General features: G+C 35.4%; 5 protein-coding genes across 6 annotated transcripts in view; 2 read left to right on the top strand and 3 right to left on the bottom strand.

The window, feature by feature from the left end:
• The first annotated feature begins 22,602 nt into the window (after nt 1-22,602).
• LOC122005636 lies at nt 22,603-24,409 on the top strand. 2 transcript variants are annotated; one of them, XM_042560753.1, is made up of 2 exons: nt 22,603-22,907; nt 23,294-24,409. In XM_042560753.1, exon 2 carries the CDS (start codon nt 23,371-23,373, stop codon nt 24,226-24,228), a length of 858 nt encoding a protein of 285 aa, XP_042416687.1. In that variant the 5' UTR covers nt 22,603-22,907; nt 23,294-23,370; the 3' UTR covers nt 24,229-24,409. The 2 variants fall into 2 exon arrangements, with proteins under 2 accessions (XP_042416687.1, XP_042416686.1); XM_042560752.1 differs by having other exon boundaries at nt 23,262-24,409.
• A 3,459-nt stretch (nt 24,410-27,868) lies between these two features.
• LOC122005635 (zinc finger AN1 and C2H2 domain-containing stress-associated protein 16-like) lies at nt 27,869-35,848 on the top strand. The gene is made up of 3 exons (XM_042560750.1): nt 27,869-28,181; nt 32,593-33,356; nt 35,479-35,848. Coding segments are annotated over exons 1-3 (864 nt in total). The 5' UTR covers nt 27,869-28,082; the 3' UTR covers nt 35,480-35,848.
• A 1,720-nt stretch (nt 35,849-37,568) lies between these two features.
• Nucleotides 37,569-41,472, bottom strand: LOC122005634 (peroxisomal acyl-coenzyme A oxidase 1-like). The gene is made up of 5 exons (XM_042560749.1): nt 41,315-41,472; nt 40,834-40,944; nt 38,529-38,598; nt 38,111-38,294; nt 37,569-38,017 (listed from the first exon to the last, which is right to left on the bottom strand). The coding sequence occupies exons 1-5, from the start codon at nt 41,418-41,420 to the stop codon at nt 37,808-37,810; spliced, it is 681 nt and encodes a 226-aa protein (XP_042416683.1). The 5' UTR covers nt 41,421-41,472; the 3' UTR covers nt 37,569-37,807.
• A 13,202-nt stretch (nt 41,473-54,674) lies between these two features.
• Nucleotides 54,675-63,203, bottom strand: LOC122004281 (peroxisomal acyl-coenzyme A oxidase 1-like). Its single transcript, XM_042559191.1, has 8 exons — nt 62,908-63,203; nt 61,253-61,361; nt 59,214-59,275; nt 58,011-58,220; nt 57,712-57,799; nt 57,473-57,635; nt 56,340-56,538; nt 54,675-54,944 (listed from the first exon to the last, which is right to left on the bottom strand). Exons 1-8 carry the CDS (start codon nt 63,049-63,051, stop codon nt 54,675-54,677), a joined length of 1,245 nt encoding a protein of 414 aa, XP_042415125.1. The 5' UTR covers nt 63,052-63,203.
• Nucleotides 63,204-66,016: 2,813 nt separating this feature from the next.
• The window catches only part of LOC122005633 (inositol 2-dehydrogenase 2-like), an 11,345-nt gene continuing 5,272 nt past the window's right edge, over nt 66,017-72,089 (bottom strand). Inside the window, exons 5-7 of the mRNA XM_042560748.1 lie at nt 70,225-70,359; nt 69,958-70,055; nt 66,017-66,454 (exon numbers count right to left, since the gene is read on the bottom strand). Coding sequence (XP_042416682.1) covers nt 66,262-66,454; nt 69,958-70,055; nt 70,225-70,359 — 426 coding nt within the window. The 3' untranslated portion in view covers nt 66,017-66,261. The remainder of the gene's footprint in view (nt 66,455-69,957; nt 70,056-70,224; nt 70,360-72,089) is intronic.

Genomic DNA, 72,089 nt, shown 5'->3' with positions numbered 1-72,089 from the left:
TGCGATGCATCCTGGCTCCACCAAGATGTACCAAGACCTAAAGAAATATTTTTGGTGGCCGGGGATGAAAAGAGACATCGCTAGATATGTCAGTACCTGTCTGACATGCCAGAGGGTCAAGGCAGAACATCAGAGACTAGGAGGAGTTCTGTAGCCCATTCAGATCCCAGAATGGAAGTGGGAGGATATTTCTATGGATTTCATAGTGGGATTACCCAGAACCACGAATGGTTTTGATGCCATCTGGGTAATAGTCGATAGATTGACTAAATCAGCCCACTTCCTAGCTATTAGGATATCCTACTCCATGGAACAGCTAGCTCAGTTGTATCTCAAGGAGATTGTTAGATTACATGGAGTCCCACGAACCATCATTTCAGACAGAGATAGTAGGTTCACATCACACTTTTGGGAGTGTGTACAGTCAGCATTGGGCACTAAGTTAAAGTTTAGCACAGCTTTCCATCCTCAAACAGATGGTCAGACTGAGCGAGTAAATCAGGTACTCGAAGATATGCTCCAAGCATGTGCCCTAGACTTCAAGGGAAGTTGGTGCAAATATCTGAGTTTAGCAGAGTTTGCATACAACAATAGCTATCAGGCCACTATCGGTATGGCACCCTTCGAGGCTCTCTACGGGAGGAGGTGTAGATCTCCAATCTGCTGGTATGAAAGTGGTGAACAGAAAGAACTAGAACTTCAGACAGATCTAGTAGCAGATACCACAGCAGCTATACAGCAGATCCGCCAGAGGATAGAGACAGCTCAGAGCCACCAGAAAAGCTATGCTGATACGCAGCGCAGACCCTTAGAATTTTCAGTTGGGGATACAGTATTCCTCAGAGTAGCTCCCATGAAGGGAGTAATGCATTTTGGGAAGAAGGGCAAACTAAGTCCCAGATATGTGGGACCATACCTCATCACAAGGAGAGTTGACAAAGTAGCATATGAGCTAGAGTTACCCCAGGAGATGTCAGCTATCCATAACGTATTTCATGTCTCTATGCTAAAGAAGCATATCCCAGATGCCACCCAGGTGATTGAGCCCCAGTCCGTACCAGTCCGCAAAGACCTCAGCTATGACAGTCGGCCTATTCAGATAATAGACCGAGCAATTAAGAAATTATGGAACAAGGAAGTACCATTAGTGAAAGTTATTTGGCAAAATCACACAGCAGAAGAGGCAACTTGGGAGACAGAAGCCAGTATGAGACAGAAGTACCCAGAGTTATTCAAAGTTCGAGGATGAACATTTTATAAGGTATGGGGGATTGTAACGCCCGAAAATTCTCAAAAGACTTTTATAAATATCCTAGTATTTTTCGAGAATTTTAGGATATTTTTACAGAATTTTTAGAGTAGCGGAAGTAGCAAAAACAAATAGAAATGTAAAATAGCCTAAGCGGAAATTGAACTCGAGACCTAGCAAACTCTATGTCTTATAGGGTGACTCTAGTAACCAAGTGAACCCAGCAGGGTCGTGCTGAAAGAAAAGGGAATCAATTATATTTATGTTGGAGTTGGGTCGAATTACCCACTTAATATAAATAGGGAAATAATTAAGTGAGGGTTTATCTTGGATCGGGATTCTTCCTCTCCTCACCCTCACGCCGCCTCTTCCTTCTCTTCCTCTCTCGGCGCACCAAGCCAAAGGGGCTAGGGTTCCATCCCAAGGGCTATAGGAGCACTTTCCGGCGACAACTCCGGTACGAGGACGCTCCCCTCTGTGAGAAGAACACATAGACGCAGGAGGATCGTCGAGAAGATCGTCTTTCCGGAAAACCTAGCGATCAGATCGTAAGGAAAACTAGCACAGGATGTAAGAAACCCCTCACCTACAGTATAAGTAGCTTTTCGTACATTTTATGCATCAGTTAGTCATATGCAGAATTTTTAGTATATAGGGTGTGAATTAGCGCACACCAAGTGTTTGCTTTAATGCTTAGCTCAGTAAAATGCCACTATAGGCATTCCAATAGTTTAGATAAATGCAGTAGAAGCATTTTATAGTACATTTAGTCTTGCTACAGCTTTTATAAGGCTACGGTCCAATGGGTGGGCTCCCACAGTCGCCTCTAGGTTTAGATAACCTAGTTCTAGGTTCAGATAACCTAGTAAGAGCAAGGTAAGGTATATTAGCTACAAATCAGTATTTTATTTTTCAGTGGCACTGTACTGGACTTCAGTTGTCCTTGGGTTGGGCTCCCATAGTCGTCTCTAGGTTTAGATAACCTAGTAACTCTACTAAATTCGGGACTTGCAACCCCGGGTTAGTTGGAGAATGCGCGCATAGCAAGTACAGTTGTCGGGTCCATCAGCAGCATGATTATGTATTTTCATCTATTTATGATAAATAGCTTTCAAAACTTCACAACATAGTTTATGTGAATACAGAGCAGCTTAGCATCAGTTAGCAGTAGTGTAGCTTAGCTTTTATTTCAGTTTAGTTCTTATGGATCCACATGATGATTTATGCTTAGCTATGATTGCCATGTATCGTATGTGATTATGCCATGTCTTAGAATCCATGTTTAGCAATGTTCAGCATATATTTCAAATAGCATGTTTTAAAAGCATAAATTACATCGTATGCATGTTTTGTGAGGTAGATGGTTTCTTACTAAGCTCCCAAGCTTACAGATACTTCTTTTCCTTATACTGCAGATAAAGGTAAAGGAAAGATGGACTAGCGGAGGTTGGAGGTCAATGCTATAAAGATGTGTGTGGGCAGGAACTTGGAATAAAGACCCTTGGGAACTAGCAAATTTAAAGCATTAGAACCTTTTGTTCTTTTTAATGTTTATGCACCTTTAGAATGTTTAAGAATTCTGAATTGTGAAACCATGCCTAGGACACTAGTTAGCTTACTGATGAGTAGTAAATCATGCATAATGTTAGTGAAGACCTATTACAATGTTCTCTAGGCATTTTAGGTTTATTATAGTGAGTTGTGTATGATCGAGCTCTGAAATCAGAGTTCTGCAGCGAAATCAGAAACTCCAATCGATCGACCGATCGATTGGAGGGACCTCAATCGATCGGTTGATCGATTGAGAGCTGATTTCCGCGAACAATAAGCTCTGGAATCGATCACTAGATCGATCGAGGAATTAGCCTCACGAACAGAGAGCTTCTGAATTGATCACTGGATCGATTGGTATAGCTGGATCGATCAGCCGATCGATCCATAACTTCTCCCGTGCACAGTAGCACGCTGAATCGATCATTGAATCGATTAGTCATAGCTGGATCGATCAGCCGATCGATCCATAACTTCTTCCGTGCACAGTAGCACGCTGAATCGATCAGGGGATTGATCAGATGACTCCAATCGATCAGCCGATCGATTGGAGTGTCTGATTTCAGCTGGAAGGGTCTCATTTCAGTCTTTTGAGCAAATAGAAAGTTTGGGTTCCTTCCCTAGTGTATGTATGTCAAAGGAAAGGTCTTTGAACCTAATCTTACAGGCTGTAATAGTCATTAGCAGAGTAAGATTTTAAATAGCGCAGATTTTCGCACCTTATAGTTAGCACAACATAATGTGACGGTCTGGCCTCGCAGCCTAGTTAGTAGGAGGTGGGTCGTTACACCTACCAAACGTCCGGTGAGCCCTTCGACCCGTCTGGGCTTCGTGCCACCTATCGAGTCAGCCCGTCGACCTAGCTGGACTTCGTGTCAAACGTCCGATCAGCCCGTCGACCCGTTTGGACTTCGTGCCAACTATTAGGTCGGCCCATCGACCTAGCTGGACTTCGTGTCAAACATCAGGTCAGCCTGTCGACCTATCTGGACTTCTCCTGTACACTCGATCAGAGTGTTAGATAACAACGAAACTAACTTAATCTATTTTGTCATTTATCAAAACTTGAGTTAGTCCATTAGTGCTAACCGCACCAACATGCTCGACCGGTCTCATAGTCATTTGCAAAGAGGTAAATCATGGGTGATTTTTTTTTTTTTTACCTTTTGAATAGTGACCATTGCATTTGGGGGGGGGGGGGGGTAGGAACTCGATAAGATTTTACTGTCAGGAATTGACCTCTAGACCTTTTGGTGGTAATGCCCCATGCAATGACTATATGTGCATCCTGTGGGGACAACAACCTATGTTATCTTCTACCATATTGTTGATTATATAATCACTTAATTCTTGCATTAATTTAAGGAGATAGTAGTGTTGTTATTATCCTTTTCTTTCATTTTATGAGTTTGCCTCTTTTCTGAAAGTTTTCAGAGAGATGAACTTTAGTGATTGGCTATTTAAAAGTAATCAAGGATCGGGGGCCTTGGAGTATTTGTTGTTAGGACCGAAGAAATTTAGATATATTTACAATGATATAATATTATCCATTTTTGGTCTAAACCCTCATGATTTTATTTTTAGATTTTACCCAAAAGACCTCATACCAATGAAAATATCTTTCTCTTATAAGCCCATAATCTTTCTCATATGTTTTCAATATGGACTTTGTTTACAACCCCAATAATCCCCCCTCAAATGAAGTATAGGATCATGACGCACATGAGAAGGGGGGTGAATCACGTGGTTTTAAAATAAAGTCATTTTTTAAAACTTAATAAAAAGTACAGCGGAAAAACTAAACATGAAAATAGAACAAGCACACAAACTTAGTCGATTACTTGGTTCGAAGCTTTCGGCGACTCATACTCTAAGATCTATGATCCCTTGAACTGTTTTAATGGGCAATCCACTAAAAACCTCTTCCAAAATTGCCAAAAAAAAAAGGGAATCGAGTACACTAAAGATTCAAGGACAAGTGTAACAATCTACACTTTCCTTTATGCTGAAATTAAGTAGTTAAACAAAATCTCGTTACCCAACACTCGAAGATTATCAGATCAAGCTCGGTGTTGGATGACTTCTCAGCAATAGTTGAGTGTAGCAGCATCGTAGCACAGTAGGAGGATAAAGTTGGAGCAGTCGAAAGCCCGAAAGTTTGCTTGTAGGAGTTGTATATGAGTTCACCTATATCACTAGTCGAACATCCCTTTTAAAGGGGATTAGAGGTGCCTCCAAGGCCACTGGAGGTGCCTTCAAACCAAAAGTTTATCCCTGAAGAGGAGGCTCTTAGTGTTGGTGAAGTCCTCTACCATATCCGAGTGAAGGCATCTTCAAAACTCTCCGAGGTGCCTTCACACCAAGTTTCAAGGTGCCTTCAACTGTATGGAACGCGCCTCCGCGCCCTTCTACAAGGGAACTTCGACCAAAGTTTCCAAGGCACCTCCAGTAGCATAGGAGTCACCTCAAGAACTATTCACTTAAGGTTTCTTGTTATTTTTGCTCCTGAAAAATATGTTAGTTCAATAAGAAAATATCTAACCTACAAAACAGAGTTAGTACAATTATAAAATAGCAGTATTAATTAGATCCTGTCTTCCCGAGACTAGGATCTAGTCATGGTCTCAGTTTAGGTTTTTAAAATAGACCTAAATTGGACCAATGCCTAAAGTCCCTAATTGGGACTCATCCTCAGTAAACACCGTCCTCCGATGACTTACCTTACCATATAGAATTTCTTGACTCTACCTTAGTCCACCAGGTCTTCTAGCAGTTGTCAAGTCTACAGACTTAACTGGACTTCAGCCAGTTGTTAGGTCTTATGGCTGGACTTTCTGCTAGATATCGGGTTACTCCTTAACCTATCTGGACTTTCACACAAGTTATCAGGTCCTCTAGACCTAGTTGGCTTTCAACCAGGTGTTAGACTAGTCAAGTCCTGTACACTTGATAGAAAGGTTAGATCACAACACATCTAACTTTAATCCATTTTTATTCATCAAAACTAAGGTTTGACCATTGGTGCCAACTGCACCAACATGAAGGACCACATGATCCCCCCTCAAGTGGAAAGTCTATCCGTTTGACATTCGATCCTCGACCCACTAGGTTTTTCTGTCTCTTAATCCAACCAACCTATTAGGTCTTCTTGCCCCTTAGTGTATCTGACCTACTAGGACTTCTTTACTTTTTAGTCCAACTGACTTACTAAGTCTTTCTTTCCCAGCTGCAACTAGGGCTTCTCTGCCTGTTGTCCACCAGAACTTCCTGCCTGGTGTATAATCCTCTTGATCTGGACACGATGGCTCCCACTTCCTTTTTTTAAGGTCAATATTCTACTCATATGACTCGATTAGACCATAGATATTGTGCATGGTCGGCAGTTAGAACTTCTGGCAGTTTTGGCTTAATACCAATTATTAGGACCGAAGGAATTTAGATATCTCCACAATGGTATCATATTGTCTATTTTGGATCTAAGCACTCATGATTTTATTTTTATCCAAAAGATCTGATATTAATGGAGATATCTTTCCCTTATAAGTTTATGAATTTTTTTATGTATTTTCAATGTGGGACTTTATTTGCAAGCTTGCAACCCAAACATTAGTCGCTGGACTGCGAACCAAGTGAAAACTAATTGTGTTTTTGTGTGATTGTTTTTCTTTATTCTGCTGCTACTTTACTTTGATTTACGATACGAAAAGAAAATAAATATTTAAACGCACAAGATTCACCCCCTCTCTTTTATCTATTTTAATCCAACAAATTTAAGAAGTATATGTTGGTGCAGTCAGCACCAATGATTAAACCTGAGTTTTGATAAATGACAGATAGGTTAAAGTTATATGTATTACTATCTAACTTTGCTACAAAGTGTGTAGAGTTGACTAACCCCAGTCAGGATGTTCGATTCTTGATGAGTTGAAGTCCAAATGTGGAATTCTGATAAGGATCGAAATATGCAATTCTGATGGATAAAGACCGAATGTGTGATTTCGACAGGTCATGATGTGCGATTCCAGAGTGGAGAAGACCGGATGTGAGATTTCGGCAGGTTGGGATGTTTGATTCCAATGGCTGAAGACTGAATGTGTGATTCTAGTAAGTCATGATGTTCTATTTCTAAAGTCCAAATGTGTGATTCTGGAAGGCAACTCTACACCTGGTAAGTAGAGGTAAGTCACTAGAGAAGAGTGATTAAGTGAGGAAGTATTCCCGTTCGAAAGGACAGTAGGTGTCGGTCCAATTTAGATTCATTTTAGAAACATAAATTGAGACCTTGGCTAGATCCTGGTCTCGAGGAGATAGGATCTAATTACTCCTCCTTATTATTACTATGCTAACACTATCTTATAGGCTATTATTTGGTTTATTGGACTAACACATTTTGCAGGGTAAAAGGAGCACAAAAGACCTCGGGTGAACAGTGCCCGAGGAGCCTTCCATGCTATGGAAGACGCCTTCCGTGCTGTTCAAGGAAGACGCCTTCTATAGGATAAAATTTAGACTTCATTGCAGATAAGGAGCAATGAGTTCAGGATTAAACTTTACAAGTTGGAGGCACCTTCAAGTCTATGGAAGTCGCCTTCCATACCCTTTATAAGGGTGTCTTGACCAAGCTTCAAGGACCAACTGATATACAAGCCTTTACGCATCCGATTGGCATTTTGATTGCTCCGGCTTCCTACTGCTACATCAAAGAAGTTTGTGTTGGTTGCTACTCGAAACATCGTTATAGTTCCCCTGTACAAAAATTTGTACAAGCATTGAACTATCCTAGCTACCCATGTGCTCTACTGAAGTTAAATTTGAATTACAAACGATACTTAACATTATTAATCCAAATTGTCCTTTAGAAGTTAAACTTGGATTGGAAACGATACTTAACATTTTTACTCCAAGTTTAACCGATGTGTTTTTCATAAGTTAAACCATATTATAGAAGTTAATTAAATATCTATTTCAAAGATCGGCTTCCAGGTTAAACATGGCGAGGCACAAGGCTTTCTTGGGTATGGGATCATCCACCACTTTCTAGACAAAGCCTTTCAAAGAAATCGGATATTTAACTTCTTACAGTAAACTAGGTTTAACTATAGAGAGCTCAATAGAAGCACAATATCAAAACATGAAATCGAAAAATAAAATCGATAACAAAATGATAACCTAAAATCGATAGCCTCTTGTGTTGGTATTTCAGAATCTATACAAAGAAAACTAACTAATTAATTCGAAGCGGAAACAATTAATTAGTTATACCTTTCTTTATAGTAAAAAATCTCTTGATCTTCTGTTGTATTCCTCTCCTCCTCTTGGACGTCGTGTGAACGACGATCTACCAAGATAACTCCACCCGAACCACTTCTTCTCCTCCAAAACTCTCGAGCCACCAAGGGATGCCAAAATAGGAAACCTCTTTCTCTTCTTCTTCCTCTCCAAGCAACCGGCCACCTCTATGCTCTTTCTTCTCTTCTTCTTCTTCTCTAACCTCTGGCCACCAAGATGATATGGAGTGTCGACCCTAGAGGGAAGAAAGGGAAAGAGGAAGCAAGGTTGTGTGCCACCTGCCTTAGGAAGAGAGAAAGGAGAGGGGAAGCCGGCCACACAAGGTTAATAGAAGAGAGGAATAGAATTATGTGTTCCCGATAAGGCATGCATCACCTCCTCTTCTTTTATAATCCTTGCTCGTGACAAAAAGAAAAGTTTAAATATAATTAAAACTTCCTTATTTGTGGCCTCCCATTAAAAAGGAAATTTTAACAATAATTAAAATCTCTCTTTTCTAAATTTCCTATTGTACATGGTAATAAAGGAAAGTTTTAAAATTAATCTCTCTCTTTTAAAACATGTAGACAACTACAAAAAGGAAAGATTAATTAAAACTTATTTTTTTAAAATCATGGTTACAAAAAGGAAGGTTTTATCAAAAATTAAAATCTCTCTTTTAAATATTATAGATAACTACAAATAAGGAAAGATTTTAACAAAATTAAAATCTCTTTTTAATCTTTTGTAGATAACCATAAAAGGAAAGATTTTAAAATTTTAAAACTCTCTTTTAAAACCATGAGGATGACTATAAAAGGAAATTTTAAAATTAAAATTTCTCTTTTAAATCCTTTCATGAATGGCTATAAAAGGAAAGATTTTAACAAAATAAAATCTCCCTTTAATCTTAGTGGTGTGGTCGGCCCCATGCTTGGACACCAAGCATGGTTTGGCCGACCACCTCTTAGACTCCAAGTTGATGCTTGGTCGGTCCCCTTGCTCCAAGCAAGGATGTGTACGGCCCATTACTTAGGTAAGAAATGGATTTGGTGGATACAAGGATTTATAGAGGCTACAACAGGGACCGAGAGGAGAAATTGGTTTTGGTCTCCGATGAGCTTGAGCTTCCTGTGTTTGCCTCCCGAACACCCAACTCAAGTTCATCAATAATAACTCATACCACTAAAGAGTTATTATTGAACTACGCACCAATTCCATATTACATTATGGGCTCCTTCTTATTATGAGTGTGTTAATCTCCCTGTGTTTAAGATATCAAATGTTCATTAATCAAATGAGTTACTGACACTCACTTAATTAACATCTAGCTCCAAGAGTAGTACCACTCAACTTCATTGTCATGTTGGACTAGGCCCACCTGCAGGGTTTACATGACAATCCTTATGAGCTCCTCAAGGGGGCATCATCAATCTAGATTACTAAGACACAGTTTCCTTCTATAATCAACAACACACCATATAAATAATATTATTTCCCAACTTATCGGGTCTATTAATCCAACTGAATAAATCTCATCCATTGATAAATTAAAGAAATAAATACTAAGTATATGTTCTTGTTATTATATCGAGATTAAGAGCACACACTTCTATAATAACAGAGGTCCTGTTCTTTTATGCAGTCAGTATAAAAGAATAATCTCAAATGGTCCTGCTCAATACACTCATAGTGTACCAGTGTAATTTTATAGTCAAGATAAACTAATATCAAATTACACTACAACCATTCCAATGGTTTATCCCAATCCATCTTGGTTGTTAGCTACTATTTATAATTTATAAAGAACTGATAACATGATCTTCTGTGTGACAACACACACCATATTATCTACAATATAAATTAAATGGACAACTACATTTAACATAAATGCAGGCATTTGACCCATGTGATTCTTATTTCAAAATATAAATGTTCATACAAAAAGCTAGACTTTTAGTATACATCCTAATAGTTTGTCTTCCACCAATCTTCTCTTTTGAGTCATCTAATCATCTCTAGTAGACTGGCAGTAGCACACCGAGTGCTCTAACTTGTTTGTAACATTTTATTAGTGTTGTATTCTTTGTACTATTGCTCTAAAAGAAAAGTGTAGGTTGTTACACTATACCTATTTTTTGTACTCAATTACCTCTTCTGATGGTTCTAGAATAGGTATTTAGAGGATTATCTATTGATAGGTCTGCGGGACCTGAGACTTAGAGTAGGAGTCACTGAAAGCTCCGAATCAAGTAAAACTGTTTGTGTTCATGTCTTTTACTTTTTGTTTCTTGTTAGTTTTTTTCGTTGTGCACTTTGATTTTCAAAACTAAAGAAAGTCAGAATTTTGAAAACCACGTGATTCACCCCCCCCCCCTCCTCTCACGTTCGTCTCGATCCAATAAGTGATATCAGAGTAGGTTCTACTCTGAATTGGTGCAACCACTAATCAAGCCGGGGAACCATTTTTTTTTAAAGATTTTTTGGTTTTTGTATCTTATTTGAATTGGTAAAACTTACCCTTTCAAATAACTATTTCTCGTTCGATTCTTACTCGAAATCAATGCAACACCACTCAAGTCGTCGACATTTTTTTCTCAAACACTACTAATTCAAGACCAAGTCTTGGTACCTCCTTCTAGCTTTCTTTTTTTACAATCAAATATCCCAACTTGAAGGATTCAGCACCGCTCATCCTCCTCTCTTCAATGGAAATGACTTTTCATACTGGAAGAGAATGGAAGTTGGACATCGAGCAATGGTTCATCATCCGACGAGGGTACAAGGTGCCTGTAGATGAAGCAACAAAAGTACCACTTAATCCAGAAAGATGGAGTCCAGAAGATAAAAAGAAAGCTCAGATTGACTCAAAAGAATTGAACATGATTTAGTGCGAACTTACAAAAGAAGAACTCAACCAAGTCAACCTGCACGAGAATGCAAAGGAGCTATGGGACAAGCTCATCGAGCTACATGAAGGAACTCCTAATTCGAAGGTAATGAAATGTGACCTACTTCTTAATTTATTATTTAATATTAAAATGTAGGACGGTGAGACCGTGAATTAGCTCCATGCTCAAATCAAGTACATGCTCAATGACTTCACCTAATCGGATAGTAGATCAAAAATCGAGATATAATAAGGCACGCTCTTAACTCATTCTCTCAAAACGCACTGTGGGCATCGATCATAGATGCCTATAAGGTTTTGAGGAACCTCTTTAAATTAAAACTAGATGAATTATTTTATGAATTAGAGCTGCATGAATAAACTAACTGCCCAAAGGTCGAGAAAGGAATTACTTTTTTTACAGGTACGTCAAAGGAAACTAAACCTGAAGCTGAAACTGAAATTGAATCAGAATTAGACAAAGAAGAGCAACTTGTGAACTTGGTAAGGAAGATGTTCACTAGACGTAAGAAAAGCTTTACCAAACACGAATGGAAAAGATGTCCAAGTCTGCATCCAACAACTCAAAGGAAAATGTCATATGCTATAGCTGCAACAAGAAGGGGCACTTCAAACATGAATACCCGAACGAAGACCAAGTCAAGAAGACAAAGCAAAAGAAAGCACTAAAAATGATTTGGGACGAGTCTTCAGATGGATCAGGAGTAGACGAACTGAAGCAAGCTACCTCGCACTGATGGCAACCGGAGGTGAATTGGACGAAGAAGACGAGTCTGAATACGAGTCGAGCCACGAATCTTCATCCGTGTTAGACCAACCCAAGGCAAATTCATTTATCAATGTAAATTCATTTAAAGTAATTGCTTGCCTAAATAAAAGATTAATTAAAATCGAGGAACATGCTAAACAACTCCTAAAGGAAAATAACATCCTTAAGGAACAACTGAACATGAATTTGTTGACTAGCTAAGTTCAAGACAAAGGTTCAACTCAAGTTGTAAAACTTGAGGAAGAAAACTCTATCCTAAAAAGTCAAGTCAACGAGCTTAGAGGGTAGTTGGAAAAGTTTACTTTGGGAACCAAGTATCTAAACATGATGCTTGGATCAAAGAGCTATGTACAATAAAATCATATTAGGATACAAGTCCAACTTTACATTTAAATCCTTTTAACCTTAACTCAAAATTCAAAATTATCTAAAGCTTGGGTACCAAAAGTGTGTCTAACCACGCAAGTAGGACTCAATCAATACTATGTACCAAAAGATAAAATTCACTATATAAATAAACCAAATAAATCACTCTCAACCTCAAAAATTAAACCTCCAAAAATAAATTCAAACCTAAAATGAATTAAACTTAAACTAAACAAGAACAAAGTCAATGTGAACTCAAACTATAACCAAATCTACTATAACTATAAAGAAAATAGACACAAATCTAAAACCTAAACCCAAAGTCCAATAATTCAAGGGGAGGCTCCAAACAAGTTGGTACCTCCAAAATGATAATTTACTCGACCGGATAATTAGGACTAGATTAAATAGGGACAAAAGCTTAACTGGATAAATGGTACTGGTGAAGTTTTGGACGATAGTAGGTTAGGGAAGCTCTGTCTGTGCATGTCTAGGAAGATATGGCTTTGACCTGGTGCATTTAGCTTAATGGAATTAACCCAAGATACCCCTTATTCATTCCAACTGATTAGACCAAAGTTTTATATTAAGTTTAGTGGATAGTACTACTTAAAAAATTTTGAAGGCGTGATTACTCTAATGATGTCCAAGTAACTCACCACAGCTTAGAAATTTATTCAAATAATGCCTATTTGTTAAATCCAAAGCTAAACTTGAATCTAACACAAGTTAAACCAAACCTTGAAATTCAACCTAACTCATCTCACAGGATTCCCTAATTGAAAATATAGATAGGGTGAGATGAAAAATTCAAATTAAATAAAATTAAATTCAAATCAAAATTAAACTAAATTTAAATCAAAATTAGATTCAAATTAAACTTAAATTTAAATTAACCTTAAATCAAATTCAAATTTAAATGTAAATTAAATTCAAATCAAAATTATTTTTTTTAAAAAACTTAACAATCAAAATTAAACTAAACTTAAAATTAAAAATCAAAAATTAAAATTAAAAATTTTAAAACTTAACAATCAAAATTAAACTTAAAATTAACATTAGAACTAAAATTTAAACTTAATTTAAAAAAGAAAAGAAAAAGGGAGGGATCGAAGGCGCCTCCTACACATTTGGAGGTGCCCTCAGAAGGGCGGGAAAATTCCCACCCCAACCGACTAAAGGCACCTTCAGTCAATTGAAGTCACCCTCCATAACTCATGGAAGGTACCTTCTATCAGGCTGAAGGCGTCTTCGACCAGACTTTTCACAGTGAACAGAGGCTAGCTCTGTTTGTGTGTTTTTCTCATTCAAGGCACCTTCCAACAACGATTCAGACTCTATATTTTGATTTTCTCCTACCAAACCTCAACAATAGCTCCTCGGTACACTCTAACTCAACTATCTATTTAGTTTTGGCTATCTATATGTATAAATTATTTTAGGAAATAACGTAATGTTATTCTATCACAGCCTAGTTCCAGTAGCATCCCTTTTGCCGATGATAGATTTCTCACTGAGCAACTTAGACTAGATTTCATAAAGTATTCATATATTTCACTTAAATCTAGGTTTTTGAGTAGGTCATTCTTCACTAGATAATGTGCCCCTATGATAGATATGCTAGTTTATTGTAGTCATTCAGCAAACTTAGACTTGTGTGCATGGTTTTATAACAATCTAGTTAAACTTGATGACTTGACATACTCCATTAGAGTTGGTGGGAAGGACTTTAGTTTCTCCCTCACTCAATTATATGATAGCCTAAGACTTAGGAGGTCTGCCTGTCTATTTTTGTGTTATCCTAGTAGAGATTTACCATTTGACAAACCCTACTCCCACATTACATTGGATAGTATCCACGTGTATTTTTTTTAGGGAGGAGAGACTACCTACTATGATTGAATTTAGGTCACTCTCTCTTAGGGTTTAGGACTATGCCCTATATTGAGTCATGACCACTTGTATTTTACCGATCACATCTCGCGATGTTATAATGATGCAACCGTCCCACTCCTTCTTCCTATATACACTATATCAGCGTCTAAATATCGACATTTCATTGCACATGTTTTAAAATGTCATCCATGCAGCTAGTCTCATCACTAGGTGATAGATTCATATGCCCTACTATCATATTTTGACTTACATATTCTTGACTATAGGGGTAGATATGACTTAGGGTACATCCACTCCTTTTAGTGCCTATGATGAGATTGGTCAGTGTTAGCTTGTATTAGTATATACAGACATCACCGCTCAGGGGGGACTAGCGTGGAGAATGGGACCATAGCTAGATATATTAGGCGAGGCCCAGGATGATTTTCCACCTATCATTCCAGCCGAGTGAGAGGAGATGCTAGCATTTATGGTTAAGGAGCTCTTTGGATACCCTTTGACTCTGACCCAGCCCTCAACCTCGACTTAGCCCTCGACTTCACTATCTATTAAGGATCGACTTGCTCGACTTGAGAAGTCTTCCACACAGATCTGGAAGTCAGTTTCGGATGGATTTAGTACTCTCTGGGGAGAGATGACCACCAGATTCTCCTCTCTCCGGGAGGAGATGACCATTGAATTTCAACAGATTCTTCGGACTTTACGAGCACCTGAGCAGCCCCCACCTCCACCTGTCGACAATGATCAAACCTGCTTTTTTTTGTCACTGCTATACATTATATATCTAGTTTACTTGACCTACATAGTTATCTACTTTTTTCCACTTTATTTGGATAATCTAGGAAATATTTTAAGACTAGGACTGCCATTTTAAAAATAATTTTCAAATGATTTAAAAATTCTAGGAAAAACTCTTTAGGTATATTTTTTCTAAAAATTCTCATTTTTCTTAAAATTTTAAAATTAATTTTGGCTTTAGACTAGATCAAATCTTTTGAAAACATGTTTCTATAGTTCTAGGTATCAAGCATCTCACAAATATACTAGATCTACCTTGATTGTGTATTCAAAAACTTAGAACAACGTGAGATGCGTAGGTAAATTTTTTTAACTTAAGATGCTTATATCAGTGCATCATCATAAGTCTGGGAAAGAAATACCAAAATTACAATGATCAAATTAAGTAATTCAATTTAGTCAAACACTAACTAGATATATTTACTTAACTTGACTAACCAAGTGAACACTGCTATCTTCTGATAGTTAGTTAGTAACCAATGGATAGACATTTAAGGATAATTTTTAGATGAATATTTTTCTTAAATAATATCAAGTTCAGGTGGAGGATATTTGAAGAATAATTTCAAAAATATATTTTAAAACTTCCTAAAATTTTATTTTTTGAATTTAAAAATTGTGTTTGAAAATATTTCTAAGTTAAAAACTCTTGTTTAAAGTATTTTGAAAATATTTCTAAGTTAAAAACTCTTGTTTAAAGTATTTTAAAAATAATTCTAAGTTCTTATTTAACATATTTTGAAAATATTTCTAAATTCTTGGTTAAAAGATTTTTGAAAATCTTTCAAATTCTTAGAATTTTTTTAAAAATCTCTTTTGAAATTGTTGAAAAATCTTATTTTGAAAAGTACTTTGCAAACCAATCTTAAAATATTTTAAAAAGTTAGTATATTTGAAAACTACTTTGAAAATATCTTGGGGGTTACTTTAAAACTTTAAACTACTATACATTTTACAAAAGTTAGCTTTCAAAATGTGTCATAAACTTTGAAAACTTTTTTAAAATTTAGTGGAAAATTTTTAAACTCTAAACTCCTCCGTACAATAAACTTGTAAGTTTTTATGCTTATTTTGAAAAGTTTATACTCACTTGTGTGTTTCAATACTTTGGTATTCTTGTATTTTTTTTTATGAATATCAAAGGGGGAGGGTAAGGGTTAAGTAAAAAAAACTAAAACAAAACTAAAAATTTAAAAACCTTAACCTTAAAATGCTCAAGAGAATAGAATAGAACTTGCTTAATTTTTATTGTTATTCCTTTTGCATTAATTTTCTAACTTTAACCTGCATTGTCATTCCATCAAAAATGGAGAGATTATTGGAGCAGTCAGCACCAATGGTCAAATATGAGTTTTGATGAATGACAAATAAATTAAAATTAGATGTGTTGCTATCTAACCTTGCTACCTAGTATGCAGGATTGACTAACCCCAGTCAGGATGTTCGATTCTCGACGGGTTAAAGTCCAGATGTAGGATTTTGGCAAGAGTCAAGATGTGTGATTCCCGATGGGTGAAGACCGAATGTGTGATTTTGGCAAGTCAAGATGTGTGATTCCAAAGAAGACCGGATGTGCGATTCCGGTAGGTCAGGATGTCTGATTCCCGATGGGTGAAGACAGGATGTGCAATTCCAGTAAATTAGGATGCTCAATTCCTAAAGTCCGGATGTGTGATTCTGAAAGGTAACTCTACACCTGGTAAGTAGAGATAAGTCACTGGAGAAGAGTGACTAAGTGAGGACGTGTCCCCATTCAAAGGGACAGTAGGCGTCGATCCAATTTAGATTCATTTCGAAAATCTAAATTGAGACCTTGACTAGATCTTGGTCTTGGGGAGACAGGATTTAATTACTACTCATTATTATTGTGTTAACACTATCTTGTAAGCTATTATTTGATTTATTGGACTAACACATTTTGCAGGGTAAAAGGAGCACAAAAAGCCTTAAATAAACAGTGCCAAAGGTGCCTTCCATTCTGTAGAAGGCACCTTTTGCACTGTTCATGGAAGGCACTTTTCGAAGGATAAAATTCAGACTTCGTCGTAAATAAGGAGCAATGAGTTCGGGACCAAACTTTACAGGTTAGAGGTGCCTTCAAGCTTATGGAAGGCGCCTTCTATACCCTTTATAAGGGTGTCTCGACCAAACTTCAAGGATCAACTGATATACAAGCTTCTACACGTCTGATTGGCATTCTAATTGCTCCGGCTTCCTATTTCTACGTCAAAGAAGTCTGTCTACCACCGAGCTACTCTTTCGAGTCATCCGATTATCTCCGGCGGACCAACAGTAACACATCGAGCGCTCTAACTTGTTGGTAACATTTTATTAGTGTTGTATTCTTTATACTATTGCTCTAAAAGGGAAGTGTAGGTTGTTACACTATCCCTATTTTTTGTACTTGATTACCTTTTTTGACGGTTCTAGAAGAGACATTTAGTGAATTACCCATCAATAAGTCCACGGGACCTGATGGGTCTTGGAGTAAGAGTCGCCGAAGACTTTGAACTAAGTAAAACTGTTTGCGTTTGTGTCTTTTACTTTCTGTTTCTTGTCTATTTTATTTTCGCTGCGCACTTTGTTTTTCAAAATTGAAAAAGTCAAAATTTTGAAAACCACATGATTCACCTCCCTCCCCACTCTCACGTGCGTCTCGATCCAATAGTATATGTATTTAACCTTCATTCCCCTTCCTTTCCTCCCAAACAGGGTAATATATATTACGCTAATGAACCTTCCCTCCCTCTCAAATAAAGAGAATATAAATACTTTACTTCTCCTCTTTCCCTTCCTTCCCCTCTATTCCCCTTTCCATTAATGAACATTCTCCTCACCCTATATAGACAGACCCTTAGGGTGATAGTGTCGTAATCTCCTCACCAATGAGTAGCAAGGAAATATGTCAGAATACCTAACCCTACTAGAACCATGCCCTATATATAACAATAAAACCCTAGTTTTGTTATCAGCACTTAGATAATAACAAAATGGTTTAATGAGTTCTACATATGTAAACCCACATCTAATAATGCAAACCTGCAAATATATTTAATTAGATCACTTAATGAATTTATTTTTATGACATAAATTCGTATGCTTACAAATAACATGTAAGTTCATCTAATAGAGGGATAAAATCCAACACATATTAGTTCACTAGGAGCTTTAATGTAGTGTGTATTCTTGATATTGCCTATCTATCGAGCACAGTGAGAATGAGTTCATCCCATGCTTATTTGGTCCCTATTTGTTTGTGTAGCTCAGAATAATGGTTTTCCTTTCCAATTAGCTCGACCTCTAAGTGAAACACAAAAACTAATTTTCAAAGTTGAGTTTGAAGGAGTTTCTTAAATTTGTTTTGATAGATTAACTGTTAAATAAGTTATAATTCAAGTTTATGATGGAGTGGAGTATTTACATGGACAAAAAAACGATATATATATATATATATCAATTTCATTATGTGTAATAATTTGAAATGTTCAATTTTAATTATAAAAAGTCTAGATATCATAGATATCATGTAGGGCCCTCTAAGATTGATGCCCGTGGGACAAAAAGAAAATCAATAAAAATAAAAAACGTAAAGTCAATAATAATAAATTTCTCCATTATATTGAATACTGCTAAATATGAATGAATGTGAACTAATATTTTAGATAGTAGGAAATCATTTTGCGTTTTTCAAAAAATTGGTAAAACATATATATACACTTTTGAAATTACAAAAAAACATATTAACAAAATCTAACCTTCTTAACATACAAAATTTGATCAAAGTTATATACCTAAATTCTCCATTTCTTTCATTACAAACACCAGAGGTGAATCTTTTATCAATGGATAAAGAGTCACATATTATTATTTTTTTTTATGTGATAATATATATAAATATATATATATATATATATATATATATATATATATATATATATATATATATATATATATATATATATATTATCACATAAAAAAAAATATAATAATAAAATTTAAATAATATTTTGTATTTAATCCGACAAAGAGCATTTGTGAAGACTACTGATAAAGAGTATTTTTGAAAAAAAAAATAATCTCTTTTGATTCTGGCTATAGATTAATGGAGGAATATATTTTATTAATTATAATTTATATGTAAAATTTTTAAACATAAAAGTACTAAGTAATTTCATATTAAAATATTTAAGGGGTCAGTTGTCCCCTCTTATCCCTTAGTGGAACTATCCCTAATAATCACCCTTTTTTTAAAGGCCATTCCAAAATATTAAATAAATAAATGCTATTATTTATGACAATTATTGATAGAGTATTGATTCTTCATCAATATTAAAGGGGTGGTATTGTCAATAGTAATCATTAATTAATATTTTCAGTGACATAATTTTTTTAGAACTATTAATTAAAAAAACTATAAGTTCAAAATAAATTAAAATCAAGGCAAGCTCAAAAGCCTACTTTATTTTGTTCCATTTTTATAATCTAAATTTCAAATATGTTATCCATAGAATAATTGGATCAAATGGGATTGGGTATGACTATACGAGCTTTAAAATTATATGGGAGTTCTTTATAAGACTTTTATAGTGGGTTATTTTTTTTAGTGATAAGGATTATTATATCTAAATAGTTAATGGTTGCCTAATCATTAGCAAATGAGTTTTTATTTGTTTGCATTGAATACTTAATAAAAGAGCTTTCAATGGCCACGCAAGTTCTTGGAGGGATAAAGGTTGTGCCAGGTCAAGCACCTTTAAATATTTCAATTTAACCCTTCAAACTTATTTTCATTTTCCAAATTCATTAATTTAATTGATTCTCCTTTGATCCTCCACATTGTTATGTCTTCCCTGTTCTTCCCATCCTATATATCAACCGAAGCATCTTGAAAAGATGGTTGATTTTTGCTTGTCAAGGAACAGCAACAAGGGGAGATAAATTTTGAAGAAAATAATACTTTATGTATAAAATTACAAAATTTGAGTTGTTTTTTGTAAAATTTTTACCTTTTATATTTTTTCTCAAGGCTGCCATTAATATATTAGCTCTCTTTAGCTTTAGCACGCTACTCCGATATTTGCCATTAATTTTAGTAGATGAGCCATTCTATTTGATATGATTCCACTATGCCTCTAGGAGTAGTTGCATGTGTTAGTTGTAGGTGAGTTATTGCCATCAAACCCATTAATTAGAGGCTCCTACAATATCATAAAATTTTCCACAATTTTTTAAAATTAAACTAAGAACAACCGATTCCATTGAAAAACAAATCAATAGGGCGTTAAATAAACCAAATATTAGTAAATAAGTTTGATGTTCGATTTGGTAAGAATTTATTTATGTTCATTCAATACACATAAGATTAATTAAATGAATAAATTTAAACAATTTGTTAAACTAAACTAAAACACATTTATATTTATCTCATTATTATTCAAGGGTGGATTTACATTAGGACATGACATTATTTTTATATATATTTTTTTTATTTTTTAGCATATATATTATTTGACCCCTTTAAAAATAAATATATAAGTTGGTATTCAAATCCTTATGGCTAAATTTGAAATTATGTTTTCTCTTTTATTTTTCACATTTCAACTAAATATGCATTTTTCATGAAAATTTAGAGAGGTCATTATTATATAATATATTTAATAATTATTTTCGTCACTTAATATACGATCCCCCAAATCTAAAATCCTAGATATGTCCCTAATACTATTCATGAATAAAGATTGTGAATTATTCATGAATAATATTTGTGAGTAATATATTCGTAAAACAATGTTAATGTATAAAGTTTGTGAATATATTTATCAACAAAACTTTTACCAACATAATAAATAAATAATGAAACTTTCAAAATAAACAAACAAGTTATTATCAAGCTCAACAACTAATCAAACAAACTTTAAAATATAAAAATTTTAAATGATCAAAAAAGTTTGAAATGAAATAAATGAAACTTGAGCAATTATTTCAATAACTTGATTCATTTTAAAATCAATTTGATTGTCTTATTAAATAAGTTTGAACACTACAAAACTTAGCTACTCGTTTAACACCTTGCAAATCAACACTTTATTCATTCAAAAAGCAAATATTTTCACGGCACGTTGTCACAACCACATATTATTCGATCGAGACGTTCATCAAATCTATAGGCTATCAAATAAGTTAAATGAATTTTAATATTAGAGATTGTATTACATAACCACGTCGTAGTAGGTACATTCAATTAGTTTTGCTTACAATTAATGTAATACAATTACATGAAAGCGAAACTATTTAATTGCTCTTACGTTACTTCTTCTTGTTGTACACCAATTAATGTTTATAAAGTAATATTTTCAACATGGTCCTCCCTCGGATCTACATAGTCAATTCATTCCCTACCCATTTATGTAAATGATAAATTTCTAGGGTTGGAATATGTAAAAAAAAAAGAAGGTTCTAATTATCAATCATGCTTTCAAATTTATCATAATTAAGAGCTTGTTCCTCTTTCAAAAAATTATTGAAAGAACACTCATCTATATTTTTCTATCTAAAATATCCTTTGCATTTCATCTTTAAATTATTTTGAACAAAATAGTGTAATTTGAAGTTGTTTTTCAAATAAAATAATATCACTTGGAATTGTTTTAACCATAATTTCTAAGTTCACAATTCTACACATCAGTTGATTTAGGGTCATAATAGAATTGTATAATCCTATTAAAAAATCTTAAAATTTAATTTAGTATTTAATAGGATTATCAATAAATACTAATTCAATTTGATATTTGATTAATTTTTTTAAGAATAATTAAATTACATTAATAATAATAATAATAATAATAGTAATGGTAGATTGCAAATATATATATATATATATATATATATATATATATATATATAATTTAAACTATCTTATTTAAATTAGGAATTGATTGAATCAATTAACTAACTCAACAATTAAAAACCTAAAGTTCACTATGCTATTGCTCTCCCCTCATCCGCGTGTTCGGCATCGTTGCTCCCCTCACCAGCCGTTGTCAGCCGATGCCTTCCCCTCTTTTCCATCACGAGTAATCAGAGAACAACCTTAATTCATTGATCATTCCTGTTACAAGAAACTAGCGAGCCCAAGTTCAAGCGTCCTCCCTGCAAGTTGTCAATGTCGTCTCCTCATGCATGCTTGTGTGTGCCTTCCATTTTGCCGCCCGTCGACCAGGACCCCTCAACTGTCATTGCCAATCGACGGGGATGCTATTCGTGGTTCCAACGTGTACAGAATTGTTTATAACGTAAGAGCATATCAATCTCATCGATTTTGTACAATTCCAACGATGTTATTCCGATTCTACTACAAATTTGATCTCAAACCAATTAACTCTAAGATTTTTGACAAAAGCAACACCAAAACTACTTTATACAAAACAACATCATTCAAGCCATTTTAATTAAAATAAACTTTGTCCTTGTTTTAACCAAAATAGCTCTCTACCTTTAAGCTATTTTTAGAAAATACCTTTGAATTAAAATAAACTTTCCAAAGTAACTTTTTTTGGAATGTAAAAAAGTTGGGAAAAACTAAAAAGGACCAACCAAATACAAGATTTAGATAATTTGGGCGGTATTGCAATAATTTCAAACTACGAGGGACTTATCTGGCAACTAAAAAAACGGTGGGGCAAAAATGAAAATTTTGCATTTTTTTTTTCACAAGACATTATTTGAACAAGAATTGTTCGAAACGAGAATTAGGATCGATATCTGTAAAATGGAAATTAGGAGGCGGCAAAGTGGTAAAGAGCGAAGCTTGGGCATTTGCTGCCTGCCTCTGCGCAGTAATAACCACGAACGGCAGCAGAAGCATGAGCTTGAATGAGTTGGATGTGGAGGCATCTTGGCTGACAGCGTCACGACTGCCACTTTGTCCGCTTTAACAACAACCGGAGCTCTCTCTTCCCTTTTTCTACCGCTGCTGCTGCTGCCCACATTCCCCAATCTCAACTCCTCTCTCTCTCTCTCTATCTCCTTTTTGCCTTCCAGGAGAACAACTCCTGGAACAGCATTTGCTTGGCTGTGACAAGTATGAGACGAGTTAACAGGTAAGAGGCCAGCTTCTTGAGCTGTGATCTTGTTGCAAAAACGATTTTTTTTTTGGGAGGGGCTTCGTTTCTTCATTTGGGTGGTGGTGCTTTTTTGATCTGCTTTTGACTGCTTTTGGATCGGGGTTTTTATCCCGCTCTTAGAAGGATCTGATCCTTGTGGCGAGTGAGATGGTGATTTGGTTGTTATTTTCCTCCTTTTCTTGTTTCCCTTTTCCTTTTGGAATCTCGAATGTTTGATTTTTTGTAAAAGGAGGCGACTTGGGAAATTCTTTGTTTCTTTTCTCTTTACTCGGTTGATTGCTTGTTTCTGGCTTGGTACTGAGAATTTAAGCCCGATGTGATTGGTTGAAGGGATTTACCTCGCATGCGGCATCTTTGAGCAGGCAAGCGAGACTGCTGGGCTGGTGATTGCTTCTCCAGGTTCTTTGTCGATTCTTGGCACTGGTTACGAATTAGTAGAATGAAGGATTTCCCTTCCTGCTTTGGAGAAAGTGGAGTTCAAGTCTCCGATTCCTCGTCGGGAGCCAGCAAGACTACTCAAAATCTGGTAACTTGTCTTTACCAAGCTCAACTCTTTGGCCGGTCGTGTGTAATCAATGTTACATGGAGCAAGAATCTGATGGGGCAAGGGTTGAGCATTGAGATCGACGATTTAGCCAACCAATGCCTCTGCAAGGTGGAAATTAAGCCATGGTTGTTCTCCAAGAGAAAGGGCTCCAAGACCATGGAGGTGGAGGATAGCAAGATAATTGTTTTCTGGGATCTCTCTGCTGCCAAGTTCGGATTTGGCCCTGAGCCTCTTGAAGGTTTCTATGTTTCCATTATCTACAACAATAAGATGATCCTCCAGCTTGGAGATCTAACCAAAGAAGCTTACCGGAAGACTAGTATCAGCACTTCAAATGCAGTATTCATTGCCAAGAAGGAGCATATTTATGGAAAGAAGATCTATTCAACAAAAGCACAATTTTGTGATAATGGTCAATTCCATGAAGTTGCCATAGAGTGTGATACTCTAGGGCTCAAGGATCCCTGCCTTGAGATCAGTATTGACCGGAAACGGGTAATGCAGATCAAGAGACTTGCATGGAAATTCCGTGGCAACCAAACAATTCTTGTCGATGGGCTTCCCGTGGAAGTATTTTGGGATGTTCATAGCTGGCTTTTTGGTGCTCCTTCAGCGAGCGCTGTCTTCATGTTTCAAACTTGCCTTTCATCTGAAAAATTGTTGCCATGGTCTACCACAGAAATTTTCAGGGAGACTCAGCCTCAAGGCCTTGGTTTTTCATTGACTTTATATGCTTGGAAACATGAATAGTTGCAGGAGGATTTTCTTTACTCTCTTTATTTTTATTTTTATTTTTATTTTTGTGTGTTAACATAATCTAGCAAGTAATTTGTTTTTAACAATGAGAGTGAAGATCATTCTCTTATAACTTTGTTCTGTGCCTAGTGGGTCACAAGACTATAAAACATGAATGGATTGCTTCTTTTATTCTCTTTTGTGATCCATATCTGCTGCTGAACAATGTTTCAAACTATTTCTATGTCCACTATAAAAGTTACTTTGTCTTGTACATTCATTCAATTGTAAGATAACATTAATGTTTCAATACTTCTGCAAAAAGATTATTGTCGTTTACTTGCGTCTTCATTTTGTTAATGGTTCTTTATTTGTATATATTAAGCTGTCATGGATTCCTTGGCATAAGCTTTTATGATCCAACAGAGTGAATGGTTGTTTGACATTGCTTTGTTCCTTGATATTATAATTGTTTGACAGTCACAATCTTTGATCACTAAGGCTGCCCCATCTAATAGGTAAATAAGTTGAGTTGATTAATGATTAATTTTTTGTTCAAGTCGTTGAGCTTTTAACCATGGAGTAAGGGTTGTCGCCGACACCACATTGGATTCAGACCTCTAACCTTTTGTGGAAAGTTCTCCAGATTCAGATCAATGCTAGGAGAAAGATGAATGACCAAGTACTGGTTCTCTTAAGCCCTTTCCTAATGGTTACAAACAGATTTGTTAGTAGTAGCTGTAATGTTTTTGAGACGACTCTTGTGGTTATAAAGTTTGATGGTCTCTTTTACCGTCACAAGAAGTTATAGTGAGTTTTCGATATTTGCTTGTCAAAGATATTGGACTTGGGATCAAGTAGTGAAATGGAAGATTGTATGTTTAGTATGTTTTAATGTGGTAATAGCCTTTGAATTTGTAGTTTTCTTTCAGATGGCTTCTTCTTGTTCTTGGTTTGACTTCTTTGTTTCTTGATGGTTATCAGATTCGGACTGAAACTAAGGCTTTGTGAAAACCTTGGTCAGCGTCGTATGTGATGCCTTTTTTGATATGTTATGGCATATTATGTATCTCAATTTTATTTTATTTTATTTTATTTTATTTATTTTTATAAAAGGGCATCTCCTTTTAAAAAAATATCAAAAGGATGCTCCATTTATACTCTTCTGTCGAAAATACTTTGCGCTTCATTTGAATAAAAAGGAATATTCTTTTTGATTTTATGTAGTTTATTCAAAAAAGTAATTGAAACTATTTTACTTTATTGTTCCCTATATTAGCATTAAATTGAGAAATGGAACTTCCCAAATTTGTTTGAGAAAAAACGCTGTTTTTAAGAGGAAAAAAAATTGCCACTTCTCTATGACCCTATGCAATAAAAAAAAATTTGGCTATAATTTTTTTCATTCTTTTATTTTTTTTTAATAAAATACATTTTCATGGATTTTATTTAAAAATAAATAAAGTTTAAAAAAGATTTAGTCAATCTTCAATTTAATTATCATATCAAAATAGTACAATTTCATCACTAAATATTATTTCAGCAATCCACTCACATCATACCATATTAAAAAAGAATATTCTAATTTTCTTATTCATAATTTAATTATTAACATACATTTAAATTTATTAATATTTTTATTTGATATTTAAGATTAATACTTCATTAATAAAAAGTTAATTTTTTTAAAATTCAACATTCAACTATAATTTATATTTATAAATATAAATTAAATGTTTACAAATATACTTAATAAAATTTAAATATGTTACTAAACACCCTTAATTTAAATTTATAATAAATAATAATTATATTTAAATATCCTATAAATAAAGATAAAGAAAATAATAATTACAAATTAATTACATTTAATTTTATTAATTATATAATAAAATTAAAAAAATAAAAACCCTCCCTCCCCCACATCAAATATGATGATGTGAATAGTGGAATCAAAGATGGCGTTGAACTATTCACCACACCATATTTGGTGTACTAATTGGAGCATTTTGGTACTAATTTTATACTAAATTTGATATTTTAGTGATAGATTGGAGATGCTCTTAGAATCAATAATGAAACACAATAGCAAAACTCAATGGGAAAAAAAAATGACATGAGTGTTTCTCATTCTCTGACTAGTCAAAGTAGTGCCTTATTTGAAATTTTGTATCTAAATGACATCTAATCCCCTATAAAATGATATAGATACACCTTTGACATATATATACATTTGACATGCGTAATATTGTCTTTTTCCTGTCTAATTTTATCACGTTCTAGCATATGCTGTTACAACTACAATAACAATGTAGCAGCTATGAACATATAATTACTAAAACGTTGTAATTACAATTATAATGTTATAGTTGCTAAACTATAATATTATAGTAACTGCTACAAAGTTGTAACAATTACTATAACTACAATTTATGTATAAGAGGAATGAAATTGATTTTTTAATTGGGAGAAGAGTGACAATCCCATTGATAAGTTGTTTGCTCAAAAATTTTAAAGTCTAAACTTGTAAACCTTAAAACGAACTAATCGATGAACTTTTGTTGTGTGTATACTACATGTTTCAAGTGATCAATGAGTAATTGAATAGTTATGATTTATCCTTCTCAAATTTGATGAGATAATTAAGAAATAGACTACATATTTAGGATATATCTACTATATTAAATGTCTTTTTAACACTAATAAAAGAAGTAAAACATTAAAAAAAGTATAACATTAAAAGAGAAATTTATATGTCCAAATAATTCAACAATTAATTAAATAATTATGATATATTAAATTCATCATTCTTAGTTGTAACAGCTATTATAGCTACTATAATACAGAGTTTTATTATCTGATTGAAGTAGCTACGATTTTCTAGGTGCTACAATGTGATCGGATTTAGGCAAAAAATAAGAGGGAATGCACACTCTAAAACTTCCTCATTTGCTATGAAAATTTTAGAAAAATTCATTGCAAAAAATTTTGTGATAAATTTTACAACAAAATTTTTTCTGTTGCAAATAGGTCATCGCAAAATTTTACGACAAAAAAAATAAAAATTTATCGTAAATTTTACAATGAATAATACTTTGTGCCAAAATTCATTACAAACTAGTGATTAATTTTAACATGATTTTTTTTTTCATTACTAAATTTATCACTAAATTTATAATTTTTTAGTGGGGCATGGAGCGTGTGATATCTGTACCATTTTACCAAGTATATGATCTGTCAGGATTCTTTAAACCGCAATTTACAATCTAGAGACTGGATGATATAAGTTGATTGATTGATAGAGATAATCCCATCTATCTAATAAATAAGATTCATCCTAATCAATTAATGGATGTAATAGTCCATCTTCTGAATTGCAAATTAGATGGATCTGTGCTCATATATGACACTCTTTTAATAAAAAATTAAAGTGACATGCTATTTGACAATTCCGATTTTTTTTTTTTTTATCCAAACTCAATCGGCAAGGAACACTGGCCAAAGTCCAAACCATAAAATCTGATCAAATCAGAGACATGGACGGCTGTGAACGAAGCAACACGTTATTATTTGAAATTGATTTTGTAGAGGATCTACAGACCCGACGCTTAGACAGACTTGTATATCAAGTCACGCTCTGGTCAACCGCGAGGGCACGCTCTCGACCACTATCGATGTATACGACGAACCGATTTTTGGACTCCTCGAGTCGTTTGAGCTCCTCGCGCAGCAATCTGCGCTTCTCCGCGACCAAGGAGGCGATCTAACGCCAGTTCCTCCTCAAGCGATCGATGAATTGATCATCCTTCATTTAATCCTCTATTGTTGGATTTGAATCGAAGTATCTGTCGCCCCGCGCAAATCTGTCGATGGGAACGCCGGAATTCCCTCATCTAGGGAAGCATTGCAGCGTCTCCGACTGCAGACAGATCGATTTCCTTCCCTTCACCTGTGATCGCTGCAATCAGGTAACCGAGTTTAGTGGTTCGCCCTCGTGAACTTCTCTCTTCCCTATGTTAGTTTTTCTTTTTCCCGTTTTTTCAGTTTCATAGAAATACCCGGTTGGATTTGAAGATAAGGTTCCTTGAATGCTAATTTTGACGCTAGGGCTTATTCTGTAAGTTGTATTGCTCAGTATTTTGAGAGTAGGACCTTATTTTCATGATTTACAACAAAAATGATTTTTTTTTCTCAACAGTGATAGGAGAAGAGGGATTTCTGTGCAGAACATACTCTGAAATGCTGAGTTGGAAATGCATAGTTTGATCTGCACACTCTACTCCTTCCATAATTCATGATCCAGTTCTAGCTTCTCAACTGATAGATGTAGGAACATATCTTATCTTCATTTTCAGGCGGTAGGTGGCCGAATCCATTGCATAATGCATATACGATATGTGATAGCATTTGCAGTTGGCATTAAGAAGTATTAAATAATGTATATAAGTTGATAAAAATTTATATTGGGGAATTGGTATTGGGGAAATTGATGTTTACTAATAGGCCCTCTTATTAATGATATTACATTTAGGTTCTTATGTTTATAATTTTTGCCAAATTAACTTTAATATATGCAGAAAGCTAGCTTATCATGAATATATACTAAATTTGAAGACTTGTCAACGTTTTGGTTAGCAAACCTACTCATTGATATTTGAGCTCACAAGCGAGATGACAATTTCATTAAATTGCACTTTCTATACCCAGTGTTTAAGTGCTCTTCCCCGTTGCTTAGACTACGACTTTGTCTCATAGAAGTCACCAATAACTAGCCATGGCTTTATAAAGGTATTCACAGTTTCTTTTGGCAAGTCCCATAGATCCTTTTGTTTATATACACCCTGGATAATTGCCAACCACCCATCCCTCCTTTCTAAATTGAAGCATGTATCACCTCTGAGTGAGATGCCTTAATTGGTAATGCAATCTGTGGTAGCTACCAAATCAAATACCTCCAACAAAGCCGTGAGCTTCAGCTTCACTCCTGTACGTTCAATAGGTTGGGAAAGCTGCTTCAACTTCTCTGCAGTTTTACCATGGATCTTTGACTTTGTAAAAGTACAATATTTGATTAATTCTTTCTATTAAGAATCTGTAAAGAATTGTGTAAAGAGGGTTTGTTGCTCCCCTACTGTTTCAAGAAACTACTACCATCAAGACAAAATTGCAGTTTTGGACAAAAATTGTTTCATGTCTTTACACATCCTGGGGTTCTTTAAATCTTCCTATGGGAGATCTCCAAGCAATCATTTGCCTGGGGTGCATTTGACACTATAGGATTAGTTTTTTTTTTCATCTCTCAACATGTTATCAACTAACAAGTATCCATTCCCATTCTCTTCAGAACTCTTCACTTCATTAGGGTTCTTCATGCATCTTCCTGCACTGATCGGCCACAGCATGTGTTTCCCTGTGGAGTTACGAAAACCATAACCTTTGTTTATCTTAAATGGATGCTACAACAACAAAGACTTCTTTGTTTCCAACTTCAACATAGTTCTTTGTGGTGATTTGCAATTTAACCGTATAGGAAGGATCCAATGGCTCATTTATTGAACTAGCACCTTCCCTCCAAGAGAATTTTGTCAAACCCTATTTTGAATTGGAAAAATGGAATTGTGATGTACCTTTTCGCTGCAAAACTGACAGCTTTGCTGCCAAACCCATAAAAAAAGACTTTTGTTATCCAGTCTATTGACATTTGAAGCTTTCTTGATATTTTTCATTACCTCAAGTTTTGAACCTATAAGAGATGTCGATCCTATACCTGTTTGACGACTGCCAGCACCAGTAGTATCCCCTGGAAGTTTCTAATTCTGTTGTATCTTCTCATAGGTTTCTATTGCAACTTCCCAAGCCATTAATTGTTCTTGGTATCATCATCCCGGTGTCTGATTAGTAGTTGCCGCGATATTAGTCAAAGTTTGAACAAATCAGTGTTTATTGCTTATTCTGAACCATTAAGTGGACCTCTACTTGTGATGCCTTGCTCATTTCCTTCATCTTTTTAGGGTGAGCTTGTCAGATTTTTATCAATCGTGTATATTTTTTCAGCACTTGTTGCTGTGCCCAATCATCTCATATGTAAAATGGATATTGTATAGGCTTTTATATTCAATTTGATAAATATTTATGCCCAACTTAAAACTTGAAATAAGGCTCTTTGTCTAATCAATCTCTATACAAAATGACCCCTAATCACTTAATTGGTAATCTTATCAAGTTTTATTGTTTTCCAATGTCATTGCCGATCAAAGTGAGAAAAAAGTGATTTTTGAAATTCCATTGGCAACTTAAGAATTCTTATAGTGATTCAACATAATTTGCAAGCCATCAGAAAAGGTATAATTATCATGTTGCTCTTAGAACCCTTTACCCAAACATTAAAACGTCACACTGGACCACTTGCAGCTAATTGCTCCTGAAAAGTGCAGATACAAGCATGAAAAAAAAACTAAACCTGAGGTGAGGCAATTTAATATTGTGGATCCATATGTGACTTTTTCACAATACATCATGGCACTAAAATCTAAAGTGACCTAGACTGTGTTAGGAAATTCAAACAAAATTAACAACTCGGTTGTCCCAACTAATTGAGGTAGCAACATGGATCTTAATGTCTATGTAAGACTATTGCTCAGTTGTTAAGGGTATTTGTAGTTAACAAGATCTTGGATCAAATTGTACTATTATGCCATTGGTCATTCAGATATCTCTAATTATTTTAATCAAAGTAATCTTTGGTCTCCTTTTATCCTTCATGTCTTCTTCAACTCGTCTAATCATGTAATTCATCAGTCATTTCGAAACTTATCCAAACTGCCTTAATTTGTTTTCATTTACAACTGCTAGAAATAAAGCACACAATCATATCAAAAACAAAGAGATATCCAAGCTGCTTATGCAACTGCATCAGCTTATGCAATGAGGGAATGCATGGTTTTGTTTATGGTCATATAAATCATGCAGGTTAAATCAATGCCTAGCTTGTTGAGGTCCAATTTATGTCCAAATTGATATTGATTTGGTTAAACTAGATTTGTCAGATAGACAAACAAGAAGCAAGTTTTGAAGTATTATTTAGTTCAAGATATTCACTTTTTGTTATGTATCATCACAAACAAGAAGGGAATATTAACAAAGATGACATTAATAAGATCAAAAAATATGGTTGAAATAGAGAGATGCTTTTGGTGTCTTGTGTGATCATCATGTCCATTCTTGGCTAAAAGAAAATTTAATGGCACTATGATATGACTTGCTATACTTTGACCCGAAGTGTTTGATTGTTAGGAAGCAACACATACAAAAAACAAACACAGTATAGATGATAATGCTAAAATGAATACATTTATGGAGTTACTAGAAGTGATATAATAAAAAATATCTAATATTATAAAGTATTAAGTTTAGCTCTTTATAGTTGATAAACTGTGAATACCAACATATTTAAAGTTGACTACTTACTATATGCTATAGTTAGAATTAAATGTATTAGATTGGAAAGTGTAAAGGGTAGTGTGATCATAGAAAAAACTTTGGATTACAACAACAATGGCGTAGAAGGATCTATATAGCCGACCCGAGAGTAACACACTTGACGATGATGATTAATTTATTTATTATATGGATTGCGACAGTTGGTTAACATATATCATGTAATATATTATGTGTTTTGTATTATATTTATCACACACTCTCTCTCTCTCTCTCTCTCTCACACACACACACACACACACACACACACCATTTTCATAGAATTGCAGATCAATTAGGATATTTATCAAATGCTACACGTAAGTTTAATTTATCAGTACTGCTTAGGTTGATTACTTACAGATATTATATGATATATGCAAACTCCTTTTATTTTGATACGTGATTTATGCATTATTGTCAATATAATTAATATTATTTTTTTGACAAAATATGGACCACATTTGCCTCCACATATCTGTCCATGTACTGTGGATGTGTTGTGCAATTTCTCGATTATGCCACTTGCATATACTCTAAAAATTTTGGACACAATTGATAGATTAATGCTCCACATGGGATTAAGCTGTGTTATAATACTCTGGGACTAAAACTCCCTCATTAGATGGGAAATTACTCTCTTATAAAGTATAAGATTGTAACCATGCTAGAGAGGCCACATAAAGTGAAGTTTCAAAAGAATGCTCGAGATAGATACAGGTAAAAAAAAAATAGTAGCGTCAGGTTACTCCAAATCTCCAGCATTCCTGCCTATGGCAGCTTCTCATATGCTGATCAACTCCACTGTTCTAACACTACGACTGGAAAAATGTTCAGTTTATCTTTTTCCCATTCTTTTTCATCTGGAATTAGAGTTCTTATATTTTGTAATTATATTACAAGGTTTGCTGTCTGCAACACAGAAGTTACATCAATCATGGATGCCCTAATGCCAGTCAAAATGATGTGACTGTTTTAATTTGCCCACTATGTGCTAAGGGAGTTCGTCTGGTCCTTGATCAAGACCCAAACATAACTTGGGAGTCACATGTTAATACTGATTGTGACCCTTCAAACTACCAAAGAGCAACTAAGAAAAGACATTGTTCTGTCCCGGGATGCAAAGAAGTGCTAAACTTATCCAACTCCATCAGATGCAGAGATTGTACTAAAGAACACTGTTTGAAGCATAGATTTGGGGCTGAGCACAGTTGTCCAGGGACCAAGAAACCTGAATCTGGTTTTCCATTTGCTGGTCTATTGAGTAGGAGCCAGAAAGGGAAATCACCACAAAGTAGCAGTTCTACTTCCTCATGGTGGGGTTCTGGTTTCATGAATGCAGTCTCAAATGCACGTGCCTCGGCTGAATCAGGCATGCTGAAATTTAGTAATGCAACAGCACAAGCGTTACAGAAGGCAAGAAGTGGAGTTGCAGTAGGCAGCAACAGCGGTGAACTTGTGGAACTGTGCATTCATTGTCAAGCGAGGTTTTCATCTGTTTCTGATTTGATTGCGCACGTTGAGAGATATCATCAACAAAGTTCTAAACCAGCAGTCAATAAAGTGATAATTGATGTTTGCCCAAAATGTAGCAGAGGTTTTAGGGATCCTGTAGCATTGGTGGAGCATGTTGAAAGAGACCATGGAGGAACTTCAATCGCAAAATAGTAAGTTTGAATTCTTTCTACATTCTTTAAGTTTAGAAGTATGCTATATTGCATAGTTATTATGTTACAGGATATGAAATTAGAAGTATGCTATATTGTTTGATTATTATGTTACAGAACATGAAACAATCCTCTATTCTTTGATCCATATATATATATATATATATATATATTTATACATACGATTTTAATATACTGCCTGATTCCAAACTCCCATGCCCGATTAAATGTGCAAGGAGTTCGGAAGTATGAGTAAGTTGCAAACGGAGTTGCGCAGCATAACATTAATCTCTCTCTCTCTCTCTCTCTCTCTCTCTCTCTCTCTATATATATATATATATATATATATATATATATACTTTAGATGCGTGTTTCATTCACCTACCCATTAATGCCACCCAAGATGAGCACTTTATATTAGAGTAAGCAGAATATTAAAGTCACATGCCAACAATTTTACTATTGCATTAAGGCTCTCCTTCATTCATGTATTGATATTGCTTTACTATTTTATTTTGGCAAAAATTTAGATGACACCCCTTATACTCAAAATCATCTCCTATTTTAATTATAATCACGGGTGCCCCATGATTCATAATATGTCTATTATTCTTTTTGCAATGAAATACTTACCTTTACCAATTTGAAGGAATACTTTCTTTTAAATTTCTTCACTAACTTTAGATTACTCCAAGAGAGTATTCACATTTAAATTGAGAAAGAAGAATTATAATTTACATTTGAAAATTTCAAAATAATAAAAATGAAACCGATCACTTTTGCTAACTTTAGATAAAAACTTTCCCTATTGTCATAGTTTAGAAGTGATATAGTCCCCCTTTGATTATAATCAAAATAGGATGTTTCTTTGGTAGTTTTAAAAATAAAGGGCACCATTCTTATTTTTGCTCTTTTCATTTTACCGCCACCTTTATATCTGGCCTATAGTTATTAAAAGCGCTCGTCTCACTGTGCAAGGCATAGCCAGGCGAGCCTCTTGCGCATCGTCACCTTAAGTGTGCGCCTTGTGAGAGGCACCAGATGTTTCAAATTTGTATGGCTAAATATTCATCGATTTCATAAGACCAAGTGCCTTAAGCGTGCGCCTTGTGAGAGGCACCAGGTGCACTTAAGGCGCTTGGTCTTACGAAATCGATGAAGATTCAGCTATACAAATTTAAAACATCTGATGATGATAACAATGACATGATTGAAAAAGATGATGAAGATTTTGATGATTTAGATATTTGAAGTTTTTTTTTAATTTGAATTGTGTATAACGTATTTATTTACTAGTGAATTTTATATTTACATTATTGTTTAGTATTTTATCCACTATAGTTTTGTTAGTAAAATATTTTAGTAGAAATTCTCTATATATATGTTTGAATTATAAAAATTTATATCTCGAGCGCCTTAATTTGATAAGGTGTGTGCCTCACCTTGTGCATTGCGCCTCAAGCCCCACAACACTTGTACGCTTTTAGGCGCCTCACACCTTAAATTACTATGATCTGGCTCCTACTTCTAGCTTGCTTGCAGCTGAAGTTTCTTTTAATGGAGTTGGAACCAGTAATTTCACAATCAAGATAGCCTTTCCTAGTCAATCTATGACTTTCAAGATTATGTATCAAATCGACTCTAGATATTACTATCAAACAGCCAAGTTTAGCAAGGCGAGCACAACTGAATTAAATTTGATGAACAATTCGTACAATTCTCCATTCGATAATATTTCGTTCATTATTCAATTTTAACTAATTCATAATTGTCATTTGTCACATCACTGGTTGAATAGACTTCCTTTTGCAATGATCTAGTTTCTAAAGCATGAGTTGGAGTTGTAACCAATTACTTTCTTTGTTATGTCTCAGGTGTAGTGATTCTTCCTTAAACAATTAGGACCTTGTTAACTTTGTTCTTAAATCATCTTGCGTAATATCTTTTTAGTGGCCACAACATATTGACAGTGGATTGCCTGTAATTGGCTTACGCAAATGGGCTATACCTTTGAGTTATTGTGCCAGACTACCAGTTAATTTTCCATCTGTATTTACCTACTTGCTAATTTATAATATCTACTTTACTAGTATGTCACGTATTTCTTATTATCCTCTTGCAGGACAAATTATTTTTGAGGTTCTCTGTGGAGACAACTAAAAGTTTGTGTTCCAGGAAAATGAGGTGCAAATTAACTTTGAGAATCATCTGCCTTAAGCTATAGGAACGACTCAAGTTGTATCATGAAGTTTTTTTGTCTAATTGTCAAGTGATTTGATCACTAATGTTATTATCTAAACCTTCAAAAAGTTGCTGGGCGGCTAGGTTTTTCTTCCTCTAAAACTATATTACACAAATTTTGATTTAAATTTTGCAATTCTCTTTACACCTGGCGCATACCCTTAGACGCATATATTAAATTTGTTGTGCAGCTAGGTCAGTAATAAATTCTTTTTAAGTTGAGGACAACTGATAGAGTTCTTTTGATAAAACATTTTTTAATATTTTTTTTTTAAATTCCTTTAATTATTAAAAGGAGTATTATCATGCCATGTTTTGATGCTGTATGTGATGGATGATAAGTCAATTGTGTACTTTGTGGCAGAAATGCCTTCTCCAGTAGTTTATTTTGGATTTTATACTAAATCTTGGTACACCAATTGCTTAGTTCAGAACTTTCCAAGCACAACAAAAACTGATATTTTATCCAACTAAATAGAATCCTATTATTATTATTATTATTATTATTAAAATAAAATTTATTTTATTTTATTTTATTATTATTAATTAAATAGTTTTTAACCTTTCTTGATGTGTGTATTTGTCACCGTCTTTCATTGAAAATTAGAATATTTATTAATCATTTAAGTTTATGTTTATATGATTTTAAATGTGTCTTTTGAAATTTGTTCTTAATAAGTTTTATTTTTTTAATATTTTTATTTCTTATGTTCATTTACTTTAATATTTTCATTTATGCATAATATAATATTATAACATAACACATCTCATCATCATATTGTAGAATTTTTTATTAAACTGTAGAAATATATCTTATTATCATAAAAAATACCTTATGTCTTCCTTCATTTCAGTCATTTTATTTATATTTTATATAAGTATCTTTATCAATTTTTTTACTATTTTATAAAAATAATTTTAGATATTTAAATCTTTTAACTATAATTAACCCGACATCTCCTATTTTAATAATTATTGTTTATGTCTGTTACTTACTAAACTTAAATTTAATATTTTTTGACTTTATAAAACCTAAAACCTCTAACTTTCAATATCTCCCATCAAAATTTAAATTTAACATTTTTTTTAGTCTCATTATTATAATTAGAGTTGCAAATAAATCGAACCGACTTGTGAGCTTTACGAGTCGGTTTGAAAAATATTTGATTGTATTCGAATTTATTGAATTCGAATCGAACTCGAACATGTTCAAATTTTTTTTCGAGTCGAACTCGAACCCAAATTATATTATTCAATAGTTCACGAACCGCTTGTGAGCTTTAATATTTTATTAATATAAATTAAATATATATTAAATAAATAAATTTTGAACCTTTCGAGTACCTATTTTTAGCAATAATTCGAATAGTTCGCAGACATATTCGAATCTTTCGAGCCGAACTCGAACATAAAATTTTAAATTTTTCGAGCTTCGAATTGAGCTCGAATTCGAATATATCTTTTTCAAGCCAAATTCGAGCCTTAAAATTTTCAACATATTCGACTCGATTTGATTCGTTTACCCCACTAATTATTATATCTTTTATAAATAATATGTATCATGATAAATTATTTTAAATATATCCAATGGGTTAATTCATAACAGTATAAAAAAAATATAGATTAAGAGTTATCCTTTTGTAACTTTATTTTTATAGAAAATACTTTCATTAATCCATTTAGAATATTTACTCTTCCTTTTTTATTTTTTATATAATTTATCTCAAGACTATATATATAATGAATATTATGTAGAAGTTTTATTTTATTTTCGATATTTTTGATCGATTATCTAAGATAATATATCACTTCCCTCGTCAACCTTTTAAATATTAATCTAAATTAATTTTCAATTATCTTAATTTTTTATTTAATCATTTTTTCTAAAGATATAAATTTCATGGTATGAGTTATAAAGTTAATGCCGTAGTCGAACAAATTTCAACATAGCCCATAAACAGTTGGCATCAGTTGAGATCCAAGCAAATGAGAGCTCATTACCTCATGACTGCTAAAGCCCAAATTCCACGCACAATTACAATTCTAAACGACATCATCTACATGATAGAATTAAATCATCATCGGACTAAGTTTTTCTACTTGCTAATAGTCCTTATTGAATATAGATGGCTAGGAGGTCCTCCCTCTGGAGTGCCAAAATATAAAAGAAAAAATAATCATTCGGTAAGGCTATTAGAATAATAGTATCTTCACAGCCTTGATGCTGCCAGCTTCTGCTGGATCAAGGGCTTGATGTACTCATGGTATCCATCGGGCACAACTGAATCATTTAGTGGATCATTCCATGCCGCCTCATAGAGGTTGGGATACACATTTCCATCAAAGCGACCAAGAATTGAACCCAGATAGTGATCAGTGTAGTTAAACGCATCGACTAGTGCAACAGCATTAAGGCGAAGCTGCAATGGCCATTGATCCATTTCAATGAAGCCGCCAAGTAATTTCAAATAGGAAACGAAAACCATGGAATTGGGAGGGAAATTAATACAAACCTGGGAATATTGAGATCGAAGTTTCTCATTAGCTAGTGCACCTTGTTTGGGTGTAATGTACCCTGTCGTGATGAAATCGCCAAGGTGCTTATGAACCAGAGAGAGAGCATAGACACTGCAGAGAATCTGGAGCACTTCTTTAACTCCACGTCCTTGTATGTCTTCTTGAACCTTGTCAATGAATCTGAGCATGGTAACATGGAATGAAGGCACTTTGTTATGTTGCTTGATGTAAGTTGAGAGAATCATTAAAAGCTTAGTCAGTGAGCTTGAGTTTTGACGGCGCAAAAGGGGGATGAGATTATATACAGTAGAGATTTGTTTTTCTCTGGGATTTTAGTATGCTAGAGCCATAAAACAAATGTTCAAAGAACCAGAATTTATTAAGCTGTACTGTAAAAGTAGGTAGGGTTGTTACTTGGATACAATGATTAGTTGACAATGAGCAATTGCCGCCTCCATCAAATCAGCAGAGAGCTCATGGAAACCTGATTGAAAAATTAGTGGACTGTCAAAGGAGAAACAAGCAGAAACCACTTCAGCAGTTTTCGCAACATTCCAACAATATATATTTGATATACTCAAAACAATATCTAAGGAAATAGAAGGGAACTGACCCCAACTAGATCTGCAGTTATTGGAAAAAATAAAAGTAGGTACAACATAGCTAGAACTTGTTTCCATGGTTATGCAACTTGTACTTCTGGTGTTGGAAGTAGATAGCACGTACACACGCATCTTCTCTATTAGAATGCCAAATGAACACATACATACTCCTATAGACCTGCATGCACCTCTTCATAGATTTAAGTATTGAGGACAGCTGTGGCAGATTTAGGTTGGCACTTCCATAGAAGCAGCAAGGACTTCCACTCCTCTGATTATCGGATTTCTCAAAAGCTTGTAAATAGGTACAGCCATCAACCACCAACTTTCCTGGCTGTAAAATTTGGCTCTTAGCTTTAGTATCACTTTTTGTATTGGAATTGCCAAAACTAAACCTAGATTTAAGCATCAGCAGACTCCACACTATTTACCTTATGTTGGTTAAAGACCTTGCTCAGTCCATATTGATAGGTAGACTTCACAGTTATTTGAAATTAGCTTTAGTAGGACATTTCTAATTGGCCTAGCCTAATTGCAATAAGTATCTTATGAATTATAGGAGAAAGTTCAAAACAGAATATGATAACCATACAGTTTGCAACTTCTTTTATTTTTTAAACTGGAACCCAAAGCAACACTCAAAATTTGTGTTTGGGCATAGAGACCACATGTACCATTTCCATTTCCAATATTAGCACCTAATCTTCACCCACTGGGTAGGTTTCTTCCTCTGTACCCACAAAATAATACATCAGCACCATCTGTTTGGCTTCAACTACTCTAAAACACTCAGTCCACACAAGGAATCAACCTGCCATATCTACACATAGTTCTAATAATCATTGATTCATTGCACATAAACAATGATGTTATGGCGCCCCCAAAGAAATCAGCCAAGAATCAAGATGATATCTGGGTAAATAAGGTGCAATCGACGAGAGAATAAAAAATGAATTAGGATAAATCAAATTTCTCTCCTAACATTAATTATACCGTAAGTCATTCTGCCTGTGTTTGTCATTATTTGGAAATTTAACATCACAAGACAATTCGTATTTTCCAAATTCCAATCCATGTACTTAGTATATTGGTGACAAATTATCCTAGTATTATATTGATTTGGAAATTAAGATATAATGCCAGTTCCCACATTTCCTTACCAACCTCAGATAGTTTCCAAATGGTACTGAACATTTGATTACGGGTGGCAATTTTTGGCCCGACACGAAAATATGATCCGAACCGAACACGAAAAATCAGGTTAGGGTTAGATTTTTTTGGATTCGGTCGACCTGATTGGCACGATTAATAAATGGGTCGGTTCGAGTCAACCTGAAATGACCCGATTACAACCCGTGAACCTATTGATAAATATTTTTTGGTCGGATTATGGTTGAGTTTGGGTTAAAATAAGCATATTTTAATAAAATAGGTCTTTTCGGGTCGGGTTCGGGTTGAGTTTGGGTTAAGATGAATATGTTTTTATAAATGAGTTATTTCGGATTGGGTCCGATTCATGCTGGATTCGGATTGTGGGTCATTTCAGGTCGGTTCGGGTCAAATACAGCTAAACAGGTTGGGTTCGGGTCGAACAATTTGACCCGAAATATTAATTAGGTCGGATTTGGATTTTGATATTTTAACCCGTCAACCTGCCAATTTGAACCTGCCAACCTGAATCCGATCCGAATTCCCACCCCTACATTTGATGAACATAAGCATGGCATTTCTACTATGTTTTGGCTAGTCATGAGAGGATCAATCACTTCATAGTTGCTCCTGTTCGTCATATTCTTTTAAAATTTGGTCACTAATTCGGTAACTAAGATTTTAATATTTTTTAATATAGAACTTGTGACAAAGGCATTTCTAGGAACTTATTGACCATACACTCTGCTATACCAGTCAATTTCCTATAAAAAGGTTCAAATTTAACAACTGAAACAAAAACAAGAATTAAAAAGATTGCACAAAGAAAGACAAGTTGCCACATAAAGTATAATTCCCTTCCTCATCATATACTACACTATACATAGACGCATTTAACATTTTCAGGGATCTATTTGTAGGAGTTTAATAAAAATGAAGAAGCTCATATGCACAGAACATTAACTAACCATCTTCTTGGCTTGGGAACTGACTAATGTCTTTGGCACACTTCACAGCCATTCTAATGGCTCTAGCTTCAAATGCTTCCAGTATAACTGAAGGTTTCAACCAGTCCTCAGCTGCACATGAAGATAAGGATTGCAACTTATTGAAAGAACACTTAAAAGCTAGTGAAACATCCTAGATGAAGATCAATGCAATGTACTTCTCCATAAGCCAGTGTCACCAAACATACATAAAACATGATTTAGACATTTATTTTACAAGTACCATAGCTACACTGCCATCTTTCACTGCTCTTAGCACATTAATTCACTACAAAGCACACCACATCAAATCCAACATATATTTTTTAATAGTTTACGAGAAGCGAGCGAACTATAAAATAACAAGGTTGCATGGTGGTGAACCTCTGCTAATGAATGACTGGAAATAAATCCTTGCTTTGAACAAATTATTATACTGAAAAAAAAGATGTCGAATGATGACCTGTGAGAACATCACATTTGCTCTGCATCAAATGCTGTATTCTTCCCATATATGCTGTTGTACCAACAGGCTGTTTCCCAGTACCTAGTTGAGAAATAGTCTTCATAAGGAACCTTGCCACCTGAAATAAGAAATATAAAAGAAAAAAAAATTAAAGGTCACTAATTTTTTTTTATGAACTATAATGTGGCATGAGGACCACCAGAAGCAGCATTATGAAATACTCTAATTTATGCTACCAATGAAGTCAGCTATTTTAAAGTGCTGTACATATTGAAAGAAACAGCAGATCACAAAGATCAAGTTATCATATCTTTCAAAGCACATGAAGAACAGCCATACACCAAATGTGCACAACTATATTCAACATAAATCTCCTTGGTGTTGTCGAGAATATAGATTATTTAGAAAAGCTCTGAGGTGTAAATTATTCCAGCCAGCTGTCTTGATTATTCTTAGCAAGTTTTGGTTATTCTTAGCAAATTTTAATTATTCTTAATTGTTTACCTAAATTAGTGATTATGCTGTAAATTATTGAGCTGTAAATTATTGAGCTGTAATTATACTGTAAATTATTATAAATACAATCTCAATAGAAGAGATTATTATTCCCTCAAGTCATCTCTTTCAAGTTGATATCAGAGTCATCCTTCCCTGTCCAGAAATTTCTTTGTGCCTTAAGCCAAAACCATGTCTGAACACTCCAGCGAATCCACCACCATTCCTCAGTCCTCCTCACATCCTGCCCAGATAACCACCATCAAGCTGAACAGCGACAACTTCTTACGATGGTCGCAATCAGTGAGAATGTATATTCGGGGCCGAGGAATGATGGGCTATTTAACGGGTGAAAAGAAAACTCTATCGGAAAAAGACCCAATGTATGCTACATGGGATGCCGAAAATTCCATGGTAATGACATGACTCGTAAATTCCATGGAAGAGGAGATTGGCGCAAATTATATGTATTTCCCTACGGCATATGAATTATGGGAAAACATAAATCAGATGTACTCTGATTTGGGAATCAGTCCCAAATCTTTGAGTTGACTCTCAAACTTGGTGAATTGCGGCAAGGAGAAGAACCAGTCACTAAGTATTTCAACTCCTTGAAGAGGATCTGGCAGGACCTTGATCTCTTTGATGCATATGAGTGGAAGATAGTCGTATTTTCAAATTTTTGGCTGGCCTCAATATTGAGTTCGATGTAAGAGGAAGAATCATTGGTAGGAGACCACTACCATCCCTCGGTGAAGTCTTCTCCGAAGTTAGAAGGGAGGAGAGCCGGAGGAATGTTATGCTTGGCAAGAAAGGACCTACGACTATCATTGAAGGTTCTGCCCTTACCTCTACAGGCTCAAACATACGCAGAGGCACTGCCAATCTACGTAAACCAGAAGAAAAGTCAGTTCTGTGGTGCGACTTTTGCAACAAGCCACGTCACACCCAAGAAACCTGCTAGAAAATTCATGGCAAACCCGCCAACTTTAAAGGTAAATCAGGAGAGAAAAATGGGCGTATCTTTCCCACTGCGAATGAGGCAATGACTACTGCTAGCACCATCACAAAAGAGCATCTGGAGCAACTTCTAGCACTGTTAACTTCAAACTCATCATCCAGTACTCCTAATGTTTCTGTGGCGCATACAGGTAACGAAATAATTGCCTTTTCGTGTGGCTTCGGAATTTATGCTCCATGGATAATTAATTTTGGAGCATCTGATCATATGACCAATTCCTTGAAATTGTTAAAATTATACTCACCCTGTCCTAAAAATAAAAAGGTTAAGATTGCAGATGGAAGTTTTCACCTATTGTCGGAAAAGGTTCAGTCCAAATTTCTGAGAATATAGATCTTAAGTCTGTTCTCTATGTACCTAAACTTACATGCAATCTTCTTTCAGTCAGTAAATTATCCAAAGACTCTAACTGTCGTGTAGTTTTTTGTGACTCTCATTGTACCTTTCAGGACCGGAGCTCGAGGAAGACGATTAGCAGTGCTAAAATGGTGAATGGTCTTTACTACTTTGAGGACATTTTACCTAATAAGGAAATTGTTCAAGGACTTAGTAGTATTAGTTCTCTTTCTGTTTATGATCAAATAATGGTTTGGCATTGCCGTTTGGGTCACCCTAGTTTTTCATATATGAAACATTTATTCCCTAATTTGTTTAAAAATATGAACCTCTTAGATTTTCAATGTGAAAGTTGTATTCTTGCAAAAAGTCCTCGTAAAACATACGTCTCTAGACCTTACCTTGAATCAAAACCTTTTTACTTATTCCACAGTGATGTGTGGGGACCCTCAAAGGTAACTACATCATCGGGACAAAAATGGTTTGTAAGCTTTACCGATGACCATACTCGACTCTGTTGGGTATTTTTGATGAGAAACAAAAATAAGGTTGAGAAAACTTTTAAAGAATTCTACAATTTGATTGAAAATCAATTTCAAACAAAAATGAGCATTTTGAGAACAGATAATGGCACAGAATATTTCAATCAATCTGTAGAAACTTTTTTGAGACAAAAAGGCATCTTATATCAATCAACCTGTCCTGATACTCCAGAACAAAATGGAGGAGTCTCTGAAAGAAAAAATAGGCACTTACTTGAAGTTGCTAGGGCCATAATGTTTTACATGAATATTCCAAAGTACTTGTGGGGAGATGCAATTCTAACATCAACTTATTTGATTAATAGGATGTCTACTAGAGTTTTAAAATACATCACTCCGTTGCAATGTCTGAAAAAGTACTTCCCTGAATCTTGCATCAATTCTGATTTACCCCTTAAAGTATTTGGTTGCACCGCTTATGTACACATACCTAAGAGATCACGGTCAAAATTATATCCTAGGGCAGAAAAATGTGTTTTTATAGGCTATGCTGCAAATCGCAAAGGCTACAAATTCTTTAATCCTCTAAAAAAACGGTTCTTTGTAACAATGGATGCCACTTTCATGGAAACCATACCATATTTTACCAAAAATTTGATTCAAGGGGAGAATCTAAGGGAACCAAATTTTTGGGATATAACTAGAACTCTTCCAAATTTGGTTATTGACCAGCCTCCAAAATCTCAAAATGAAAATCATGGGGAGTCCGAACCCATAATTGTCAACCATGAAATTGATCTATCAGAAAAGGAAATACTTCGAATGGAAAAAAATCGAAATATTCTTGAACCTTTGGTTTATTCTAGGAGAAATGTCCTTGGAAGACGTAGAGATGAATTACCATTCCAGCACAAGCCTCATTGGAAGCCCCGGGCGAAGGAACTCTGAATACTCCAGGTACCTCTTTTTCCCCTAACTCACATGAAAACTCCACTTTACCTATTATTCTTGAGTCTACTAGTCCAACCTCAATTGTTCCGCAAGAAAATGACCTTGACAACCTTGACCTTCCCATTGCTTTTCGAAAAGGTACCCGAACCTGTACCAAACATCCCATTGCCAGATACATAACCTATGATCATTTATTCGAAACACATAAGACATTTACTATTAATATTTCAGAACTTGTTGTACCTAGAAACATTCAGGAAGCACTGGAGGACAAGGATTGAAGATTAGCAGTATTTGAAGAAATGAATGCCTTAAAGAAAAATGGTACTTGGGAAATTGTTGAAGCACCTAAAGATCAAAAGATAGTAGGATGCAGATGACTCTTCACTATAAAGAGTAAGCCAGATGGGAGCGTAGAGAGATATAAGGCAAGGCTTGTAGCAAAGGGTTTTACGTAGACATATAGAATAGATTACCAGGAAACATTAGCTCCTGTCGCAAAAATTAACTCAATTCAAGTTCTTCTGTCACTTGCGGTCAATCTCAAATGACCCTTATATCAGCTGGATGTTAAAAATGCCTTCCTAAATGGAGATCTAGATGAAGAAGTACTTATGAGTCTCCCTCCGGGTTTTGAAAGAAAGTTCGGAGTCGGAAAGGTGTGTAAACTGAAGAAGGCCTTGTATGGTCTAAAGCAATCCCCAAGGGCATGGTTTGAACGCTTTGGCAAAGCTGTGAAGCGACTTGGTTATGTTCAAAGTCAAGCTGATCACACCATGTTTTACAAACACTCAAAGGAAGGTAAAACAGCTGTGCTTATTGTATATGTTGATGATATCATCCTAACAGGGAGTGACTACAAGGAACTTGAAGAACTTAAAGGAAAGCTTGCAAAAGAATTTGAAATCAAGGACTTGGGAAAGTTAAAATACTTTCTTGGCATGGAGTTTGCAAGGTCCAAGGAAGGTATATTTGTCAACTAATGAAAATATGTCCTTGACTTGCTGACCGAAACTGGTATGTTGGGATGTAAGCCAGCTGAGACGCCTATGGAGCCTTACGTCAAGCTACAACCAGCAGCGGCAGAATCAGTAAAGGAAAGGGAGCGCTATCAAAGACTTGTCGGGAGACTGATTTATCTATTACACACTCGACCTGATATAGCATTTCAGTGTAGTTAGCCAATTCATGCACTCGCCTGGGTCTGAACATTTCGCCGTTGTGTATCAGATCCTAAGGTATCTGAAGAGAACACCCGGTAAAGGCCTTCTGTTTAAAACCCGGGGGCATCTACAAGTTGAAGCTTACACTGACGCAGACTGGGCAGGAAGTCTAACTGATAGAAGGTCTACTTCGGGATATTGCTCGTTTGTGGGTGGTAATTTGGTCACTTGGCGTAGCAAGAAACAAAATGTGGTAGCTCAAAGCAACGCAGAGGCTGAGTTTAGAGCCTTAGCTCATGGGATATGTGAAGTTTTGTGGATCAAGAGACTATTATTGGAATTGAAGATATCAGAGTCGGCGCCAATAAAGATGCACTGTGACAACAGAGCAACAATTTCAATTGCACACAATCCAGTACTTCATGATCACACAAAGTATGTGGAAGTCGACAAGCACTTCATCAAAGAAAAAATAGACAATCATATGATTAGTGTGGACTATATCCCTACCATTGAACAGGTAGCTGATCTACTTACAAAGGGGCTACACAAGAGACAGTTTGAATGTTTAGTAAGCAAGCTGGGTATAGAAGATATCTTTAAACCAGGTTGAGAGGGAGTGTCGAGAATATAGATTATTTAGGAAAACTCTGAGGTGTAAATTATTCCAGCCAGCTGTCTTGATTATTCTTAGCAAGTTTTAATTATTCTTAATTGTTTGCCTAAATCAGTGATTATGCTGTAAATTATTGAGCTGTAATTATACTGTAAATTATTATAAATACAATCTCAATAGAAGAGATTATTATTCCCTCAAGTCATCTCTTTCAAGTGGTGTATGTTATTTGCCAATGATATTTTGCCACTTGAGAGTATAAATAGATTAACTTGATCCTTGAGTTGGGAAACAAAACATTAAAACTAAAGATTGCTAAGTAAAAGTAAAGCTTACAATATGTAATTTCATTAGTGAGAAAAAAATATTAAGATGGATCAACATGAAATTTCCACTAGGGTGCTATGTATATTACATGTATATTAACGAAGAAGATATTAATGAAAAGATCATTAATAAGAGTTTAAAAAATTGCTGAAATGAAGAACATCTAAACCTTCTATGATCGTTGTGCGCTTCCTAGGCTTTATATGACTGGTATTTCTGAAATATTTTGTGGATCAATGTGTTGGGCTATTAGGAACCATACAAAAAATTATTATAGCAAAGGTAGAATTACATGCTGGATATGGGGAGACCGACAACTCTATAGTTAAACAAACTGAAATCAACTAGAGTGGAAAATTTAAGAGGTAGGAGAGACCAAAAACTTGGTTAATGTAACAAAAGAATATTTAATTATTTGGAAAATTGATGGTGATATATCCTTCCATAGAGCCCGATGAAGAATATGTTGGTTGGATGCATCATCATCAAATTGTATTTGTTCCTACTGTTTAGAGTAAGCTACATAAATTTATCTCTTCATTGCAATTAAGATGGATGAACATTGCTGTTTAAACAATTTTAGTGTTGGCTATCAAGGCCTAATCCAATACTCAACCTCTTTTCTATCAGGACTTAGGACAAATATTGAAGTCCAAACTAATTGAAAAAAACATTAGTTTAGAGGGAAAATGAATATGGACATGAATATAGGAAAATAAATTCAGGACCAAACAATCCATGCCTTCCTGTTATAAGTCATAAGCAAATGTTTACAACCATATCGGTAAGATACAATAATTAAATAATAAGTGTAATTGAGGAAATAACTTTATAGAATTTTTTGGGATTGTTTAGAAATTTTTTGGGATTTATTTTAAGCTTGGATGAGAGGTTTTTAGGAGTAGATTTATTAGGCTAAGAGAAAACCTATTGGAATAATCATATAAGTGGGAGTTGATTGAGGAATTAACTTAGGGTTTAATTAATTAAACCTAAGTTGTGATTATAAAACTTGTTTCTTTTCTTTTCCTCTCATTTCCGCTAACCACTCTCCTGATCCCCTCTCCCTCTCGCGATTTTGCCATCGCGTCTTCGCCGCTGCTCCATCATTGGATCACCACGAGAACCGGCGTCGTCGCTCCTTCGTCGGTGTCAAGTTCGACCATTGCCGTCCATCCTCTGTCCCGGCTCAGCACAACACCAGCCGATGTCGAGCCCGTTCTTCCTCCCAATCTCCTTCGCGACACCGTCGCCCACACAGCGCAGCTCCTTTTGCCGGTGAGGTACTGCAGTTATTACAGTTGGCTAGCCACTCTTCTTCTTCCGATTACCTTCAAGTCGGTGCCCTAGTGTCGTCGTCGCCTCTTCGTGTGAGGCCAACTTGACGATGTCGCCGCCTTTTTGCCAACGAACCATGTAGCCGGATGAGTCTTGTGCATAGCCACCGACACCTTAGAACCTCAACATTTTCGCAGGCTTTAGCCTTCGTAGTTGCTTGTCCTTCTTTTGTAACCAGAAGGCGGTGATTGGTGGACCATCAGACTGTTGGAGTCTCTGCGTGTTGCCTGGTAAGGAGCTACATTCCAATTAGGTAATAGATTTCATTACCTAACTAGATCTTTTTGTTCAGTTTGATTAATTAAACACTGTTAAGGTTGATTTGGATTAATTGATTTATGATGCATAGTTGATCTAAGACATGGATTAAACGATTGAATGAATTTTGAATTGGGTTGATAGAATTTGGTTAATTTCGAATAACTTTGTAGATCTATTACCATGATTTATAGTAGCATTAGTCTGATGATGTTAATTGGAATCGAATTGTTAAAATAGGTTGATTTACCTTTAAGTAATAGATAGATTGGATGGATTAATTAGTGGTGATAATGTGATTAACCCTAATTTAATCAATAAAGTAGATTAATTGAAGTTAACCAATGATTAGGATTAACTAATGATCATTTTGATTAAGGTTACCTAATTAGATTTGGGATATTGGTTAGCTAATTGATGTATGATGGAATTAGCTAAACTGTACAATTTATTATATGACTCTAATTCGAGATGAGCACTTCGACATAGGGATTGTTTAGCTCAATCTACAATTAAGGAGGGTACTTCTTCCTTGACCTCTATAGTTCATTGAACTTAGTGCATAGTTTTTAATTAATGGATTATGTTGCTTTACCTTAAATCTACTCGTATTTATCCATGCTTGATACTTACGTTCTTGACTTTTAAGATGATCTATTTATTGCTTACACAGTCTAAGTTTTAGATATCTATACTCTGTAGAATATGTACTATAGGAGATACCATATTCACTGATTATATGCATGTGGTGTGTACACTTGTGTGGTGTGCACTATACGAGTTAACATATTGATTATGAATATGATGTAAAGTATACCCATGAATGGTGTGTACTATAGGAGATACCATGTTGATGGTACATTTGCATGTTGAGTGTGCACACATGTCTTGTGTACTATTGGAGGAATCATGTTGATTATACCTATATTGTGTAAGCACACGTGTCTGGTGTGACTATTGGAGGCATCATATTGATTATACCTATGTTGTAGTGTGCATACATGTCTGGTGTGTACTATAGGTGTTGTTACTTACTATATTTTGTTGTTTAATAGACACCTGTTGGATCTATTCATACCTATAGACTTAGGTGATAGACAGATCATATATTGGATGTACTTATGTTGATTTGGGTTGTTGCATTGATGATGGTTGCATCTATATCATGACTACTTACATCATGTTCATCATTGCACTATATGCATGCAGACGACCATTGTCTCCCTTGTGGTATGAGCTACTTGTCAGTCATTTTTGCTGCCCATTCAGCCACTCAGGGACAGTGGAAGCTTGGAGTTGAGTGCAACTGTCCTGTCGTGCCCACTTGGCCATTATGTCTAGTGGTAGCTGAAGTCGTGCATACCCTCTTGCTATGTAGCTAGATAGTTACTTTGCATCCTGTCCATCTCGGCCACATTGATGTAGTGGTAGCTTGGAGACATGAGCAGTTGTCATAGTCCTAGCTCACTCGGCCATAAGGATGTAGTGGTAGCTTGGAGTGGAGTGTAGAAGTGACGCATAAATGTGCATATGCATATAATGTGCAGTGCATCTTTTAGAGATATATTTGCATATGCTTGTGATTTGTTGCATTTGATTGAGCTATGACATGATTCATACATATTTATTTATCATACATATATATGCTGTTATATATATATATAGGTGTTACGAGTTGTTGATCCCTAGTGGTTTACTGATCATTATACCGTGTGTGTTAGACTGGTACTGGTATGTGCATTTATTATGTCATATATGATTATATTCTTATTTCCCTACTAGACTATATACTTTGATCTCCATGATCTATGTTGACCATGCCCTATCATGTCTATTACCCGTTGAGTCACCCGGGCTCATCACCCCTATGTATGTTTTATGTTCCACAGGTAACATGTAGATGATGATGAGTCACTTGGAGAACCTGACTGTCGGTCCCACGTCATATCTGAGGATGAATTTTACTTTGTTTTATGCTTTACTCACATTTTCTTTGGATTTTATAGACTTAGTGTTGTAATAATTTGACTCAGACTTGGTGTTTAGCCATATGACTCCTTTTGTGGTTGTTAGTGATTGTTGTGTAAGCTGAGCCGACTCACAATCTATTGTCTTTGGTTTATGTGGGTTGCTCTTATATCTTCCGCTGTGTTTTTGTTTCAGCTGTATGAGCTGCTTATTATCCTGCGCGGTTCTGTATGTTTTTAGCGGTGTAGGCTGTAGTTATTATACTTGTATAACCATGTGGCTATGTATCCAGGTTTCATGCGTTGTCATAAGGGAAGTGATGTTGTCTGTTTGTCGAGTAGAGACTCCTCCGGCGCGTGACAATATCTATGACAAGTATTAGTATCCTGGATACTTGAAGATATCCTGACATAGGTTCAAAAGAGAACAATGAATTATTCAAAGAAAATATATTAAATTAGTATAGGTTTTCTGATATGGTTTAAGTAGTCTATTATACGAGAAAAGTAAATAATTTAAAAGTTGACAAGTGTTTGGAAAGAGTAATCTAGGATCTGAGACCAACACTAATCTAACACTAGCAGCAGATGAGCAGTAATTCCCTTCAAGGTGCCTGACTACAAGAAGTGTGACGTCTAACGAAGATGGAAATTTGGTTATAGTGATTCATGCCTTTCGTTTGGCTTCATATGAATTGAAGTCATTATGTATAATGACAAGCTACACCTTTTGTGTAACAATAGAGAACCATCGATTAGGCATTCAAATATTCAAAATGCTATTCATTGATCAAAGAGTGCATTGAAAGATATCAATGAAGAGGAAATGTGGATGAGGGATGTTGCAATGGTGGTGGTGGGAGTGGGGAGATGGAAGCTCACGATTCATAATTCAAAGAGTGCATTGAAAGATTTCAATGAATTGGGAATATGGATGAGGGATGTTATAAAAGCACAACCCTAGTTAGGTGGTCTTCAACATCTACAACGATGCATCTAGGGATAGTGTATGCTTTAAGGTCACCGAGGGTGGTTCGCTCTTCCTTTGTATAAGGATGGATGTAGGAAACACTTGAGAGCTTCATTTGCAGATTAGAGAAACATAAATCGTGCAAACACGATTGCTACACCCTACCACTTCAGCCCGAGACCAAGGTTCTTGTTGGATGAAACTTGCATTATGATGGATGATCATGGGCCACCAAACTGGCATGTGATATTTAACAATTTAATGAAGAAATCCCCTTTAATAAAGTACTTCTTAGATATCCTCGAGCTTTGCTAGTTATGACATGCCCTAGGCTATTCACCTAGCCACCACCCCTCTCCTACCAATGATCCTCCAACATTATTTGCATTGTGAACCTTCATTCATATTAAATATTTAAATTTGCTACTGCTACGAGGAGTACCATCATGCAATTTTACTCAATTGGGTGGTATTACGGCGATATGGTTGACATGGAGATCAAGCCATCAATGCCCACCAAATCACTTGGGATCTAGAAGGCCAAACGCCAACTTAATACATTTTCTTCCCCACTGATAGTGTGGCATTGATGTCTTCCTTGGAGTATCACTCCCCACTAAAGAACCCCACCCTTCTCTCTTTAACTTCTCAACAGCCACTTTGCATGATCCTAATAGTTTTCTGTTGAACCACTAATTCAATCCTCCTTGAGTACAATTGGATGTGTCACTTGGTTGTCCTTCATGCTATCAACAAGTCACTACGATCTTAAGGACATCAGTATCTCCAACTCCACTTTATGTGCCTAGATACTGGGACTGTAACGCTTTAGGATGTGATCGTGATGATTTTATTATTGAAATCATCCCTTCACTTAGGAAGTCTCTTCATTGGTTGGTGATTGGAGGCGAAGAGCAACATAACCATCCTATCCTAGGTTGTGAATATTGAATGTCACTAACTTTCACTAATGAATCTAATATCTCTAATTTTGAGATTGTGATGCTATTGGCAAAACCTGCAAACTAAGATTGCACTACAATGACTACCAACTATACATCCATTGCCAATTAGTGATATTCCATGATGGCAAATGCCAACCATTTCCATTCTCAAATGAGCCCTTGAATGATGATCAATGGTGTAGAGAAGACGAGCACAAGGACACTTGCTTTAATGCACCCACTCTTAGTGGCAAGGTGATAACGAACATTTTAGTGCATTATTTTGACCCTTATACTTAGTATTTTTATCCTCCCGTATGCTTAAATCATGTTTTATATCTTGTTTTACGAGTAGGATCTATTTTTGAGTTCATTATAATTTTTTACTAAATTTGGATATTATTTCATGATTTTATAGGGAATTAAAGAAGAACCATGAACATGAGTCGAATTGAACCAATTGAACCTATTGCAAGGGTTAAGGAGAGGTTCAATTGGTGCTTGGTTCAAGTTCAAGTGAAGCTGGTTCAAATAGAGAGCTTGGTTCAACAACCCTTTATCGAAGGTTTCAAAATCAACTTGGCAAAATGAAGGCTTGGATGAACAAGGACTTCACTTGATGGGTTTCTCAACAAAGGATCACTACTTTGGCTCACGCGACGCTGACACACACCATCACCTTCGCCCCGACGCTCTTGATGCCATCTTCTCCACTGCCTTATTCTCCATCTCGCCAACAACCGGCGGACCACCTCCGCTCCACCACTGCTAGTCGGTCCTCTTCACCATCTCATGTCCTCCATCTACCATCAAGCACACCTTCTTCCTAGGGGTGAGCAATCGGTTTAAACTAAACAGACCGAACCGATTAAACCGAAAACCAAACCTACCGAACTTTTTCCGAACCAACCAAACCAACATCGATAAAACTTCGCTTAATTCAATTTTCGACCGAAATAACCGAATTTTACGGTTTGGTTTGGTTTGATTAGGTTTGGTTCGGTTCAACTCATAATATCGGCTCGGTTTGATTCCGATTTGGTTTGATTTGGTTTGGTTGATTCCGGTTTGGTTCAACTCATAATATCGGTTTAACCAAATTTTGATTTTCAAAATTGAACCGATTAAACCGATATTTCTAAAAAAATAAATTTCCAAATTAACCGAACCAAACTTTTTACTTCGGTCGATTCGGTCTGTTAATTCAGTTTAACCGAACTTTTGCTCACCCCTACTTCTTCCTCATCCACCTCTTCCCGACGCCACTCTCAACCCAAGCCAAGCTTTCGGATTGCTTCTTCTTCAAGCTCCGACCATCTCCTCTTCGAGTTAGAAGAGGAGGGCAGCTCCTTGGCATTTGTTCCACAGCCCCTCTTCCCTTTCCTCTTCAGGTTAGAAGAGGAAAGGGCAGATTCTTCGCTTCCGACCGCCTCTTCCACTCTCCTCTTAGGGTTAAAAGAGGAGAATCTATTTCCTCCATCTTCGGCAGCCCTCTTCCCTCTCTTCTTTGGGTTTAGAAGAGGAGAGGGCAGCTCACTCCTCTATGGTAGTTCAACCTCCTTCTGAAGCTTGGGTTGATCTTCATGTGTTGGTTGGGTTGATTTCTTTATGCATTGGTTTATGTTTGTGGATTGTTATTGTTGAATGTTAAGTGCTTGTATTAATTTAACCTCCTGTGTTTCAAATTGCACGCATTATGATTTAATTGACTCATGCCCAAGTGTTTGATTAAATGTCTCATCCAATAGTCAGGTTTTAGTTGATGTAATTTCTTTAGTTTAATTCTTGCAATGCAGAGTTAGTGTAACGCCCCGGCCCGACCCCACTCGGACCGAACTGGGAACGCCACCAGAATTGCCCATCGGGTTGACGACTAGTTCCACAGACCACTGGAGGTCCTTTCAGCGTGCTTTGTCCTCACTCGCACGCACCCTGGAAAACTTTCCAGGAGGTCACCCATCCTCAGATTTCTCCAAGCCATTAAAAATTCCCAGTTAACAAAATTTCTGAGGATAAATATCAGAGAGATTCATTAGGTGTAGTAATAACTTATGTTTGAAACCCAATCCAGTTCACAAAATTTCTTCCTTACATGTGAAGGAATGTTGCAAAGTTATAGTATGGTGGGCTGCCTTCACTGCACAAAATAATTAATACAATGATATATGTTACAAACTCAAGGTTTATTATCGCCTAGAAGGAATAGAAGTATCTTCCATCCAAATATGCAATACTAATGATTTTTAATCTCATAGAAGTTACTGCCTAACAATAAATGAAGAAAAAGGGCAACCAGCCGTCACTGATTTGGAAGTACATGTAAAGATTATTCTTCACCCTCAGCCAAATAATTATACAATCAGAGAAATTAGATATGATAACTATTTTCCAGGTGCTCTGAACAGCAAACAGCAATATTGTAATTAATGAAAAGGAAGTAAAACATTAATAACACTAAAGCAAAATTCATGACACTATCTGGTCTAGAATTAGGTGGTGAAGACTAGAATGAATTGAAATAGAATATAGCACAAAACTACATATGCTAAAGATTTACATACTGCTGTCACAGAGGTTGTCAAAGATTTCAAACCAGCAGTGCATGCATGAGCCTCAGGCAATGTTGAAAAATCATTGGCTCGTAGTCTCTCTGTCACATCATTATATAGCCACTTCAACCATTGACCAACAAACCTAAAAGCATATGCTGAAGCCAGCAGCGGAAAGAGTCTGCTTTGCTGAGTTTTGTAATCAATGACCTGTGAGAGAAAGGTTAAATAAGAATTTATAACTGCACGAACACACCTTTTCAAGAGGATGAAAGACTAAACACGACAACAACTTTACTGTTGTGCCAAAGTTTCCCTTCATTAGATACATTAGCATAAAATAAAATAACTGAGACCAAATTAAATACATTAGATGTCAAGCCACACTCTCCGAAGTCATATTGGCTTTAGCTTGCATTCAAGTATGACATGGTTATATTGAACCAATCAGATGTGACTGTAACTACTTGATATCTATAGGCAATAACTAATTAGATATTTCATTAGTTTGTCTTTGATAGTGATGTACATTATTAACAAATTCAAAATTGATGCAGATAAATTCACAGAAGTGGATTATGAGCAGACTTCAGTTCAAGGTATTTTGCATCCAAAAGGATACCAACTTATTTTAGAAAAACGTACAATTGTCAAGCAGAAAAACTCCATGAACAAATTATCAGATCAGACTATAAATCACAACAAGCTTTGTTAGTCCAAGCTTTTGTACCACAATAAGAACAGAATGTGAACCAGTCCAGTATGTCACCAAGCCTAAAGAACTTGAAGGAAGATTTCAGGAATTATATAATGGCAGTTCCCGTATATATGCAAGCACAGATCTTCACATACAAGCTACATTGTGGTATCAAATGCATTTCATGGAGTCAGTGAGAAAACTATCATTTCATAAAATTTAATCATCATCTTCTTCAAGGTTATGGAACAAGTTACATGTGAAAAAACTTGATGTGTGGGTTAAAGATAATCTGGCAAAAAGAGCAACAGTCGACCTTGTTGAAGGCATCTCCCAGAAGACCTTAATATCCTATCTATGATGCTAATGCAACACCTACCTTCAAGCAGAGGAGACAAACATGAAATCCAATTTAACAGTATTTAGGCACTATTTATGGTTACAAAGGCCTTCCTAATATAGTAACCAATAAGGCCATCAAGGATGCCATCATCATCATCATTAAGCCATGATCAAGGGAGTTTTGCATTAGATAATTATATATATAATATAAATATATCAAAGTAGCATGGCCATATTAAATCTAAGTTCTTAGTATAATAAATATGTGTGTAACACTGCAAATGCCAGACCAAGCACAGGGAAGAAAATGACCGAATGTTGTGCTAGGCCTTATTAACTAACCTAAAATTTAAAACATCATGACATCGGTCTTGAGGTTTGACTGTGTGTAAAACAATGATATTACCATAATTATTGTCAGGTGAGGTAGCCAGTCGCAATATAAACATCCCAAAGCTCAATGGCAGGATAAGACACCACCAAATTGTTAGGAAACACACTTGTGGTAAATTAATATATGTATGTCAGAATATTTTTCAATGTAGCACAGAGTACTGATATTGTACCTGAGTCTCAGGAGAACCATCTTGTGATCCAAATTGCCTACGAACACAACTATATCTCACAGCAATGCACACAGCTCGAGATAAAGCCTTAGAAGCATCAGAGACAATTGTTTGACGAACATAAACCATTGTCCCATATAAAAGCTGCCTTGGGACGTCAGATTGCACATACTTCCCTTCCTTTGTGACTTGTGAAACCCTGGACAATATTGAAAATAAAAAACAATCAATATCATTGATAAGCAATGCAGAGATCACATCTACAATACCTCAGTCAAAACCACTACTCATACAATTGCTCCAGTAATGTTAAACTGTAAATAGAATAAGAGAGGTAAACTTCCCTCTGCAGGGTCAAAGAAAACATAGTGAAGAATTAGGCATGATCATTTAAACTAATACACTAGTCCAATCTAGAGTCAATATGACTGCATGCAGAAAAAAGATATTACATGTATTAGCCTTAAGCAACATCCACATTTGACCAAGTTTGCCAACTTTGTCAAGATCGATCCTATTCCGAATGAAAATAGGTCCATAGGCCCTGATCATAGGATTGGAAAATAGGATCATAAGAGAATTAACTTATATATTTTATAATTATATTTAACATTTATCATATATTTTTAATTTTCTGTATACAGTATTACTATGAATATTTTATGACTATTGTTCTAAAGCGTAAAAAAAATTATAAAAGAAAAATAAACTTAAAGTATTCCATCTTTGTATAGCAAGTATCAACTTCTACAAGAGGAAATGATAATTATAAGATGGGTGATAATAATAATTATTAAAAATAATTCTTCTGATTAAGACTTAAAAGGAAACTATTCTCAAATGTGACACAGAAAAATTGCTATAGTAAATATCTAATTAAATTCAAATATATATTGGGACAAAAATCCTGCATAGGAATGTAGTCAAACATAGGATTGGATCATAGGTTCATAAGATCCTAGGCCACTTTAGATCCTAATTGGGACTTGGATTGTTTAGAACAGTTTGGATTATAAGATCATAAGGTTTGATCACAATCTTTAACTATATGGGCATGAAAATAAAAATATATCAAGCTTGAACAACTAAGGCTATGTTGTACATAATTAGATGCAAAAAAGGTATTAACTAACCGCATCAACATTTGATTTCGTGGTATGCGCACATGATCAAACTGCAAAACCCCATTGTCCATTGTATTGTAAGCGCCATTGCCAAATTTCATCCCAATATCACCAACAACGATTCCAGGAAGAGGCGAATGATCATCCAAACTTCGTAACTGAACAATGAAACCTATAAAGCAAAGTAATTCAGAAAACAACTACAGAAATCCCTGAAATAATCCTCCAAACATGTGGAAATGTTAAACCATTGATTCCATAGTCTTTTCCATCAATGATTAGACGGGCATAAACAACTGCATGGGTGGATACTTTTCCAAGACCACCAGGCCACCACTGCACATGTAAGAAATGGATGTCATTATCATTGAAACATTTAGGGATATTTTCATCTGAATTATTTTTATAAATAATTTGGTTTTATGGAGAAAATTATTGTTGAATAATACATGAAGCTATATGATTTTGAAAAGGCACTATTGTCTCAGGGGATCTATTAGTGAATCTAAGTTGGATCTTCAGAACACAGATTGATACTGCTACTTACTTTGCTTGAAGTAAGTGTAGGGCTGTGAATAACAAATTCATCCATTTTCGGATCAAATGTCGCTGTTGTTTCAAGACCTTGAACATTTGAACCATGACCAAGTTCTGTCTGAGCATAGCATCCAATTATTTGCATCTTATAAGCCAGTGGTAACCACTTCTTCTGTTGTTCCTCAGTTCCTTGACCTTTTATAGCAGGAACGAACATTCCCTATTAACCAAAAAATAACTATAAGTTAAAGAATGTGAAGACAACAAATGTGAATCATACATATGGTTTCATGAACTTTCCCTATTAGCCAAGATACTGTAAGTTAAATATGTGAAGAAAGCAAATAGCTACCTGATAGAACAAAACTCAGAGACAAACCAATCATTATTTGGCTTAAGCTACAGAATGTGACATTCACATGCCAGAAAGCATGAAAGATTAATTTCTAAGGGTACATTTGAGATCAATCTTTCTGTATATCAAGAGGAAACAACTAAACTCAATTTTTTTTCAATATTACAAACTTGAAGAAGGCTAATCTAGAAAACACTCCAGTATCATGATAAATGGCTCATGTATCTATTTAATGCAACTAAATAATATAAAAGGGCAGCCCGGTGCACGAAGCTCCCACCATGCTGGGTCTCGGGGAAGGATCCATTGTATGCAGCCTTACCCTGCTTTTTGCAAAGGCTATTTCTAGGATTCGAACTCGTGACCTTTTGGTCACATGGCAAACTTTACCGTTGCGCCAAGGCTCCCCTTCAATGCAACTAAATAATATGCAAGAAATTAACAATACAGAAAGGAGAGAAATTACTGTTAGTAAGAAGATGATGCAAACAAACAACTAACTGGAAAGGTGAAAACTTACATTATAGGAAAGCTATGCAAATTGAACCATGAAACCGTGGCAATGCTAACATATTATCAACAACCAACCAAGCCTTATCCCACTAGGTGGGGCTGGCTAAATGCTACATATTAACATGTTATTCAAATGCTACTTAATGGAAAAGTGCTTGCTGTAGATTGAGTAACAAATAAAAGTGGGTAAATGGTAGATAGAATGATACACATCAAAGCATTTTAAGTGGGAAAACTGATATTAGCAAGAATATGAAACAATAAATGGCAAGTACATGCCTTCCAAATAATTCTAGCCGAATTCATACTATCTGACATATGAGAAATAGGAAAAAAGGTCCTCACCCAGTGGAGATCCCCATATCCAGGTTCATCTATGAAGATCCGGAACATAGAGGCTTCTTCTTCTGCAACATCAGAAAAGTGGATGATTATCAGCAAACTGAAAAGCAGGAAAATAATGCAGGATCCTTTGAAGTGGTAAATTATTACATGCCAAAGGTTCTACTTCCTTGACGAATCCATGTTTTATTACTTAAACTTGTTCTTGTACTAGCAAGAAATGGTTTCTTCTATAGCTAGATATGCCTGGGATAGTAATACATTTAAGAGGCACGGATTCCAAAGGCATGCTGCCTAATTTTATCAGTGGGCATGTATCAACCTCATTGAGACAGTCCAATCAAACCTAAGGATAGAAGATTCAACCTGGTTTCAGCAGACTGACTATTGTTTTGGGGCACTTAGGAGGATAACAAAGCAGTTTCATATAAACATGTTCAGAAGATTAAAGTATGATGCTAATAACCTATTGACATGCACACTAAACAACATGTATATTGAAACTTTAGAATGAAGACTGATTGTCATAGCTTCTTGTCTGCTGTCATTTGAGAGTATACATGCTGATTAAAATCTCACCGAGGTCACTTGTTTAGACTGCAAATTTCAAGTAAAACCTTAATAAGAATTAAGTACCTCACTGCTCTTTTATGAAATTTTATAGCATAGTTACTCAAAATCTGAGGCATTACTTGACTTTTTTCTTTCACTTCCATAAGAAACTTCTAAACTTATCGAATATTCATTGAAAAAACAACAATTTGACCAGTTACAGTAGGAAAATATTTTAGTTTATAACATGTTTGGAAGTCCTCAACCAAATGAGTATTTCGTAGAGAGCAGACAAGGGATTCCATGATAGGATGATTTAATTCTTTGGAACAATTCAAAGGAAGCCTCCCAATGATCATAAGATCATACCCATCCCATTTCAACAGTGCAACCATTGGTTGTTCACGGACTAGCTGTACCATCTTTTTATTTTCTGGAGCTAATATCAAGTATCAACAATGTAGTTCATCAAACATCCAACAATAACACTAAAGGCCAATGATTGCTCAACGAACAAAAGTCAAGTAACCCACTAATTGACTTTGGGAATAATAGGGTTTGATGACAAAGACCAAATGACCAAGAATGTCATTACACTAAACATAGATTAAGATACAAATGATAGAGTACCCAAAGGCTTCTTTATCACCTATCCAATCAATGATAGAAAACATGACATAATTGGGCAATTTGCCTCGTGTCAGTCAAAACTCATAATAGCTTTACAGATGTATGTACACTACAAACTAGAAAATTATTGCCATATTCACTTGCCACCAAATAGAAATAGTTGATTATAATTATAAGAAGTTCAACTTGACACAATCAAAATTTATATCTACATACAGATATGGGTTCAAAAGGGGAGTCTTGACACAAAGGTAAAGTTATTGCCATGTGACCTAAGGTCCCAGGTTTGAATGTCGGAAATAGCCTCTTGTAATGCAAGGTAAGGCTACGTACAATAAACCGTTCACTGGACCCATATTGGTGAAAGATTCATGCACTAGGCTGCCCTTTATACAGATATGGATTCCATTAAATGTTCCTATTGAAATTTTGAGAGTGCTTGACCACCAATAGAGCCAAGCCACATGCCAGTTTCAGTACCAATCGATGAAGAGTGATGCTAGGGATAGGTATCAATCAAAGTCAGAGGAGTGATTATTGTTACAAGATAGAACAAAAAGTAGGATTGAGGATGAGAAAATACAAAGAAGAGGGAAGAGAGAAGAGACCAGAGTAAAGATAAAAAGACGAAGAAAGAGTAAAGGAAATTACAAAGAATGAAAGTTGACTTTTATTGTGTTTGACCATTACTGCCGGGTCCATGTGCCAATTGATGTATCTGACAGCAATGTCATCATTGTTAATATTCGATATACCTGTTATTGGGACGAGCAAGGGCATTGTTGTGCTTGTATTTAGTCCAAAGTAATATGCAAGGAATTCTAACAAAAAGAGTTTAGAATGAAGGCGAAAAAATATACCTGTAAGGCGTAACTCGTTTATTCGCTTCCAAGCATGGGCTGATTTTTTTAGTGTGTTCTTAAACAATTCCTTACGGCCAAGCATTGTTCTATTGTCTTTGCGGAAGACCTAAATGGAAAAGAAGAAAGTCTTAAGATTGGTTTTACAAATAAATATTTTTTTAAATAATATGGTCATAAGAGTACAAAATGGAAAAACTAAAAAGACTATTGTAAAACAAAGTAAACACTTCAAACATAAAAGTAAATTATATTTAATTTAAAATGAGATCAGAAGCCCAACACTGCCTTCAAGCAACAAAAATGTACGCATAAAGACTTAAACATACAGTTATCATCTTTTCTCACATATCATGATGACTTAATAGCTGCACATACATTAAGCCATAACCAATCATAAAGTATATTATATTTAATTTAAAATGAGATCAGAAGCCCAACACTGCCTTCAAGCAACAAAAATGTACGCATAAAGACTTAAACATACAGTTATCATCTTTTCTCACATATCATGATGACTTAATAGCTGCACATATATCCTTTAGTTTTACTAACATGTTAACAGGGTCATAGTGATGCTTGAATCTATTATGAAGCATTCTGAAATTGATAGTAATGATTAATGTAACAATGGTATTCGTAAAAGTGCAAATAGCATAGTTGTTACTTCCCTCAAATCATTTGCAAACAAAGAAATAGGAATTAGAATATATTTTCCCAAAAATTTAGGATTTTGAAATCAGATCAAAATTCTTCAGATTTGTGTTTGAGAAATCTTGGTAATTTATGCAACCAAACAATTCTACAACCTTATAGTAAATAACTCCCAAAAAATAAATGGAATTATAATTATAATTTTTCTCCTGAATTGGGATTAGAATTCTTATAAATTCTGCTCTGATATAGAATTAGGATTATTTTCCAAACAGAATTGCTTCCAAGCAAGCTGAAAATGTTCATATTTTCATTTAGAAACTGACATGCAGGAAATTGAATCCAGCAGTGCCAAAGTTCATGTTGGATTTCCAATCTGAGTAAAATGACGCCTAAAATATTGTTGAAAAAGACAAAATTCTACAATATATAGGCAAATTAGTAAACTTCTTATTCCTATAGCATGTTCATTCTGACATACATAGCTAAAAGGTGTCATTTACTGACATTCTTTTACTTCCGTAATCACAAAAGCAAATAATGTTCCACTCAGGACCTAGCTTCTAACAACGAAAACGAAACCCTAAAGTCATGGTCAACCGGAATAAGCTAGGTGCAGGAGGGTTGTGTATGAATTAGGCTCCATACCACCTTCTTGTGAATTTCATGTGAGCACTCTTTGGAAAAAAGAAAACTGGCACTCCGAATTCAAAATATAATCAATTACGCTTTCATCCTTGCAGCATACTACACTCCAAAGAAATTTGAGCGAAGCAAGAAGGGACTAATCTCACTTCCTTTCTAATATTCCTTTAGCAATTATTCTACTCAACCAACTCAAATAAAATTTAAAATATACATAATAACGCTTTCAAAGAGAAAAGAGAAAAGAGAAATAGGAAAAAAAAAAAGGCAAATAGACGGGCAAAACTGGCGTGGATCTGGAAGGTAAAAAATAAAAACGAACGATGAAACACAAAAAGGAGGAGTAGAAAAATGACCGGATCGCTGGCAACGATGTGGGCCATGCGATTGGCGACTTCGAATGCGTTCTTGGAGCCGGCCCAGGCGATCTTCATCGCCTGAACATCGAATTGGGCTTTCTTCCGCTCGGGCGCGAGATGATCCACCGCCGACGCCTCCATTCTCCTCCGCCAACGATCTTTCTTCTCCTCCTCCCCTTCTCTTCACCGCTCACCCACAACGAAACCGAGCGTACTAGGAATCCCCTCTGGTACGGGGCGAAGGATAGATATACCTTCTCATTGACCAAACCGACAACCAATGACAAATAGGCCATCTGCAACTGTTAATACTCAGCGTTAATATCCACGTGACTGTTCATGTACTGTTCTTTAACACGTTAAAGGAATTAAACGGTGTTAAAAACTTACATATTTATATATATATATATATATATATATATATAATATTATATTGCTATTAACGCGTAACGCGTTAATAGCATTCCAGATGCTCCAATGGAAGAGATCGGAGACCACGTGGCTTCAGCGTTAAGACCAATTCAAATAAGGTATTCTTTGGAGTACTTCGCTGGAGGTGACGTCCAAACTTCAATCATCTTCCTTTGGCCAGACTAGAAAAATAATAAAATATTGCCAAATTAATTGAGATCGATGTTGCTTATTATTTTGTTTCTCGCAGTTTGTTATTTTTGGATGGGTCTCTACAGCAAAAAGAGTTCCTGGAGCAGAGAATTTTTTTTTTTTTTTTTTTTGAAAAGTATGCAGCGTATTTAGTTCCAATTATCATATATAATCTTATCTAATACTAAAATTATAAAAAATGAAACACAGAGAATGTTTGATAATACAATCAAATCTTATTTATTTAAAAATTTAGTACATTAACCTAGTATAATATTTTATCGTATTATTCTTAATTTAATAATGATGATATTATTATTATTAGTAAAATATATATATAAATAAATAAATAAAATTAGATATTTTTATCATGTTAAAAAATTTTAAATAATTTTATTTAGCTTTAAATTATATTTATTTAATTTATTCGAATTATAGTTAGGAGTTAATTGATTTAATCAATTAAAATTTTAATCAAATACCTAAGTTAAAAAATTTAAAAAAAAAACAAAAAATATCATCGATCATCATCTTCTTCTTCTTCTTCTTCTCCTTCTTCTTCCTCCTCCTCCTCCTCCTCTTCTTCTGTTGCCACTTGTCATCAGCCACCCATCGTCACCCATCATTGTCGCCTTTGATTATCGCACTGTCGCTACCCACCGTTGGCCCCCCGTTGCGCCCACAGCTACTCGTTGCTGCCACGCTGTTGCCACCTCCAGCCACCACGAAGCTTCGCGGTGATCTGCATGCATGAAAGAATGCAATGTTGTTGCCTACCGCATTTCCCTATTGCCAATCCGACACCACCTCCCGCCCACTGTCGCCAGCCATCGCCCATTGCCACCTTCACGGCTGCCACCTCTGACCACCACGAAGCTTCGCGACGATATGCACGCATGAAAGAATGCAATGTTGTTGCCTACCGCATTGCCCTGTTGCCAATCCGACACCACCTCCCGCCCACTGCCGCCGCCCATCGCCCACTGCCACCGCCCATCGCCCACTGCCACCTCCGGCCATCGCTCCACCTCACCCCACATGAAGCTTCGCAGCGAACCTTTGCACTACACTGCTTTGTTGGGCTCTGATCCTTCCGAGGGTAATTTTGAAAAAAAAAAATTACTTAACCTCCAGAATCAAGAAAAACCTTGAGTGACCCCTGGTTTTCTGATTCCAGGTTCGATGTCGAGATTGATGACATTTGCTGACATTTCATAATCAAGAAAAACTTCGGAATCTAGAAAAACCTCAAACCAAACACAGTTATCCTGGATTACCGTAGGCGGATAACCTTGGTTATCTGTGATATCCCTGAACCAAATACGCCCTAGATGTCATGCGTTCACCGTTTACGTTATGTTTTGGGGCACATTTGAAATAATAAGATGTCACTTAAAATGATGAAAGAATGCAGACATAAAGAAAAAGTGGTACCACCCTGTAAAGAAAAATGGGATATTCGCTTGGTTAGATAATGAGTATTTTATTATAATGGGATAAGAAATCAATTTTTATAGATACATACCCTTAAAAAACTCCTTTCATTTTCTAGCCACTTGACAGTCGACTATAAGCCAACCTCATAATTTACTTTCATTCACTTAATATGGGACGGACTCTAAGGGGTGTCTGGGATGAGCGTAATCATCTTTTACTATAATTTATAAAAAAAAAATATCAGAGACACATGGGATAAACATAATTATCTTTTGTTACAATTTATAAAAAAGAAAATATCATCACACAGTGATATATCTATGTGGTGTTATTGTAATAAATCAAGGAGTCAGTTCCTAACATATGCGAAATACAACATGGGTCACTTGATCCCCATGCAAAGAGCTACTATACTAGACAAAGGCTCTTATGATTTATCTCTCTTTCAGATCACATGTGGCAATCCAGATCACATGGGATAGTCTCAACTTCACTAATTAACGGATGAATTTTTCTTAATCAATGGTTGACCTAAAAACGCTACACTGATGGGTCATTTACCATGACCATTTTCTAATTTATCTTGATAACTAATGAAAAACTTGTATAGACCTAATCACCCCAAAATTATAATACCTATAAAAGAGAGAATTTCAACAATTTTATCATTTTACCCTTCATTATTAATACCATTAAGCGATTAAATAAACTAAATTTATTAATATTATTTTACCTTAATAATACACAAAACGCTGCCCCATATTTAATTGTCACTCTGTTAAGTCACTAGATAGTGTTAATAATGGGACAAAAATTGACCTCTAAGAGTATTCATTAAGTAACTCTCAAACAGTTGCTACTCATGTGGATATTTACTATAATACATCTTAAATCAATTCTCAACGCATATTAGGATAAAATATCCTTTATGATTTATTTATCTATATATCATCTTTTGCTCGAATGAGGACATTTATTAAGTAAACCTTGAAGACATGAAATGAAAATTTCCCATAATAATATAATCACACGCAATGTATATTAGCAGCACGAAAATCCCAGCTCAAACTTGACAACCACATATGTAATTTCACCATTAACACACACATGTTTAACATAATACAAAGTTGAAGTGATTCAGTTTAAACCCATACGAAGGTAAAAATAGGCCTGTCCAGTTTCTAAATAAAATTGCATGATTGTTTATGGAATTCGGTATTAGAAAGGCAATAGCAAAAAGCAAAAAACAAAAAGCACGGGTGAAACTCTACATTTCAAGCAGAAAAACACCTTGTAGAAGAACAACAATTTCTATTCTTGAAGTACTTCTTGAATAGCAATGAAACGTCCCTTCTCGATAGAAAGTTGAGCAGCAACGCCAATGGCTACAGATAGCAAACCATCTGTTAACCTGACGGCAGGAGCACCAAGACGTTCACCTTTAAGCATTGATAACAAATGCATGTGTTCCAAGTAGCTTGATCCATGATGAAGTCCATCATACCTAGAGTAAGAAAACATGAAAAGACAGTAAGAATGATAAAATAACTCAATTTCTGATTTTTGACAATGTCTGTAAAGATCATGGCTAGGCCTTTTATCGTCCCTCGGGGCGGTGCGATGGTTAAGACATGGGATGTTACCACATGAGGTCTTGGGGTCGAAACTCGGCGTGACCGAGCATAACCTCCCCCATGTCTTGACCATTTGCACTAATGGCTAGTAGTCACCCGTGATTTACCTCCTCCGTGTTGGCCTAGGGACGGGTTGGCGGGGGCGTTGGGGGCGAGCGAATCGTCTTTTACCACATGGCTAGGCCTTTTATCACAAATTCTAATTTCTTTTATGATCTCATTAAGGGCTTGTTTACCATGATGGAATTCTTAAGGGAGGAAAGGAGAATTCCAGTTTTGAGGAGATTTTTCTCATTCAAACCAGTGGCGAACTGACAAAATCAAGCCAACTTTTCCCTTCACAGAGTGATTTTTCTCTTGAAATGCATTTGCCCAAAATAAAGCAGACGGGGACTATATCAAGGTGAAATTCCTTCTTTAGTCCCTTTGTCTCTATAGATGTAAGGGCATGAGAGTAATCAGCAAGGGCTCGGAAGTAGCCATCGAAAAAGGTGGGAGTGGCAGGTGAGAACTGTGTTCACGGAAGGGAGGGCTGTAGAACGGCCGAATAAGGGCTCAGGAGTCCTCGGTGGTTGCTCAGTAGGGCTTGGGGGCATTAATGAGAATTTGGGAGGACTTCGCTAGCATATCGACAGTGGGTCACTGAAGACAAGGACAAGTTCAACATTTTCCTTCTCTTATCTCCCAAGGTAAAGTAAGGTAATGCAGAGGACAAGTTCAACATTTTCCTTCTCTGATCTCCCAAGGCAAAGTCAGGTAATGCCAGACAATGAGTTTTCCCCCTCCTTTCCTCTCTTCTTCTCTCTCTTCCTTCCTTTCATCTCCTTCCTCTCATTTCTACGAGGATAAACAGATGTTTAGATGCACAAACCTAGTACTCAGATGGGAGACAATGACTACTTGAGTAAAAAAACAAATGGATGATCAATGGTTCATGTGCATCCTTGTTCTTTCCCTCCCCTCTCCCCTCTCCCCTCTCCTCTTTCCCCTATCTATCCATTCAAGTAAACAAGCCATAATCACGTCAATATGTGAGGAAAGGATGGATGATTCTAAGTAAAAGGAACATATACTTGGTATCACATGAAAAAGAAAAACCTTCCAAGTCAAATGAATGCAATTGCAAATTCCTACTAGGTTGCACCTTTTACTAATGACAATTAGTTTTTAAGAAAGGTTAATTGTTAAATTTGTCACATAGTTTGCAACGTCTAAAAAATCTATCACATACATTCAAATAACAAATCTATCATAAATCTTCCAACTTTTAATCAATCGGTCACATATTTCAAAAAAAAAAACTAATAACTAACGTATTATAAAACTATAAAATATCTAGCACACATGTAAACTTCTATTAAGAATCCATTAACTCATGAAGTGTCCTCATTCCTAATCACTTTTTTATTCATATAATCTACCGTGTCATGCATTAATTAGTATATCATCAGTTAACACAGATTCTTACTGGATTTTTTTTATTTATGTGCTATATTTATTATGTTTTTGTATCGTATATTATAGATTAATTATTTTTAAAAAATGTGATAGATTTTGTTGAATGTTTTAAAATATAAGGTAGAATAGTTATTTTTAAAAACACCTTTGTTAAAAGTTATAAAATATATGACAAGTTTATCAACTAATCCTTTTGTAAATGAAGAAAACCAGAACAATTACAGTATAATTTTGTTATCTCTCAACGACTTTACATTGAGCTTTCTCATGGACTCTACATTGTGTGCCCAATCAATTTTGTTGACTTTGATGACTCAACACAAAGCTTCCTCATGGAGTTGTGCGTTGTCATTAGGGTAAATATAGGGAATTGCATTAAAGGTGGAAGTCAACTGCTTCCGAACCAATTTCATGTGGAAGAAATTTTAGCCAAAAATATTTTAACAGAAGAGATTTTCATCTCTTTTTGCAAGTGGTTCCGAAAAATAGCAAATAGACTTCAACTGCCGTGCCCTTCCCAAAAGCCACAGATGTAAATGGAGCCTTAGTCAATTAATCTGCTAATAATCATTCATTTGACTAATCAATGTAAGCCTAACCTAAGGGATCAATTATCGACGGATGCATGTCCTCGGGAAAAAAAAATCCCTCCCACCCCTAGCCAACTTGGCGGTCAGCTATAAGCTGACTCCGTGATTTACCTCCCTTCACATAACCTGGGACGGAAAGAGTACCTGGGGTAAACGTAATCATCTTTTGCTACAATTTAGGCCTAAACCCAAACAAAAATATCCCACCTAACCTAGTACTCAGGTGAAGTCTTAGTTTTGGGTTAATTTTTCTTGACCTAAAAAACTAGTCCAATCATATTTTGGTCAAAAACCAATGCTGCCCTACCCATGTTCATCTTGTCGATAATAAAATTTGCACTCTTTGCAAGAGAAGCTACTAGGCACCTCACATGGGTAACTCATCAAAGTTGGTATAATGAAACTCTAGCAGAACCACCGTCTTATACTCTTTTGCACACCTAAATATTAGTTTATGTTAAGGTTTAAAATATTTGTTTCAAACTAGGTTTTTGATCCTTGGCCGGAACGAATTGTTTGGTGTCCTTTTGGCTTACATCAACAAATGGTGTTAGGCACTATGACAGCGAAGGGATGGAGGAGGGGATCGAAGAAGAAGAGGAAGGAGATAAGGAAGTTTACTTATGGGGAATGAAAAAGGCAAGTCAAGACACAACATAAACATCTCCCTCATGAGCGGATGTTTAAGGAAGCTTAAGGGTTTTGATGCAAAAGAGGAGAATTCAATGGGGAGGAATGGATGCAAGCTTCTCCTGATGAAGGATGAGCTTCAACTCAGAGTTTTTCTCACATCAATGATGAACTTCTCTCAAAATACACCAACCAACAAAGAATAAGTGATTTAGTTGCGATGAAAGCATGTTCCGCTCGTCCATTCTTGCTCATGTACAGGTGTTATAGAGCTTCATGTGTGCCAATCGACAAGCGTAATGAAAATATCACTCATGATGGCCAACATAACTCCTGATTTTAATCATCGGTAATATGTTTATTTCGTCTAAAATGAATGCTTAAGATTCATTTAGCCAACCTAAACATGGGGTGAACCACAACTTGATGTTGATATTGTTGACCATGAATTATGAGATGAACACATAACATATGTTACTACAAAAATTAAATATTGAAATACTTCATGACAAAAATTTAATCAAATTTGAAGTTGATATTTGTTATAATAAAAGCCTTCCGGCAACTTAGACAAGTGACGATTTGCTAAGAATCTTTGAAGATTTGAACTTCAAGAATTATAAGGAATTTAATTGATACATTATGTATCTCCTGAATATAAAATAGATTAAAATGAAATGATTGAGAATGCATACTTAATTCGTTCATCCTCAGCTTTTTCAGTCTTTACCCCTGTCCTCCCTTCAGCTCTAAGGCCAACACGAATAATACTCTCAGGAACAAATGCCTCACCCTGTTAAAAAAGTTACTGAGTTACCTATAGTACCAAAAGACTATATAACAATAACCTCGTTTTACTTTTGAGAAAAAACACACATATTTTATGTTGTAGAGAAGGCACAAGAAAGTTCATGAATGAAAACGTCCAAGGAAATATAACAGAAATAGTTGAGTCATTATACCTTTCCAATGTCACCTACAACAGATATTTCTTGCTCATTCTTGCTGCCTTCAGCAAACATGCATAAGTCAAGCATTCCACGAGAACCATTATCAAACTCCACTATCACAAACGCATTATCAATGATGTCTGGCACCTATTTACAACATCTGACTATGAGGATATTGGGTGCTTTCACTTCAAAATTTGCATATATGATTATTAACAAAACACTTTGTTTCTTAATGCATATTTCTCACAGAAAATGGAACTACCTTCTTACTGAAGAACAATACTTTTTTCACTACATGGAACAATGAAATGTGTGACCATATAAAGAAAATCCTGGTGCTAATGGTATGTACACTTTGTTTTTCTATTTAAGATTAATAGATGACAGTTCAATTCATAAGTCCCATTGCGACAGAGACTAAGGAGGATCAATGTCTGTGACCTTACCCTTTCATAGCAAGAAAAGAGGATGTTTCGCTAAGCTCTGTGGTCACCTATTTATCATAGTCTTACAGCAAAGGATTCTCATTGTTGCACGCAAGGTTTGACTCCAAGGCTCCAACTGATGGAGAGGATGAAATAAAATAAGACCAAGAAACCTCCTGAGAAAAGACTTGGCAACTCCTCCATTGAGGATATATAAATATGGAGTCACAACTACAGCGGTTATAACTATCCTACTAAGAATGACAAGTCGTGCACACTGAAGATATCAATGAGTGGTAATAGACAAAAGCATTGAAAGATCGAATAAATATTAAAATGATAGCAGTCACTAGTAAAATATATCATTTGATATTTTTCATCAAAAGATCAATGTTATTATGTAAGTATTATCCAAAAGGATCTGTCTGGATTGACGAATTTGTAGGAGAATGCAAGGAAAGTGAGGGAAGAATTAGTTCCCTTGTTTAGAAAGCTTAACTTAAATGAGGTGAGTCCTTCATTTTCCTTTCTTTGTTTTATTATGGACTTTTCTGTTCTTAAAATCAGGCATGCACTCGTTTTCCTCCATTTCCTCTTTTAAAAGCTGTGCTTTCTTGAAAGAATAGAAAATTTAAGAGAAAAACAGAAACATAGGGAAATAAAATGAAGAGAAGAAAAAAAATGTGTTTTAGTATTTTCTCTAGTCGTGTTTCCCTGAAGGGAGTAGATTAAGAAGAGAAAATTTATTATGTTTTCATTTTTTTTTTCCCAAAGAGGCTAGACGATGGTATTGGAAAGGCCACAAAAACAATTGAAGGCAAAGACTCTGGCAACAAGAGGGCAAGCAAAGCAATTTCTGTGATAGTTTTGGTCTGATTTGGACAAAAATTTGAGAAAACTTTCCATGCCTTTTGTTCCCCAATCTACTTCTGTCCAAAGAAATGTTTGACTTTTCTCTCTCCTCCCTCTTTCCTTTCTCTCATTGGATACATGACCGTACTCATGAGGTACTAAGCAAGCTCATGGCTATGATATGAGATAGGAACAAATATCCATACTTGCTAAATATAAAATTGGTGATGTCAAACATCAACATCAACTAAGCAAATTCTTCAATGAAATCACAAAAGTTTGTGTTGCATTGTCTTTTAAGTGCATAATAGATACAGGTAATAGTAAAAATTGTCAGCTTCCATTGGCTATGCACAATTGAGAGAGGGATGCTCTCACACACAACCATTGAAAGAACCTTGCTCTCCACGTGGAACAGGAGCTAAGGTCCAAGCAGAGGCTATTTCTGCTCAATGTTCATGACAACCATGTTGAATCGAGTGGAGACAAATCCAGCCCAAAAAGAACTAGCCAATTGGGAGAGGCACACACCACACAAGCATTAAAATGAGTTTGAATTTTCCAATGCGGAACTAACATCACAATTAATGCACAAAA

This window comes from Zingiber officinale, chromosome 7B, assembly GCF_018446385.1.
Source record: "Zingiber officinale cultivar Zhangliang chromosome 7B, Zo_v1.1, whole genome shotgun sequence".
NCBI lineage: Eukaryota > Viridiplantae > Streptophyta > Magnoliopsida > Zingiberales > Zingiberaceae > Zingiber > Zingiber officinale.
Note: the sequence above shows the minus strand (reverse complement) of the source record. Positions and strands in the feature narration are given on the sequence as shown.

Excerpts from the sequence above, each read along its gene's own strand:
- LOC122005636 (XM_042560753.1), top strand. The coding sequence starts at position 23,371 with ATGAAGGATTTCCCTTCCTGCTTTGGAGAAAGTGGAGTTCAAGTCTCC.
- LOC122005635 (XM_042560750.1), top strand. The coding sequence starts at position 28,083 with ATGGGAACGCCGGAATTCCCTCATCTAGGGAAGCATTGCAGCGTCTCC. Across the intron at positions 28,182-32,592 it reads CCTGTGATCGCTGCAATCAG|GTTTGCTGTCTGCAACACAG; the intron begins GTAACCGAGTTT and ends TTATATTACAAG.
- LOC122005634 (XM_042560749.1), bottom strand. The coding sequence starts at position 41,420 with ATGAAGACTATTTCTCAACTAGGTACTGGGAAACAGCCTGTTGGTACA. Across the intron at positions 38,599-40,833 it reads GTTCCCAAGCCAAGAAGATG|GTTTCCATGAGCTCTCTGCT; the intron begins GTTAGTTAATGT and ends TTTTTCAATCAG. Across the intron at positions 38,018-38,110 it reads TTCGATCTCAATATTCCCAG|CTTCGCCTTAATGCTGTTGC; the intron begins GTTTGTATTAAT and ends TGGCCATTGCAG.
- LOC122004281 (XM_042559191.1), bottom strand. The coding sequence starts at position 63,051 with ATGGAGGCGTCGGCGGTGGATCATCTCGCGCCCGAGCGGAAGAAAGCC. Across the intron at positions 56,539-57,472 it reads CGAAATCAAATGTTGATGCG|GGTTTCACAAGTCACAAAGG; the intron begins GTTAGTTAATAC and ends AATATTGTCCAG. Across the intron at positions 54,945-56,339 it reads ATGGTTCTCCTGAGACTCAG|GTCATTGATTACAAAACTCA; the intron begins GTACAATATCAG and ends TTTCTCTCACAG.